The 72,089-nt window shown below is 42.1% G+C and overlaps 2 protein-coding genes across 4 annotated transcripts in view; one reads left to right on the forward strand and one right to left on the reverse strand.

Moving 5' to 3' along the window:
- Positions 1-7,131: 7,131 nt before the first annotated feature.
- kcnk12 (potassium channel, subfamily K, member 12) lies at positions 7,132-45,720 on the reverse strand. Its single transcript, XM_020654555.3, has 2 exons — positions 44,411-45,720; positions 7,132-15,228 (listed from the first exon to the last, which is right to left on the reverse strand). Exons 1-2 carry the CDS (start codon positions 44,748-44,750, stop codon positions 14,336-14,338), a joined length of 1,233 nt encoding a protein of 410 aa, XP_020510211.2. The 5' UTR covers positions 44,751-45,720; the 3' UTR covers positions 7,132-14,335.
- A 25,799-nt stretch (positions 45,721-71,519) lies between these two features.
- Positions 71,520-72,089, forward strand: part of golga4 (golgin A4) — a 30,395-nt gene continuing 29,825 nt past the window's right edge. For all 3 annotated transcript variants that reach the window (XM_065959438.1, XM_065959439.1, XM_020654550.3), the window contains exon 1: positions 71,520-71,734. In XM_065959438.1, coding sequence (XP_065815510.1) covers positions 71,657-71,734 — 78 coding nt within the window. In that variant the 5' untranslated portion in view covers positions 71,520-71,656. The remainder of the gene's footprint in view (positions 71,735-72,089) is intronic.

Consider the following 72,089-nt stretch of genomic DNA (forward strand, 5'->3'; position numbering starts at 1 on the left):
GCATCCGCTCTGCTCTGCAGCTGAACCTTATTGAAACGGCATAAATGTGTAGAGAGGTTTCATTCGCACATTAATTCAGCCGCCCTCCGGGTGGAGCTGAAGTGGGGGACAGCCGCTGATAGTGGAGTGATAGTGCAGTCAGCAGATTTAACCGCAGAGCCGCAGAATCTATTTCTCTCCAGACAAAAAAAGAGGGAGTATTTGTACAGATGAGACGGGGGGGAAACGAGACTAAAGAGAGATTGAGAAAGATATTGCAATTGTCCTCCTCCTGGTGCTGTAGGAACAATTTGGTCTATATTTAGGCACATTTAGTCGCTGCAAACAAGATTATCCGCAGCACCCACACAGATATGAAAAAAAAGAAACATGCAGAAACTGTTCATAAAAGATCAGCAAGAATATACCTGCTGCTTTTTACTTTTTTTTCTTCCTCTCTATCAGCTCCCCTCTTCTACAAATGATGCACCACAGTAGTGCACACTGATTTGCAATTCAAAAGGCAATTTAACCACCCCCCATTTTTAGAATCTAATTCTTACTCAAGAGTTTCAGAAATACTGTTGTGTCTTTCACAAAGCGGTGGAGCTTTCTCTTTGCCTCTAACAGCGTAAACAAGCGAACAATTCGATCCATCATCCCAGGACCTCTTCATGCTCTTTATGTCCCAAATGCTGGGACAGAAATTGGGAAAAGGGGCTTGTGGGTACTCTGCACCCTCAGCCCTGGAATCTGTTGCAGAGTGACTTAAAGCTCAAGTGAAAGACATGGAAGCAGAGTCTATAGGATGTCGATGTTTTAGCTCGGCAGTTTGAAAGACTGATTCCCAGATATGACTCATAGATGGTTCTATTTTAATCTAAAATGTTGTGTTTTGTAAATTGTACTTTGTCTCTCTTTGTATTTCCGTCTGTAACTTTGTGTTTTTGCTGCTGTCTGTCTCGGCCAGGTCTCCCTCGAAAAAGAGGTTTTTAATCTCAGTGGGACCAACCTGGTTAAATAAAGGTTAAAGGCTTTATATGTGATTTTTTGATCCAGTAGATGTCGCCCTTGAGCACCAGCATGAAACCAAAACAACTCGCGCTGCATTGTTGTGTTAGCATGCTAATGCTAGCGCTCTTTATTATGCTGGTATCTTCACACTGCATGTAAATTTACCTGAAATGAGCGTGATCTAGAAACACAGTTAAGCAGTGAGTACAGTATGTTATTCTTCTTTTCTCTAGTCCCTCAATTAAACAACTTTTATACGTGAGGGGAGGAGTCAGCCGGCCGTCCCGGCGATGTAAACAAAGTGAAGATAGGACTCTGAAAACTCTGAAAACATCACAGACAGTGGGACTCGGGTGTTACACCCATTGTAGACAGTCATGACTCACAGAGTTATTTTCAGAGGATATACTGGATTTATATTATATTTAAGTGTGAAAAATCACATATAAAGACTTTAAGCAACGCTCAACAGAAATAACTAATGAGACGACAACAAATGAAAACATAACCTAAGAGGCCGGGATGGACATGACACCTTTCACATAAAAAAAAAACGACTGCATATTTTGCAGAATCTGCTACAACAGGAGTGTACACGTTGAAAACTGCATCCAATATTTTTTGGTCAGAATCTGATTTTTATTCAAATGCATTCAAATGAAGAGTTCAACGAGAGTGTACCGATTCTTTTCCCCTGCACTTTATAACCTAGAGCTTCACCTGCTGTGCAGCACATCGTCATGTGGAAGAAGGTCGGACAAACATTGAGAGAAGACAAAAGAGGATGAATCTCTGTGACTGTGAATGTGCAGAAATGTTTTATTAAGCAGGAAGTCGGGACGTTTGAAGCGGTGCAGTTCAAAAGTCAGCTGTGCACCTGAGAGGAAATAAAAATGCTCGATCACTTGGGAGGTTTAACCCCATAACACTTTAACGAGCAGCAGAGTTTCATCTTTAAAGATCTTTCTCCCCGAACATTTAAATGATCTTTCCAAGCGTCTGACATCGTCTTCAAGTTTAACCAATTAAGGTAATTGTGTGATCCCGAGGAGCTGCAATTTATTCCAGCAGATTTAAAAAGCCACATTTTCAGTAACAATGTCTCCTTATTATATTTGTAAGATAAACCTGGAACACACCTGTTGATGCACAGGAGGGGGAGATCTCAGACAGACCTGCAAAAAACACTTTTATTATAGGAACAAAAAAAAGTGAACCTGCTGAGCAATCTGCCGAAGAAAAAATAAAAAAACACTCCGGCAAACTGGAAATTACTGTGACTGCGGGAATTTGCATAAATGTCTTATTACACTGTCAGCCGCTCGGAGATGAGCTACCCAGAATCTGCTCTGTACCTGTGAAGAAAACTAAATGTTGGATTATTTCAAGTTTTTCTCCAAACTCACGCTCTCTCTGTACTTCCAGTTTGAGCATTTATGGGGACACTTTTCTCTGAGATTTTCACATATTGTCCCCTAACCGTGTGTACAAATGAACATGGAGACTTTATACCAAAGGGGGGGGGCATCACAGATGGGGGGCACTATGAGGGAAGGGAGGGAGAGAGACGAGACACAGGGTAAGTAACCAAAACAAAAACTGGATGAGTTAAAAGCAATGAGACGGGGGCACTGGTGGTGCAGTGGTTAGTGCCATGTGTGGAGGCTGTAGTCCTCCAGGCGGGTCGCCCAGGTTCGAATCCGGCCTGTGGCTCTTTTCCCGCATGTCATTCCCCTCTCTCTCTCTCTCTCTCTCTCTCTCTCTCTCTCTCTCTGATTTCCAACTCTATCCAATGTGCTATCTCTCCATTAAAGGCACACCAAATAAATCGTTGCAATCAGACGAAGATGATATCACAGAAAAGCAAATCTACAAAAGTGAGTTTTAAGAAGTGACTCATTCACCCCCCTCGGGGAGGTCGTTCCATATTTGTGGAGTCCTGAAGGCAAATCGGATTTATCTTCATCTGACCACAGGTTCTTTGGCCTCATGCCAAATTCACTATTTGGAAACATGGATTCAAAGAGGATGGGCCAATCATCGTCTTCTTTATTTCAATAGTTTGTTTTGGTTTTAAACCTGGATAAAGACATTACTTAAATCTCTACATTTTTATCAGAGAACCATGAAGAAGAAGCGGAATGTTTTTCTCTTCTTTTCTGCTTCAGATGATAAAAACAAAACATTCTCATTGTCTTCACTTCTCCTCGGTCTGAGTCTCAGAGGTGTTCAGAGCTGCAATGTTTTTCTCTCCTCTCCTCTTGATTAGTATTCATTTAAGTTTATCTGCTGTGAACTGTGCGCTTTCTTCCATTGACACTGAAGGATTCCTGCCGCAGGTGAGAGTGTAATCTGACCAAGAGATCATATTAAACTTCATTAGCTGAATCTGAGTGTTTCCCTTATCTATTAACCTCTCTCTCTCTCTCTCTCTCTCTCTCTCTCTCTCTGCATGGTAATTGAAAGAGCAGATGTTTTAAGGTAATTGCCTCATCGCTCAGGCCCCTCTACATGTAAACTGTCGCATCCCCACAATGACTTTTGATTTCCACGCTCTGCCTTTAACGGCCGACACGCTCGCTGCTGTCTCTTCAGATTCACTAACATCTCTGCAGGCTTTTCTCTCTCTCCACCCACCCTGTGCATTCTGGGTAGGCTGATGTAACCTCCGCACATGAAAGACTCGGTAAGAGGAGGGCTGCGGGGTTCAAAGTGACTCTTAATGTGGCCTCACATATCATGGCCTCAGGTGGATATGAAGAGAAAGCGAGCCTGAAGGAGAGATGTTATTATAAACGTCTAAATTTATTCCAGAGACATTTTTAAGTGTTGTAGGTCAGCGCTTTGTCCTTATCACATATTCAAAAGTCCTTTTTTGTCCTGTTTTATTCTGAAGAGACGATCTGTTTTTTAAAAGCAACATTTAACTTTTCCTCCTCAGAGCAGTAGCTTCAAAGTCGATCTGATAGTACAGTAACTTTCAACAGAGTCTCTCTCTTGTCCACAGAGTGCGCTTCAGTCACCTGTTTTCAGCACTATGTAACTTTGGCAGCGAGCCACAGCTCCCTCGCCAAGTGCATATAGAGCGCCGCAGGAATGAGTCCTAAAACCCGGAAGTGAGTTAGCATTTGAGCGCCATGGGGTCTAACATCTAAAAGTCAAAGTGGATTTTGAATGTGTTTGTGGTTAGACTCCTGAAATAAGGTCTGTGGTTAACACAAGCTGAAGAGATGTTGGTGTTTTGTTAGAGCACATAAACTACGTTAGGTAATACCTCCACTTGTGAAGTTTGAAGTTTTTACTCGTCTTTAAAAAGGCGGTTGCTAACAAGCGGCTAAATGTGACTACAGTGGTTGTCGGGGACATTAAAGGTCATCACGCCGGACACAGAGGGCGGGAACTCTCTCACTAGTCGGAGATGTCTCCTGTAGGTTTAATCTTTAGGTTAAGGTGAAGATTATGTTAGTAAACTATTTATTAAGCTACGTGGATTAGTTACACGTAGTTTAATAATCCAATGGAGTTTGGAAGTTCATTCCACCACCGGGGGGCGACAGAGGAGAAGAGTCTAGTCAGTGTCTTAGGACCCTGTTGTGAAGGATGGATCAGACGCCTTTCATTGGCAGAACGAGAATTCTGTAGGATTAACAAAAAATAAATGCCATTTCCCGTAATCAGTGTAATGAAAGGGTTAATGTGTGATATTAAGAAGAGCTTCCAAATATAGCGATCAGGACGCTATAATCTTCAAAGGTCGACCATCTGAGCGTGTGTCGCTGCTCTCTCCTCACAGACTGATCGAAGCGTTTATTTCATCTGACAAGTGTTTGATTCTCAACAGCTGGTCGACCAAATCACTTGTGACATTTCTTAAAATGAAGACAAATGACATGTTCCTGTAATGTGAGCGTGAAAGAGAAGAGCCGGAGTCCACATCTTAATCTCCTGTTATCGTGTAACCAGATCAATTCATCTCAGAGCAGTTTGTAGAAATAGATCGATCCGTAATGTGAGTGTTTGTGTTTGAAAAAAATAAATCTGAAGTGAGGAGAGAGATTGAAGAGGAAACAGGAGGAGACGCGGAGAGACAGCGGGGATCAGTTCATGGCAAACAGCGGGGAATCTGAGTTTTTCTGCCGCAGTGAAGGAATTGACTCTGACATGCAAGCGCACACACACACACACACACACACACACACACACACACACACACACACACTGACAGAGACCCAGAGGAAACACTTCAGTCTGCTGCTGGAGGTTTAACTGCAGTCCTGTCTCCCTGTGGGATAATCAAACTGTGTTACACTGTGTGTGTGTGTGTGTGTGTGTGTGTGTGTGTGTTTGTGTGTGTTTGTGTGTGTGTGTGTGTGTGTGTGTGTGTGTGTGTGTGTGTGTGTGTGTGTGTGTGTGTGTGTGTGTGTGAAGGAGAGGGTTGTTTGTATGCACAGCAAGGGAAAATTACTTCAGAGAAACAGGCTTTAAAAAAAACAGTTTTCTTCTGCTGTGTTTATCCTCAAATTGTTTTTTTGTGCTTATTTTTACACTTCAGTTGGACTCTAATTAAAAATGTAATCATAATAATACGTTTTTTTTAATTGTATCTAATGTTATCTTTTCCATTTGTTATATTTGACCTTTTTTTAAACCTTATTTTTGAACAAATTGGTTCTAACTTTTCTATCAAAGCAGTAAAGACAGACTGCTTCTACCTCCAGTATTAGCAGAGTCTTTTTAACTTTGTAATAATTCCCCCCGACAACATCACTGGACTCTTTAATGTCCCGCTTAATCGCAGAACGCTGGCCTCTCGCTGAACAGAAAATGACCATCGGGCTCAGACTTTGTGGCACATTTCCTCCTCACGGACTCATTTCAACCCCGGAGCGGTGAGATCATTCATGTTGTTTTCCAGCATCATATTCCAGGATTAGACTCATTTCAATAATGAATGCAATTACAGGTTCCCCCCCCTTTATGACTTACATCCTGATCTGAACTATTACTGAAGAGCCACGCTGTTCCCTAGGTCCTCCTGACAGGCTGCGTTTGTTTTCTGAATACAGGAACCTGTGAGGCTGCTTTAAAGAGGGACGCACTGGGAAACATTTGAACCAGCTGTTTGAATATAAACACCATCAAATGTATTTTAATGAAAGGAAAAACAAACCCAGATTCTTTGGTCTTTGACACAGCAGCTCTATAATCACAAAGTCATCAACCTCCGGTGTTGAAAAATGAAGCCAATGCGGAAGTGCAAAATCCCGAGTGTCCACTTGAGGTTCAAGGTTCAGCGTTCCAATAGCTTCATACAACCATAAACTGTAAATATAAATGTTTGAAGCCTGAGTGACGTCACCTATCTGTTCCTGCAGGGGGCGCTGGAGGCTCATCTGCAGCAGCCGCCATGTTGGAAATGCTGTCTCAGGCTAACTTTCAGCAAAGCTAACGACAGGCTGAGAGCTGGAGCTGAGGCGGGTTTTAAGCCTCTTGATGAACCGTTACATCACGCCCACCTGTCAATCATGTCAGCTACGCGGCTAACTATGGATAAAACGTATTGTTTTTAAAATAAAAAAAGAGCCGTTTTAGAAATATTCACCCCCATACAGTGTGTACCAGTGATGACAATAACTAATCAGACCTATTTTTTGTTTTGTACCAGGCTGTAAACATGTTCATTTATGATGTAAAAACGGTTATTTTGGCTGTTGTGTGTATGTGACTTCATGTTCTTCTGCAGCCAGCCTCTAGTGGACACTTGATGAACTGCAGGATTTTGCACTTCTGCATTGGCTTCATTTATACACCACAGGTTGCTGCTTTCATACAACACATAACAATATAAATGCTGAAGACCCGCTGGCTGGCTGCAGAAGCACAGGAAGTCACATACACACCCATTAAAAAACAAAACCTGGTTCTACTTCTTCTTTTGTTTTCTGATAGCGATTAGCAAACTTATCGTCGGACGGTTACAAATGAGATGAAAGTTAAATTAACTGTATTCTTTTTATTAATGACTTCTCATATAGATTTATAACCAATCAGGACCCATCCCATATGCTGCAACCTTGGCAAGTTTTATTTTATGCACATGATCATTCTGAAGAATAACAACTGAGGAAATCAGAGAAATGTCAGTAAATATCAGTGTTTAATGGAACCCCGTCTTCTTCATTACATAAATATAAAAAGTACAATCATTGGTATAAATGTGCAACTTGCAGACAGAATAAATTTGCATACATTAACCGGATGTGAACACCACAATGCAAGCATGAGACACACACGTGACGGTGTAGAAATATGTTCTTAGAGCAACATAACCGTGGATCACAGACTTTTTATATTGAGATCTGAACGTGGTTTGTAGCTCCGCGTCATTGATCAAATAGTGAAATCAAGCGCTTCGTGTGTCGCCTCGATTTGGACATCCTGATCCAGATCAGAGCCGGCGATGTGACTCTCGTTAAAGATCAGAAGTGGCCGAGCCGAGCAGCCATAAATCATTCTGTAAAGGAGCCACTCAGCTGTTTACTGGGCATGCTCAGTGAGCGCCATGTGAGTGTTTTATTCCTGACACGAGCGGCTTTAACAGTCTCAAAATATTAGAGTATACACGCTCCTCCTCCTGCAGAGAGAGTGTGTGTGATGTAGCAAACTGTGATTACAGAGAAATAAAAGCTTTGCTGAATATATAATTATGCCATTAGCTGAACACCAACATCTTCAGTTTCTGCTTCTTTAGGACAAACTGTTTTATTATGAGGCCGGTAATGGCTGCGGCGCATGACACTTTAATGGCGCTATTTTACAGTCAAATTATTGTCTTCACTTCAGAGCAGATTTTCAAGGGTGAACGGAGTGAAATATGTTTTTTTGTTGGCAGATATCTGCTCAATTTACAAGCAAATTAATGCAGTTCTGCTGTGATCCAAGTCTGCTACGTTCACCCGGTGGTGTTCGATAATAACTGAATATAATTTAGCTTCAGATAGGAACGTGAGAGGCAAAAATTACACACAAAGTAAAAGTTAGTGATGTCACATTTAAGAGCATTTCCTGCTGAGAACAAACACAGACGTACAGTAAATCCTAAGACCACCTGTCTCCTCTTACAGAAGACACAGAGGACAGCGGGGCAGTTAGAACCATTGCAATCAATGGAGATCAATTTTGCAAAATGCAAAAGGATTGTATAGTACAACACACAAGCTCTACACTAAAATCTTTTTCAGTAAGGAACCTTTTTTTTGTAATATGTAAGGACTAAAAGTAAGGCATTTGATTTCAAGCCAGGCATGCGTTTTAGTCGAGCAAACATTACTCTAAAGACTATTTTCATGTTTTAAAAGCTTTTTTTTTTCAGGAAAAATACATTTGAATGAATATTATTTTAAATTGAATATCTTCTGGGGGAGGGGGGGCATTTAAGTTAAGATATAATCCTTTTATTCTCATTTCCAGTCGGTGTAGACGGATGCAAACATACACACATGCTCCTTTGCAAATGGTCAACGATACAATGCAGCTGGCGACACCCCCAGAGGCTACAGACGCTTTAAAAAATCAGTAAGTACATCCTGAACCCCTCTGCTGTTGGAACCTTAACTCTCAGGGGGAACGTTTAGGCGTGCCTCATCATTCAGGGAATAATCGTTGTAGTGTCATCTAAAACGTCTCCTGTGACACATTACTACAGTATGCGATCGCTTGCTACAACATGCCGTCCTCCTGCACAATTATCTCCTGCGTTCTGACACTTTTCCATGTCTGCCATGTCACAGCGGGGGGCTCCACATCTGTGACACCGCGAGCTTCACAGCACATCAGCGAGAGGAGCTCAGACTGCGTCCCATGAGACACTGCTGGGAAGTGATAAGGCCCCTGACACACCAAGCAGACGGCAAACAACCAGTGACAACCTCACGTCGCCTTTTCTTCTTGGCCAAAAAGTTGCACTTGAACGCACCGCAAAGACTACAGCCGACGGCCAACCACCACGTACGTTCTGCACAGGCCAGAGCGGAAATAACTCTCCATGCCAGCAGGGGGCGGTAGTCTTTAATCGTCAATCCGAAAAGGGGAAACCGGAAGAGGACGAGGACAGAGAAGAATTTGGATAAATAAACTGTTGCTAGGATACGAGAAGACCATTTTCACACCGCTGTCACTCACCACCCATAATATAGGTACTTCTACAGCCAATCAGAGTGATTCCTCTCACCAACCATGTCACAGCTGACCACCGCCAAATGAACATGTTGAAATGGCTGAAAAAAAGGCAGATGGGTAGCGACAGAGCTGGACAAGAGTAGAGAGTAGAGCGACGATCGCTCACCGACGCTCCATGTAGGACCGACGGCCGACAATCTCGTTGGTGTGTCAGGGCCTTTAAAGGAATATCACAACATTTTGGGAAACACACCAAACCCACCATTCACTCTCTCACAAAGAGTACGATGAGAAGGTTAATACCACTCTAATGTCTTCACAGTCCAGTCTAGTACACGGTTATCTTCTTTTAGTAGGACTGGAAGTAGCTCGTTAGCCACCTAGCTAGAAACTATATTGAATTTCTCTTCAAATTTAGGTGTAAATCTAACATTTGAGATCGAATGTGTTTATGCCCTTAAGATGTGTCCTTAACTTTAATTTACTATCTTGGGACGGAGACAGGAAACTGCAGTGATTAGTTGGTTAGCTTAGCAGAAAAAAAAACTGTTAGCACTGCGATTCACTTATTATCTCGACAAATCATTCTTTAATTAAATGCTATTGTTGTTTGAAATGACTGATACCATTTGTTACTTCCTGGGAGAAACAAAAAGGCTGAGAATGTTACTTTTAACTATGGGAATTCCGTCTCCATCGTTGCAAATTTCAGCACCATGGACAGAGACCCGGCTGGTCCAAGGAATGGGAACCACTGCCCGAAAGCAGACTTTGCTGATAGCGTCAATTAAAACCAATTCCCATCATGGTATTGATATTAAAAAGATGTGAAACTTGCATATTGTGGTTGAACACCTCGCTCGCTCCAGTTTTATATCCCAAACAAAGCTAAACAAACTTTCCAGACACAACAGTGGTATCAATCTTCTTACCCAGTCATTACAAAACAGTGAATCGGCATGTTCCCAAAATGTCACACTTCTCTTTAATATCTGAAAAAACAGTGTTGCATTTGTAACCTAACATCCAGGATTCTGCTCGAGTAAGATAAATATGACAGTGAGACTTCTTCAATCATTCACATGTAGATATTTGAAAGCTATATGTAGAAAAATAGACTTGAAAGAGTCCTCTGTTTTTATATACAGCTATCTTGTATGGCTTTACCGTAATGGCATGCAGGAAAAAAGACTAAAGACGAGCCTGAAGATTTAACTACCTGAGTCATTTTCTCTCTATTCCTCCGCGTGGAGTAGTATCGGAGTACAGGAAATTATTCAGATCTATGCACAAACAGGATGAAAATAAACAGAGATACCAAACCAATTCACGCCTTTTTGTAAAAGCGCTTTGTAAGACATCTCAATGTGATAAATATATATATATAGATTTATGGCATGTCTCATCATATTCACAGTGTACGGGTGATGAGCGTGAGGAGAGAGCAGAGGTCTACAAGGAAAAGGAAGCAGGAGGATTTTTAGTAGGGGTGTGTCCAGGGGTGGCCTGGGGTGTTGTGGCCCCCCTTTTACAAAAACCCATGGTGCAAAAAATACCAAACTTAACTCTGATTGGTTGTTTCCTGGACAGAGACTTAGTTCAAAGCAACTTCTTTGGGCTTGTTTCTAGAGGCTTTTACCTGCCACCTATAACAGGAAGGACATTGTTTTGTTTGGGTTTGAGTCTTTAAAGAATTAAATATGGAAGCTTTGAAGGGGCCACATCGTTCAACACAAGACCGAATGAGCTGAAGTATCGAAAAAGGAACTTAAAATTCAAAGTATTTTCCAACATGTGTGTTTGTGCACACACACGCTTCATGCCTATGCAGCATTATTATTTTTCCCCAGTTGGGCCAACCCGACTCAAAAAAAGGTCTGGACACGCCCCCTGTGCTTTGGTGCAGTGTGTTTTAAGATAATGCAGAGATGACAGGGAAGAAGTGAGCGGCCTTGGAGGATATTGGTTTTTGAAGATGGACGCCAAGAAAAGTCTAGCTCGTGGCTTAGAGAGTGCCATCGATTTTTCAATCGGGCATGAATTTGGATATGAAGGGGGAGGATTAACACCCTCTCTCCCCCCGTCTCTTCTGCTGTCACCAGGGCCGTGTATCTAGTCTGCTTCCTCCTTCACCGCCTTCAAGACAGTTAAACTAACAACGTCGCCTCCTCTGTCTGCTGTTCACAAAACGTTAAACACCATCGCACTGCTTTTAATCACTGATGTCTAAGAAGGGATGGAGGACATTGATCGTGCAGCCTGTCAGGGAAGAACTGTATCCTCAGCAAACACCTCCCATCCGTTAATCCTTGGCTACACTTAAACACTTTATTCAAGGGGAAATCCATCCTCTGCAGGCATTTGGTTCATGCTTTGTATCTGCAAAGAAAGAAAAAAAATCCTCACAAAAGGTTAATCGATACAAGTGGTAGAATCCTGGAGGGTTTTTGTTTTCCACTTCAGCGTCTTAGATTGACCCGGCTTCTTTTTAACATAATACGCCTGCTGGATAAATCCATCTATAGTTTACCTCCTTCTTCTTCTTCTTCTTGACTCCCTTACTATTCACTTAAAAATACATAAACTTCCCCCTCATTTATTCTGCTTCTACAAATACACAAGTCTAAATACTGCTTCTGAAGAGAAATAAACACATAACTTTATCATTTTTTTCCCCTTGCAGACAGCCGTTAGCTTAGGTGCCTTCTTTACACCCTCCGAGTCAAAGTCTTTGGCCGCAGAAGCATTTTCTGAGCTGATAAGAAGGCAAGTTCCCCTCTCACGAGAAATGGATTTTCATTCTTCAACTCAAGCTGGAGCTCTAGGAAATAAACTCTCTCGTAACCCGTTAGTGTGGCAGACTTACAACAGCTCTGTCACAATCAGCAGCATCGCAGCCATGCAAAGCTAAACGCTTCTTTCCTTTCCCGCCTCCAGATAATAAAAAATGAAGGGTGAGGGTAGAACTTGAACCATGTCAAGGAAAAAACGGTTGTTACACAATCAATGGAAGGTCTAGAAATGGTGCAAAAAAATGCATGAGAAGTAAAATGCATAGATCTGTATGTGCTATATCATTCAGTGATTACACTTTATATATCAGCATTCAATATGTACATTCAAATAAAAACCCAGAAACAATTGCACTGTATACGCTTGTCTCGGCTCCATCACAGCTCAACATGTCCGAGATATATTGAGCGTGTGTTGCAGATTAAATTCTCTGCGGCCTAACACTGACATTAAGGAGACTCTTGGGGATTTGTTCTGTGTTGTGTTGGAGGTTAATGAAATGGATGATGGGTTGGTATCCATGCTTCCAGGTAGGGCTGCCCCGGGCTAAATCATTTCCCCATTCGACTCGTCGTCATTATTTTTAGCCAACAGGCAAAGGTAGCCACATGTTTTTTTTAAATGAATTGAATAATATAATTATATATACTGTATATATATGTTGAGGAGGTTGTCAGTTAACATTCTTATCTGCTGTGCTTCATTACAGAACAAAAAGGTCATAATAAGCCTTCAAGATTTCAACTTAGCAATTATTATAAGCGAGTTGCCTGCTAATGACAATGCTAACAACAAAAGTGGTCGCCTCTATGATCCTTTATGTAATGGAAAATACAGAAAGGAGACACCTTTTTTTACAGTATAATAAGGTGCCTGCACTTCTTCATACTCAAAACTGCAGTTTGAATACTTTGTGTATTTTTTTTAAGCTGATTCGGTTACCTTAAGCCTGGCAGCCTGGCGTAGCTGCTAACTAGCAAACTAAGTAGTAAAGAATGGTTCTGAGATGTCATGTCAACTTAGACTTAGGCATAAATCAGGCTCTTAGTTTCATGTGTAGTAGACCACATACACAGCTGTTTGCACAGCCACAATACTTGACACTGTATTTAAATGCATCCTTTCTGCAGACTACTGTAACATAACAACTCACAAGCTTCACTGCGTCTGTGGCACATCCTTATGGAGAGGACACTTCCAACAATACACCTGCAGAAAGAAGCACAGTATAACAATCAATCCCTCCAGAAATCCGGGACATTGCGATCACAACCATTATTGCAAATTCAACCAAGTCCTACCGCCGCAACTTTTCCACAATCTCGATGAGAGTGAATTGTGGCAAAGCAATCAGCTAAACGTGCACACTCTCCGGCTCAGCAAATAACAACATGAAGTGGGTGTTGCTCGCCTGCAGCGCAACTCTGTCTGTTCAGGGCTTTGACACAGGCTTTGTGCTGGAACGGATTTGCATCTTCATTACAACGGGATCACTCGTTTAAACTGATGTCTCGCTTGCATTGAGTCCAAGATGATCAAAAGAAGCCGATGCAAAATAAAAAGCCTGTGAAATCCTGCAGGGACTGAACGATGTGCAAACCCTTCTTTGGTCCTCAAAACTGTAGTTTTAAGACTTCCTGTTGATTCAGCTGATTCCGTTACCTTTAAACTTAGCCTGGCGTAGCTGCTAGCTAGCAAACTAGGTAGTGAAGAAAGATTCTGAGAGGTTAGGGTAACTTGGCATAAATCAGGTGCTTGATTTACTCAGTGCTGTGAACAGAATACACATCTGTTTGAACAGCCTCGATACTTGAGACTGTGTACACTCTGCAGACAGCTGTAACTGAAATCCTTGTGCTGTTCAAGGAAGACTCACTTCTCATAAACAAACCTGTTGAGTCTTGTTTCCTTTGAATCCAACTAAGGCTGGGTTTGGTAAAACTACAAACAGGTGCACACACTTGCTGACAACAAATAAATAGCAGCTCTTCAATGTAGCTTGAGGTCTTTTTATTCCTTGACTACCTGACCTATAAAAACTTGGACGGCTAAGATGCTTTTCCTCGACTAACGCGCGGCCGGGTATGCCGGGGGCAGCCCTACTTCCTGGTCAACCTGGGTAATTTTGTTGACCCTGTGGTTCTCTCATCATGCCATCATCAAACCATTGCTACAACCATCACCAACATTAACCTGTTTTCTCACCCACAGGCTTTTTAATTCCAACCAAAAAAATCATATGCGTCATGCATAACAAGTTTCATTCGCAATCCATGAAAAAAAAGCCTTATATTTTTTCAAACAACCTCAGATTTTGTTACACAGTTTAAGTATTAAGAGCTCCCATGCTCTGTTTTCCATGTTGCCACGTCTACCTGGAGTTACTTGTCTCTGCCAGCCTATTGTTCATGATACCAAGGGCGCCAACCCCCCCAGAGAATCCGTTATGGCGCGAGCTGCCGCAGACCGTTCTGGGATATCCGTTCGCTGACTCAGACAGCTGCTTCTGCATGATGGCCAGCGACACCTTGTTTGAGGCCGCTAAGTCTTTCATTGAAATCATCTCCCCTGACAGTCTGCGTCCCTCAGTGTCGCTGTCACAAGGTCCGTCTGAGTCGGGCGACGTGGCAGACCGAGCCTGCCGACCCTTGGAGCCCGGACGGATGGCGTTACGTCTCCCTAGGAGGACGTTGGCCTTGTTACAGCGCTGGCAAAACAAGCAGCTCATTTTCTCCAGCATCCAGTTGAGCACCTGCTTGATGACGATAGAGATGACGTTGAAGAGCGAGTAGATGCAGCAGACGCCCGTCAGCATGAAGAGGAAGTTAGCCACCCTGTAGAGGCTCTGATACTCGTACGCCGCGCTCTGACTGCTCACAAAGTCTCCGAAGCCGATGGTGCTGAAGGTGACAAAGCAGAAGTAGAGCGAGTCTAAGTAGGCCCAGCCCTCCACGGGGGTGTACATGGCTGACGCGCAGCAGGAGATCGTGATGGCTGACAGGGCGAGGATCAGCATCACATGGTACACAGATGGCTTCCAGCCCGGGAGGGAGTACTTTGAGAAGTCATGGCGAATCCCTGGTGGAAGCAAACCGCTGTTAATGATCCGTCGTTCCCTCACCGCCTTCATCACCACGGCCAGTAGCGTGATAATTCGCTCCAGGAAGAGGTTGAAGAAGAGGATGGTGGCAGCGCAGCCCAGGAGCCCGTAAAAGATTAGGAACACCTTGCCGGCAACTGTCACAGGTGTTGTCATCCCGAAGCCTGCAAAGACAGAGAAAAAGATATCAGCAGTTAGTCTGAGGCCAAAAAAACAGATTTTCACCCAACTGGAAGTCTTCAGATTTCTCTCAAGAAGTTTCTGATTAGAGACAAATGAAGCGAAGCATGAAAGCGGAAAAAGCCCTCAAATCCAAATGAGGTTTCTGAATTAGGCTTTAGTTATGTTTCTTAACGTTTGTGAAAAATGAGCTAAGAGTGGATTAAGTGGAGTGCAGACAAGTGCTGCACAGAAAAAGGGCTGGATGCTAAGTTCTGTTGAGGCATGCATACGACTGCAAGCTTTTTCTGCAACATGAAAAAATGGACAGAGAAGATTTAGACAGAAAGTAATTATGGGGTGATTAAGAAAAACGTCTTTGCAAATGAAGTTTCATGTTGTTGAGAAAAAGAGAACGAACAAAACGGGCCCCTTAAGTGACCAAGCATAACTTTTATTAGCTGCAAAACAAAAACTCAAAGCTGTGGTCCAACAAACTTTTAGTCCCAGGTTCCCTTAGCTTGTCTGCATTTTCCAACAACGTCCAAAGGGGTCCATCAATAACTTGGAAAGTGTACCCGCTGCTGATGTGATTTAATGTTCTGAAGGCTTAAAGTGCTCTTCCCTTTAGAAATGTTCAGCCCAACCTCAGAGTCCCTGTACTTTTAGATAGCCCTAGCTCTTATCAGCAACCTTTTAGATGGTACATTTAGCCCCTGAGACATCATCCAGAACCCATATTCTAATGGGGGAAAGGCACCAAAGTGCATCCCGGGAGCCTAGTGGTGATGACGCACGCCCCATGTGCAGAGGCAGTAGTCCTCGATTGCAGATTGCAGTTTGGTCCGAGTCCGACCTTGGCCCCTTTGCTGCATGTCATCCCCTCGCTATCTCCTCCCAACACTTCCTGTCTCTCTTCAGCCGTCTTATCTAATAAAGGCAAACATGGCCCAACAAATATATTTAAGAAAAAAGTCCCTGCAGCTGGACATCCTTAAGATACACTGACATTATTGAAGATGACATTACAATGCAATGCACCTGATACTCATACTGTCTAATGTGATTGGCAGGGCGACAAAGCACAAGGTCACAGGAGGAGTAACCTTGAGCGGATGGGTAAGGATGCCAGGGGTAAGCTCAGGTGAGGCTGTGATTTTTTTTTCTTCTGCTTGGCTGTGTGGTTTTTGGCTTCCTGCTATCTCTGGATCTCTGAGTCAATTAGACTGAGTGTTCGAGCTGAGGACGGGGTTACTGGAGGAGACGAGGAGAGGATGTTTATGGATTCAGCTGAAACTTGAAGAACCACTCCGCGGTCTCGACGAGAGTCACAGGTGCAGCTCTGACTCTGCCAGCTCTGATGTTTAAATAAGACGACGAGTCTGTTAGTGTTTCAAAATCATTTCTATTTATTCTGAAGAGGGCTACGACTTTCAGGACAGACGACTGGCAAGAACGATCGAGGAAAGATGATTAAGCTCAGTTTTTAATTGCCTTGAAGGTTTGGTTCCCGTCCTTTTTGTCCATGGAAGCGACTAGTGTCAGAATTCAAATGATAAAGCTAATTTGAAAATGAAAATGCATTAACAGAAATGCGTTTTAAGTTTCAGAATATGGGTGTATTGTTTGACTCAAAAATAAAATGATGATTAATTTATCTAATTTGCATTTTAGTTTTCAACTTCAAAAATGCACCTTCTTTGACTAAATTAAAATGAAGAAAATCACATTTGCTTTTTCATTAAAAAATGCCCTGCTAAATTTGAATCATAATTCAAATGAAATTGCTAATTTAAAAATGAAAATTCAGTAACAGAAACAAAACATTTGCATTAAAGTCAAGTAGAATAGATGCTACATAGTATTTTTTATTTTTTTTTAAAAGGTTTTGTATATGTTTTTAATGATATTTTTGAGTGTTTACTGTCATGGAAAATGAATATAATATGTGTATGTACAAGGAAAAGAAAGGCCTTCTCAAGTTTTACTACCCTGCCCAGTGATTTCTAATTCCCCCAGTCACAGTCAGCTTTGTAAAGCAATGTGTTCTACAGTGAGATATGGGTAAGCACCTTGCAGCAGTAACAAGGAAAAGCTTCCTTTCAACAGGCAGAAACCTCGAGCAGAACCAGACTCATTGAACCAGACAGAACCCCAGACAGACATCGGCTTCGACTGGAACACAAAACCTAACGACTGGTATACGATGTCTGTAAGCTCATTCATGTGAAATTGGAAATAAGGCTCGTTTAACACCACATTATATGACATGACCATAGTGTAGACACCTGTTGTGAGAATCTACTACTTCAAATCACAGGACAACTCCAAGACACCCTCTTTTAACGATTATAAGTATTGAAGAGTCAATTATATTTTAAACTTTAGCTGCCACAAGCAAAGAGAGAGCACTGTTTAAATTGCAAAAACACATTAGCCATGTTTCATACCAAAATGTTGCCAATGTATTGGTGCAATTTCGACAGTATGCAGAATTTTTCCTTCCATTTTTTTGTACATCAATAACGAGAAATTAACCTGTATCGGGTGCCTCAGACTTCTATTTTTGATGCTTTGGTATCAAAACAGGTATCGACATCATTTACAAGCATCATATCGAAGTGATACGCATGGTTGTGTAGGATCTTAGTACAACCTGTGACATGCTTTGGCACCAGGCCCTCTCCTTCTTCACATGTGATCGAGGCTTGATAACACAAGTTGTAATATGCTTATCCAAGCATCTCTAAAATCCTCCCAAAATAACTCTTTTTGAGGCTGTGAAGTTATCCTTTTTCAGGATCTAAATTTTCCCTGAGACATTTTTCTCAAAACTGAAACTGTAAAGTGTGTTAGCACTGAGGATAAAATCAGGGGATCACCAAAGCCTGTAGGATCCATCCTCTGGGAAATTTAATGACAATCCACAAAATTGTTCCACATCTGAAGTCCAAAAGGACAAAGTGCAGTATAATGTCAAAATAACAAAGATGACTTTATGTTTTCTCTTTTGAATCTCGTGACCATTCCTTCTCTTCCCCTTGTGGAGTCCCATTGCAGGTTAAGAATAAATCCTTTACCACCTAAAAAATATGTTCTTATACAAAGCATGCATTTATATTCTAAACATGGGAAATCTAGAAAAGAGTGCAGGACTTTTTAGCATCAGGCAGCAAATGCAAGCACATGCAATATTTCTTATTTGCTGATTTTGGATTTTTCATGTGCAAATTTTCTGCCTCAAACATTATATGGTTATTTTTATGCACACTTCCAAGCACTCATCCTCTCGTCCAGGGCTGATGTAAGCACACACATGCACACACTCTTTAAAACACACACACACACACACACACACACACACACACACACACACACACACACACACAGAGTCATTCCCCTTATCCACAGAACAGCAGATGGTATATTTGTCAACAAATAAAATCGTGCTGAAACATCAAGCGGTTCACTTCCAGGCCAAGGTTAATTGATTTTTCCATCATGTCGATCCTCCGTTTCAGTCTTCTCAGAACATTAGGAGCAAAGCTTTTCCCATTTTTTCAACCGAACCTGGCCGTAATCATACTTGTCGGGTAATAAATGACATCAATATCTGGACAATGCTTCCTTTATGATACCCAAAATGGCTTTTCTGGCCTTATCACTCGCACTGAAACCACTCTCCTGTGGGCCTGCTGTTGACTCGCTGGGTCGTTTAGATCAACACTGATTGATACAGATTGTTTTATAGAGACAAGAGGGAATACAGGCCCCACATATCTACAAATGTATACACACACACACACACACACACACACACACACACACACACACACACACACACACACACACACACACACTTTAAGGCCTGGCTGACACTAAAAGATGTTTTAAAATCTTGACAAAACTTTTGAAAATGTGAGCGACCCGACACCCGATGACAAGGAATAAAAGCTTTAAATGTACAATATGTAAAATTTTACGACAATATTTACATTAAAATATCTAAATTGTTATATATATTTTTTTGTTGAGTTCCTACATTACCTCAATTTTTTTCCAACAGTTATCAAAGCCAGAGAAATCCGTAATTTTATAGTTCTTACGGGATTTATCTTGTCGAGACGGCCACCATGACAGACAGAATGTTTACCGTTGCCATGGAAACACCGGATGTTAGGTCATGGATTGCTACTTAAGGAAGCGTGAGCTGCTGCTGAAAGCTGCCGTTCTGTTGCTGTTTGTGCTGCTGTGATAAAGACGTCATGTAAATTATACTCGGATACATTAGCTCGTCGGTAAACATATTCTCTTCCTCAGGTCGGATTCACCCGGTCGTCATGACTACGGTCAACGCAGAGTAGAATAGCAAAGAGAAGCCCCATGATTCCCCCGCCAGCTTCGACGTCATGTTTAGTTATTGTAGTTTTGATTGAGAGCCCCCTGGTGGTGGAATCTACATACTGTATCTTTAACAGTTTTTTTTTCGAATAGTTTGGAGAGCAACAATGAGGGTCTGTTTCCACAGGTTCCCCATTTTCAATACAAATCCAATATCAATCCACTGTGACTATCCGTTCTCGGGGATCCCCATGTGTTATCGAAAAGTATGAAAGTATCAGACGTTTTGATAACCTTACTCTTAACATATCTCAGCGCAGGAAAATGTGGCAAGATAATCTCTGAACCATCAAAAAAAGAAGAGAGAATTGGCTCTTTTTCCTGACGCCTTTGAACGACATGCTTTGGTAAAAGGATAGAGACAAAGTTCAGGATCAGACGTTTAAAGCTGCTGAAAGGGGTTGAGGGGCAGCGATTACCCAAATGAAGCCTTCCAAGTCAAATCCTATTTCAGTTTTTCATAGCTAATTAATTAGCAGCACCAAGTCTTTTTAACCCGACTTAATAATAGGCAAAGCAGATTACATCTAGAGAGCGCGCGCAGAGACAGCCTCCTGCACCGTCTCTCATTACAGAGTAAATTACCTCAGAGAGGAAAAAAGCACCAGGCATCGATTCAGTGTAGCATTTCAGAGCCATTACTCCAGACCAGTGTGTCGGGACGCATTACTGAAAACAGACCAATAATAGAAAGTAAAAGGAGAAGAAAAGCTGCAAGTGAAGATGCAGACTCCACTTTGTGTGTCTTTGTTTGCTCGTACATTCACATCTGCATACTTACCGAGCAGTTCAATAACGATGCCATTATTGACGTAGTTAATTCATGAAGCTACAAACTAGTTAAAGCCATAAAAGGAAAGGGATGATGCTGATGTATAACTTTACTGCTGAACTCCCTTTGAGCCAGTTCTTTCTTTGATCCTGACCGCTGTGACGACATGCCCCGGAGATGCAGTACTCATACGTTTTGAAAACCAAAAGTTGTTTCATGCAGTTTCAGAAGTTATCTGAGTGAGTTTAACAGCTTGGCTTGATATCTCCACCTGAAGTCGAGTTTCTGGAAGGTCAGTGTCTGACTGATGGACGGACTGAGCTGATATTCTTTTCTACTCTCCCATGACGGTGAGAAGAAAAATACATTTATTGCAAAGATTTGGGGTCGATGTACAGGTCAAACAACACAGAACTGCTAGTTATACTCACTTCATGCAGGTGCAATACAAATCGACTGAAGAAGAAGACCGATCTGGTCCAAACATTTTTGTGGCATTTGAGAGTGTGCGGTCATATCGTCTTCTTCTCTCTAACGTTTAAACATACTCCACATTTTTCTAGGGTTGCTGAGTTTTTTTGTGCCTACACCTAACCAAAGAAGCCGTTTGACTTCTATGACAGGAAGAAAAAACAGACGCCATCGTGTGCATCTTTATGACGGACATTAGACAACCTGAGGTGTGTTTGAATACGGCACAATGAAACGGATTATTTCAGCTGCTGTCTCTTTAAGGCCTCCCTCTTCTTGGGTGCAGGTAGCGTAGTGGTTAGTAGGTCCAACTTGTGGCTCTTTTCCTGCATGTCGTTCTCCACTCTCTCTCACTGATTTCTGACTCTATCCACAGTCATATCTCTACAATAAAGGCATAAAAAGCCTTCGCTTCACGTGCCTACTTTCCTCTGATTGGTCAGCTGTGTTTGCAGATTTAGGGAATTTTGAGTGAGCTTCTTAGTGGGTGTGTCCTTGAAAGAACTGCCAGGGTGGGCTTGTACCTACAAGTTTGCCCTATGCCACTCTAGTCAATCACTGTGTTTCCACAGTGAGCGTTGCAGTCCGTCTCTGGAGCGTGCTGTGTTTCAAAGACGCTGCTAGTCTGTTTTCGAAGGAAAGTGTCAAGCTGGACTGAATAGAACAACCGAGACAGGAAGTCAGACAAGGAAACGCACAGAGCATACAGCCAATTTCAGAATAAAACACAATATACGGACTCAGGATCGTATATTCCATGACGTCTAAAATAGACACCTGATGAACAACAAATCATCCTCAGAAAGACAAAGCTGCGGTCACATTCCAGAAAGGGATCCAGTGGGGCAGGGAGGGCGCTGACTGACCGCGGCGTGCACAGTCTATGTGGGAATTTGGGGTTCCCACGTCAGCAGAATATGACACCCGGTTCTGGCAAAGTCTCGCTAAGTTCTCATAACATCTCGTTGCGCAGCAGGAAACCACGTCTGTGGATTTTATACCAACAACTGTCTATCTTAGACGTCTAACATCGTAACCTTATATTTACTTAAACATCGATCAGCATAATAGATCTCTTTAAAGAGCCCATATTCTGCCCTTTTTGGGGTTCATATATTTAATCTATGTACCTATTAAAGTATGTTCACAATAGCTAAAGTTAAAAGTGTCTGTTTTCCTGTTCTACCGCTCCATGCACTGGCTCGCTTCTGACTCTCTCTCTAAGGCTCTGAAGTGCCCACGTTCAGAGTCCCCACGTGTGCCAAGTCTGATCTGATTGGTCGGCCTGTCGGCTCTGCTGTAATTGGTCAGTCGCTCAGCCACTCTGGCTCTGAGGGCCGGGGAGCAAAAACATTAGCACCTTAGCACTACTGTGCTACCGCAGGCTACAGCATATCGTGGGCGTGCTACAGAAGTTAATGGGCGTGCAACATGAGCTGCAGGGCTTACCACAACGAGCCAATGGGCTTAGATCAGTGATATCACACTGACAATGACGTCAGACTGACAAATTTTTTTCAAGGGGTGCTAGAACCGAGCGTTACATGCAGCTAATGCTACAGCTAACAGGAGGACGTAGGAGAAGCTGCGTTTCCACGGACTTTGAATTTTTGCACATAGATGTGCCTAAACATGCACAGGACACTTGGAAAACACACTAAAGAGCATATAAAACCAGAAAAAGCATAATATGGGACCATTAAACCAGCATTTTTGGCCGACAAAATACAAATATAAATTAGTTTAACCGTCTAATAATGCAGGTGTTGACTTTTTCAACATTATCTCACCCATGCCTGATTTGAATACCTGAGGTAAGAACAGGATGAACTTTTTTCTTTAACAAAGTGGCTTGAATAGATTTTTCCCTCGGGTAGCTTTTCCCCTCTTTGTCTTCATCCAGTGCAGTAATTGGTATCTTGTTAAAGCTTTACACGGGTGACTTTCTGTCATTTCGATATTTTTTAAACTCTTAATTGTTACGACTGGAGCCGCACCGTCCAAACCTGCTGCTCCTGCTGCTGACCTCAGAGGAGTCGTTTGAATCCAGCAGAAAAAGAAAAAAAAAACATGTGGGTTTAATCCCATTAAATCAAAGCTTCGGTCGATTATTTATTCACCACATTAATTCATGTATTCTCGAGCCGCTGTAGATAAATAATGTGATGCTCTAATAGCTAATGATTCTCACATACACACAATTACACACTGGAGATTCAGAAAATGGTGCCATCAGTTTCCATTAATTACGATTTGACAGATTTAAGAGAAGAAGAAGGGGGGGGGGGGGGGGGGGGGGAGATGCTCGGACGGTTATCAGACTGCTGGGAAATCAAAAAGCAGAGGGAGACTTAAAAATAGATCGCTAGTGATTGGAGCATTTGGGTCAAGTTTAAATCACACATGCTCAGCAGCCATCAAATCCAAATTTAGATTAAGAGGACTCGTTATAAAGCGATGGAAAAGAAAATCGAGTTAAATCAGGATGCAAACAAATAGCAGAAATAAATCAACGCGCTCGTCGACGGACTCTTCATTTCATTTGTTACATTAGAAGAGCGGCTCTCCTCTCAGCAGTAATCAGTCATCAGCTCTATAGCCGCTCTTGTGATGTTAAAGAAATCTGCACAGATCTACAACCCTCAGCACACACTTCATTATCGAGAGTCTGCAGTGCAGCGGAGTTAACAGCAGCTATTAAATGTTAACCTATAAAGGCCACTGGGTGAAATTACCTCAGGCGAGAGATTTTTATTTTCTGTTATTCCAGAGCTGTGTGTGTGTGTGTGTGTGTGTGTGTGTGTGTGTGTGTGTGTGTGTGTGTGTGTGTGTGTTTCTTTACAATGAAGCAGGCGGAATGATTTTTCAATAGGCTCATAATCAGAATATCACAACAGCTACAATGATGTACTCTCAGAGTTTTTTACAACGATGAAAGGCTCAACGAGCCTTTTGTTTTTTAAGACAACAAATCGATGTAATGATGATGAGCCAAATATGTGCCAGTTCTTTTCTCAATAGTTTCAAACTTAATACCCTGTCTGTTACCTTCTCAAACTCTGGGAAGACTAGTCTGAGCTGTGGAAATTATCTCACATGAAGACCCCAAACAAACCAGACTGCTTCTTATCTACCGCTGTGACTTATATTCAGCAGTTACAGTAAGTTCACCATTAAAACCAAAAGACATCAGTGATAAGTTTAGTTTGTTTACGCTGACCCAATGTAGCAAAACGACTTCTTATCAATTCATATTAGTTTTCAGCAAATGCGTCTAATAAAGGAATCAAATCATTTGTTGGCTGCATGTTTTAAGCTGCTCATTTGGGTCACAAGTGAGTAACTAGGGCAGCAGGGCAGTTTACAAGGGAAGCACTCAAAATAAACTATGGCCAAAGCCCATCAGTGCACGACTTTGAAGGGCTCGACTGATAAAAAATCCAATACAGATATATCAACAAATGTTCGATCTGTAGAGCTAGATAGATTAAGGTATACACAGTTAGTGTATTGATCCGTCAAATGCAGTTATCAAACACTTGTGGGAAAGATTCATAACGATGACAAGATGGTCGCTCAACTGAAAAGAAACTGAGCATGTACGTGCATCACCGCTCGACACTCTGGAGAGTGATGATGTTTGTTGTAATCCATATAGCGCCCTCTGCTGGTGAATGAGAATGGCTAGAGTAATACAATGAAACTCAAATGAAATGGTATTTGACTGGTTATTAAATCGAGTTATATCGGTGCATATCTGTGATAAAATTAGCCGATACTGATTGTCACTGGATTTGCTAATATCGGCCGATATTATCGGCTGGCTGATTAATCGATTGGGTTCTCCTTCTTTGGCTTTTGGATGTGTTTTTTCATTTTTAATGTCACAGTGAACAAAGGTATTATTCTCTATCTTCGAGGTTGTAGTCACTTATTTGAACATTTACCCTTTACAGGTTTGAGCACGTCTGTAAAAAAGCAAGGATGAATAATCTATTCTGTACTCGATGTAGACGAGTTCAGAAGAGTTCACCTTGGGAGCAAGTTTGGTCGATGCAAATTTGACACCGTTTAGAAAAAGTATCCAGAAACAGACATTGATCCTTCTTTTCCTGGAACATAACCTCACAAGGTCGACAATCACAAAGAAGAGAACATTTCATTCTTAGGTCTGAAAATGTTGCATTTAGGGCCGTGATAATAGAGTGAATACAATCGTGGTTGATTTTAATGGCTACAGCTACAATCACAATAAAGGGCGGGCGTGCAGCTCCTAATGTACCACCATGTCAGACTATATAGGGTTATAAAGGGGGAGGATAGGCACTCAGGCATGTTCCTGTGTCTGAATGAAAGACACGAGCTGTACATTCACTCGTCTCTCTGAGCTGTATTGAATCTGAAGGTCGCAGAGAGTCATCGAGGTCACACGGCTCCCACAGTATCTGAAATGGACCCAAAAGATTTATTGTAAGACCGTTTTGCAAACTTTGCAAAAAAATCTAATCTCTGCCTCCTATTGCCCGTGCATGTCTCCACTTAACAAGCTAAAAAAAACAAAGCTCCAGGTCAATCCAAGCGTATCCCACTGGTGGGAATAGTCTTAAATCGACCTGATAGAAGCCGCAACAGAGAACGCCACCTCCCTTCTGATGACTGTGTTTCTGCAAGAGAACAGGAAGTAATTAGTCACGGGGAGGCGTGGCGGGGGTCTGCGGAGAGGACACAGGGCTGAGGAAGCAGAAACATGGCCAGACCCCGAGACAGCATCAACGCACCATCTGCCGAGGAGCCGCAAGGAGTGATGGCAGACGGGATAATAAAAGGAACAATAACACTTTGCACTGCAGAAACCTGAATGAAGAATAGGTCAAATATGTGGATGTTTTTTTTTAAAGCTGCCAAGAACCAAATCCAAAACATCCTCATCATATGTTACTTATACATTATGTAGAAAACAGCAAGCAGCTAAAAGTGCCGTAAAGTAGTTTAATCCATGTAATAAGCATCTATTGTGCAATTATATACAGGACATCTCAAAGGAGTACAACATTAGCACCTTTGTCCACCTAGCGTTTGTACTGGGCAGAAAAGCGCTGGCTGTGCGATCAGGACTGCTTGCATGAACTGTTGTGCTCTGAGAAGAAAAGCACTGCACGTCCCTCTTGTCTCTATGACAACAGTCTGTTGACAACTTCCGCTGTATGACCGGCACGACTCTGTTGCTTTTTTGTATGTTTTTTGCTCCCTGAATGTCCAAGAGAAATAAGACCAACTGGCCGTCATATTTCCCAGTTTGAACGTGCTCAAACAGGCCGTTTGGAGATTTTCCCTTCATGACATCACAAAGGGCAGTAGCCCCTCCCCCAGGTGGGTGACACTCCCACAGCTAGGTGTTTGTTCTGAACCTCTGAGTCTGCTTCTCATCGTAAACAATAGGACATGGAGCGAGAAAGCACCGAGTACACCCCAAGCCCTTCCAGAGAGGGGGTGTGGTCAGACACAGCTCATTTACATATTTAAAGGTACAGACACAGAAACAGCCTGTTCTGAGCAGGGCTGAAATAGAGGGGTTTATAGACATGATCAAATACAGGATCAGAGTGGATTTAGAACAAGAAACTTCACACACATGTTTTGAGGAGCTCTGAGACTTATTTACACTGAAGAAGAGGAGGAGGATATGTGACCTTTAAGAACAAATAAAGGCATTTCAGCTGATGTTGCACATGTTACGCTAACTTCTATGATATGGATTTTGTGGGCTCGCTATTCAGTTACCACTTACATTCAATTTTTCTTTTACTTTCTACTCTCAGAAAACACAAACACACTAGATTTCACAAGCACAATTGTGCTTCTTTTTGCCATGTAGATGTCTATCAAAATGAGATCCGACCCGCCCACACAGTCTTAAACCGCAGCGGTTTATTTTCACTCATCAATCTGATATCATGAATGCATGTTTACTAATTCAAGTCAATTTTCCAGAGGCTTTGAATTCATCTCGGTCTAGCTATATTTATAAAACACCTGAAGCTTCCTCATGCAATATTTTCTATAGCACGCTGAAGCAAAACAGCATCGCTCTGAATTTCACACCCACACACAATACATGCAATACGTAAACACAGCCTGTTCTGCATGTCAAGGCTCTGATAACGAGTGTTTCGTGACACACATGGCTGTACAATAATTAGAAATAATTGACTGAGGTGTTCTGAGTCAATGCAGGTACAAATTACAGGTCAGACCTGCAAATAACGAGATAAGAGCAACACAAACGTGCGAGATAAAGCACAAACAAAAGGACTTTCTCTCTCTGATTTTCTGCTTTGTTTAACCTCTGTGTTTCTGAATCCACTCTGTTTTAAATTGTATCTCAGTGCTTGATTCACTCGCAAAAGAGGGCCTGGAGGATTGATGACTCCGCCGCTGTCTGCATTGATTTGTTGTCCAAATATGCTGCATCGTCTTGGGATCAGCGCCAACAGTTACTGCTGTTCATTCTGCTTCATTTTTTGATCTGTTTTTCATCTTTGCAGATTTTTTTTAAAAACAACTGCAAAGACTCCAACATGCATGGATAACATCGCCGTGCAGCCTCACAGATAAGGAAGTGCATTTCAAACCGATAATGAAATAAAATAGAACGAGGACTCGTGGGGCTTTATCGTCCATCTGCAAACATTAAGAACAGATTTTGTCCTTTCATGTGACTGCAGTCCTCCTCTCATCAGACTGATAGCTTCTCCCTGATTGATCTAAAGGGTACGTCCTTGTTTTTCCTATTATCTCGCACTGTATGCACAGTCAGTGTTTGAATAAAAGCTCAGCTTCATAAAGCCGACCTGTACGATTCCCTAAAGTAAACACACCTGTCCAGGTGGTGCTTTAGAAACACTATCGTCCTCAGATCCCTGCAGTAACCCTTCATGTGATATCAACACTTTTAAATGTACTGTGAGACTTTCACTAAAGACTTCAGAGGAGATTTTAAGACATCAGATGCAGAAATGGAAAGTAACAAAGTAGATACTAAAAAACTGTTTGGGCCTTTTTGCAGCTGAAGAGAGAGACAGGAAGTGATGGGAGGAAGGATCAGGGGACAACAAAGGGCAGCAAAGGGCAGAGGTCGAATTCAAACCCACCTCCTCTATCCTCTGTACATGGGGGCTCAACATAACCGCTAGGCGATCAGCGCTCCAAAGTATTTTTTGACAAGCTTTTTCTTTTACAGTCTACTATTTATACTCCTTACATTTTCAAAAAGGCTTTTACGCTGGCTTCATTTCTTTTGAGAGGATTGTTTTGATTTTCAAATGTATGAACGCCTTTAAAACATCAAGACTGATTTAAACATGAATGGACAGGTTTATTTAATTCTATCATATACCGGGACAAGGACAGTGGTCCAATTAGTGACATTAGTGGTCGAACTATAACAGCAGCTTGACTTGACTGTGCATGCAAACGTACTGACTGGTGGACTCAGTCATCCCTCAACCAGTCGGGGTTTTATTTTATCCAAATTGCTCCTGCAGTCACACGTTGAACTGTCCTTCGGCAAGACACTGAACCCTGAAATTGCTGAAGCTCTGAATGTGTGTGAACGGATCAGTACTGTTACAATGCTGCTTGTTATTGGATTACAATGGCATTCACAGCATCAATGGACCAGTGGAGGAGATCATACAGGTCGAGCAGAAAAGAGTTTCAAACAGCTTCATTACATGCATGAAGATTGCACCAGTTGCATGACGTTACAAACATGCACTTGCTTGCTGTGAATTTTCATATGTCCAGCTGTGTTCACACATCAGCTCACCCCGACTTCCCACGCAAAAAATATTCTGTTAGGAAAAAGTCCAGGTTGCTGTTCACCCTGAATATTTCAGAAAGTTTCCAGGCGTCCAGTGGATGTGTACAGAAGAAACACCGGTAGAGCTCAGTTAGCTCAAACAGAAACAGTCTGCAGAAATGTCCCTCAGAGAGACACTTTTCAACTTTAACGCTGTGAGTAATTTTCAGAGGCTGCACTTGTTCCTTTTTACTTCAATGGATTCAGCACCTCCACACTGTTATTTTCACTCTTCCTGGGTTAAGGAATATGTGTACTATTGCCCCCTGTGAACTGTGGAATCAGCAGGACATAAATGCTTCAGGTTCAGCTGACGTACCGTTTAAAGATTTTTCATGCGGACTAATATGAAAGCACAACTCCCTGAACTAAGTCTGTGCAGGAACTTGATTAGTGTCAGGGGCCGCTCAGTCACTGTCAGCTGCAATAATGATCTCGGATCAAACACGGATCACACCGCCTCAGAGAAATGAAGAAGCAATGCTCTGTTGCACGCAATCAAATGTTCTATATTCTATTAACTGAATGTGCCCACTATGAGTCTGACACTCTTTGGCTCTGCCAGCAACAGAGGAGGCTGGGTAATTTGTAAAGGCATGGCCAAAGACAAGCGTTTCAGCACATTCAGCGACGTGTGATCCCGGTGGTTTTCCAGGGAGAATAAATCTTGCATGATGAAAAATCAAAATGCATGCCAGATGACTGTAAGAGACGTACAACTGTTGAACTCTTGAATTATTTAGGTTCTTGTGTGCATGGCAATGAACCACTAGCTCATAAAAATCCAGTCTGTCAATCCGATTTGCTCTCAGAAAATCAAATTTTTACCCGAGAGAAACACTTCATTCTGAAATTAAAAAGACACAAGAGTGTTGTTGTGTTTCATCCTGATACATTTTCTACCATGGCCAGTATCATGGCCAGTTGGTTCCAATACTCAAAGCTCTGGTGTAGAGTTAATAAACCAGCAAATTAATTGAGCCAAATTTGTCTTGTAATTATTCATAAAAGAATTAAGAATTGAAATCTATTATCAAAAATGTCTTATTGGACCATTTGCAATGCACAAGCAAAGCTCAAGAATCAGTACTCACACTGAACGTGACAACTGTCAAAGATTTCTTTGAAAACGGTCACAGACGGAAGCTGAAGTCAGATCTGTACATTTCAGTTTGAACACAAACACAGTCAAAGCACTCGTCCTCTCACCCGCACACACGCTGACCAACAAACACAAGCTAACAAATCATAAAACATATCCTCTAGCAGCTGGACGTCTGCTGATGTTTCCTTCTCTTGTTCATATCTTTCATTATAAGAGGGGGAAGACACATCAAACAGACATGATGATGTTGCAATGGTGCTTCAGACGCTGTCTGCTATTTTGTACAGTCGCAATCAGGAAGAAAAATAGTCTGGATATCAGGGGAACAGCTTGTGGTTCTGCTCTCACTGTGCGAGAGACTGCAGCTGTTTGAACAAAAATTTCACACATGACAGAAAAGTTTCTAGTGGTTTGGAGGCAGCTGATCAGGCTGTGATCAGCCCCCATGTGCTCCCCTTTACACTGCACATTAAAGCTAAGCACCATCGAGCTAAAGTTTAGTCCAAATTCAAAATCAGTCGTGCATCCAGAAATAAATAAATGGTCAGAATTGGTCTCAATTCTCAGGTAAAATTGGTTAATTACAGGCCGAAGACACAAAAAATACGATTCAAACTGCTTATTCAAGGTGCGATATTGACGTCTCTGTGATGTTTCAGCTTCACTGTGAATGTCACAGAGCTGTAATGGGACGACTAAGTGTTCCCCCCTCAGTGTGTGTGTGTGTGCATCACCTCCAGCTGTTTCTCTGCTTCCACGACAGCATAGTGAACTCACAGACCTGCACACCAGGTATATTACATCACTGTGGAGTTAATGTGTACAAAGACATAACAAAGATGCTGTCACAGAATCAAACTCTGGAAGAAGGCTAACGTCTCCAAAACTCTGATGAACTTCAATCATCAAGGCATTGTTTGGTTTTTCATGAAGATTGTCATTTTATTTTTTTATATTTATGGAGATTGAAACGACTTCTGTACAAGGTTGCTAACATGTTTAATTCTGTCTTAAAGTTAACCATTTTAACATGGAGCCTAATGAGGATTGACTCACTTTTGGAGCCAGCCTCAAGTGGCCACTCGAGGAACTGCAGCTTTTTGTTGCTCTTAGCAGTCAGCTCTGAAGGTTGCTGTTAGGTCTAACAAAAAAAATGTAAATGTCTTCCCTCTTGGCACATCACTCTTCTTTTTTTTCTTTTTTAAACTTGCCCTTCAAGAGCATAAAAGAGCGGGGCCACGGTTCGGCATTCAGCCATTTGTCTTGAAAGCTGATGTGTAATATGTCGTAGCCATGACTCCCACTAGCATGATTCACATTTCAAGCTTCAGGGATGACAGAGTGGCTCCGTCACTGTTTCCATCTCGTAATAACATCATAATGATCAACCGTCTAACTGATTCAAGGTCGTACTCAAATGTCATGTGGGCCTTCGCTTTGCCAAGTCTGACATTGATTTATACAGTTCTTACTCCGGTTTGAAGGATGCTCTAAAAAAATATGAAATTTAATCAGCTACAAATCTTTTGCTTCAAAAGAATTCAGTACGTTTTTTAGCATGAAAGGATTTAAGATACTAAAGTGCAGCGCGTCCTCTTGACTCTCTTTTCTATCACAAAGTGCTCGTGTACTTCACGCTGACAAACCGTTGGCTGCCAAACAACGCCGCTCGCCAACTTGCTGTTCGCTTATTATCATTGATAAAGATTAATATCAATAACCTCCAAATTGCAAACGGATGCTCAGCTGGAGCAGGAGGGCAATATCAATGCAGGCTTCCCACTAAAAGGGCAATGCTTTTCCACTGCGGCAAAGGTTGCCAACTCTCCCAAAAAGTTTGTGGAGAATGACTTTTCTGCTTATGGGGGGGAAGTTTCAACTCTTGTAGCTGCGAGTCAGCATTATCAGCAGCACCAGTGCTAATTTCGAGTGATCATGACGGAAATATTAACACCAGAATAGGAAGTGGAAATAAGGCCTGATAGGAAGCAGGTCAGAGGCACACAGGGTTTATTTGCTCCTTGTCTTTTCTTTGCAAAGAGCAGAATCAGTGAAATGCTAATCAGTTTAAAAAGGAGGAGGAGGAGGAGGAGGAGGAAGCCCGGCAAATCTGCTGTGTCCTCTAAAATGATCTTGGTATCACTTCTCAGCCATGATGGTTTGAGCCTGAGAGTTAAGTCGAGGACGCACTTTTAGCGAGAGCCGGGGCTGATTTATGACCCGCTGAGACAGAGCACAGAGGTGTGTACAGCCATCCTGTACAGCAGCAGTTAAGGATGGGATTTATTGAAGCCTGTGCCTCTCAGCAGGTCTGCCTTTGCACACACACACACACACACACACACACACACACACACACACACACACACACACACGCACATGCTCTATTGCACTCATCACCTGGAAGCACCCAGTCAGGAAGAGGGAGAGGGTTCAGAAAGAGTGGGGATGTTTTAATCACATATCGAGAGCATATATTTATTAATTTTATTAAATTTATTAAATTTAAAGTAAATCTTGTTTTAGTTTGGGAAATAATACATTTTAAAAATATATTACTATGTATATAACCATTATGAATTAATGTAGTATTCATTAATTTAAGCATCAAGTAATTTTAGTTTGTTTGTTCTTTAAGGATGTTAGCTGTAAAATGGGCCGGTAGGTCGGTTGGTTGGTCAATCACTAACGTCCACACAGATTTATGTCTCCAACTAAAGAGCTCAACGGCGTGGTTCCAGAAGTCAAAGTCCCATTAATTTTCTCCATAGCGGTTTCGATTGACCACGTGCTACCTGAGTGTGAAACGATGGTTTATAATGCTCCTGTAGAAGACACAAGTCATCATCATCGTCATGTCATCATGGTTTATTCTTGATCTCAGGAAATGGAACTACGTTACCCATGATCCTAGAGTGTCTGATTGGTGGAGACACGCGGTTACCATGGAAATGTTTACAATAAACTATGATTAACAATATAAATACTACAAGATAGATGAATGTAGAAAGAAGGTCCTTGTACTTTCAGATTAAAGCGCACCAAACTATCCAATTTTGGGTCTCTTTAAAAAATCGCAATGGATTCTGGGATGCGTAGTTCCTTCATTCCTGGAAAAAAATTATGTACTAAGTCTGTGCCTTTTTTTCCATTTTTCTAATTGTTTTTTTGCGCTGAATCAAATGTTTTATAGTCAGGAGTATTCAGGTAGCTGGTTGGCTTTTTTTTCCAGGATTAAAAATATTGACATAAGGATTTTCTGAAATGTCAATGGAGGATTTGAATGGAGAAATTATTTCCCGAACTAGAGCGTCTGAAAAAGTGGGTGGTCACTGCTGAGCTCTATTAGATGGACTGAGAGGAAATGTTGCTCCTACTTTTTGTGGTTCCCATCTGATTGATTTGTTTGATTCTGGTGAGTGACTTTGAAGACGGCGTCCTGCTGCAGCTAGAAACAAGAGTGAGAGCAGCAGTGACCGGATAGAGCTGCAGTGAAAGGTCCAAGATTGAATCAGCAGCAGAGAGAAACCCAGAGCTGACTCACGTCTTGTCATTTGAATACTTTTTTAATTCTTAGCAGAGTCATTGTTCACAGAGCACGGCAGCAGCACAAGCATGACAGGCTGTAAACTTTACAAAGTGAGGTCCAAAACAAACTGACCTGTTGACCCAAGTTAACCCCCTACATAGAGCAGTTTAATGATCTAAAAAAAACATCTTCTTTGGTCGAGGAAGAGGTGGCTCTGCAAGATGAGCTGCTGCCATAGAGAGTATAAAACATGATTGAAACGTCACTGATGTCACCCATTGGTTTCTGAAGAGGGGTTTTGTAGCTCAACAATGGCGGTCGCCATATCGTAAATGCTAACTTTTGATCCATCTAGAAACAGACAACGAGGAAGAGTTGAGCCTCCTGGTGAACAGATACAGCACACCCAGCTGTCAATCAACTCAACCATGACCATAGGTATGCAAATTGTGAATAACTCTGAGCCTTAATATCTTCAAAACGGACGAGTTGTAAGAATCTTCACCCCTTGGTGGTATATTTCTTCTGTCAAAATTTGAGTTTTTACATGAGACCTTAATGGGGATTAAATGGACACTGGAGGTACTGCAAGTTTTTACACTTCTACATTAGCTTCATTTTTCAACACTGCAGATTGCTGCTTGCCAGGAAACTCAGCTGTTGTTAAAGGCTTGTCCACAAAGTGTTTTTACTAAAGCTGAATCATCCTCAGAGGTCTCCTTATTTCTAAAATACACTGACCAGAAAATGAAACCAGTAAAAACACTGAATAACAGGCTAAACATCTGGGACTCTCAGCTCATACTCAACGTGGGCAAAGTGTCAGATCATGAGGTAAACGTGTGTTGGAGTAATCCCAGGATAAGTCTGCTGCAGCGGACTTATCATGTGACAGTTCCCTGATATAAAATCAAGAATCTCACAAGACGGCTTCAAGCATCTATGTAAGCTGACACGGGGGCTCTCATCTCCCAATGTGGAGAGCAGCCCTCCCCTGGCAGCCCTGCAGCATTCTGCCCCTCAGAAGGCTTCCAGAGAGCCGGCCAATCAGAAGAAAGTGGGCTCTTTGGGACCCCCTCTTTAAAGAGACAGCAGCTAAAATGAACCGTTTCAGGCAAAGGCTGAAATGGGTTTTTTTGTACTGAGGCCACCGAGACGTTGTCTGAGCTGCAAATCATGCAAAGCTGCTCTAAAGGTTTCACAGACTGACAACATGAAAGGTGAAGATGAGGGGAATAAGCGGCCTTTAAATGATACAATTACAAAGAATAGTATAGACGTCTGCTACAAATGCTTTAATTTTGCCTAATGTTTAAGGCTTATAGAAAACTCACCAATAATTTGTTTCAGAAAACATCACACATGTAGGCTTGTATAGACGAATAAGAATCATTGAAGTTGGGTGTAAGTTTATCTGTGGGTTGTAAACCTTAGCAGTTAAAGTAGTCTTCTTCTATCCAAATAAAACAGAACAGCTTGGTTGGTGCAGCTTTAAGGTAGAAATCAGGCATGTAACACAGCAACTGGGTTCATTTAGTCACAGCCTCGTGGACCGTCCATGCAGCAGCGGTGCAATTTGGCTCCTCTGCCTCACTGGGGACAACATTTTTGTGCTGAGCTTTTGGACTGCACACAATCTGAAGCGACCCCCAGTGCCTTTCATGTGGCTGAAGGTCCCTCTGTTTTCCATTTTTAACAGTGACATTTTCTCTGAGTCTGTGATTTCACAGAGCAGCCCAGGAGATCTAAAGAGAGGGGGGGGGGGGTGAAAAAAAGACGTCAGCAGCAGCAGAGATGAGGTAAAGAAAAAGAGTCACAATGACCGGCTTACTGCTTGTGTAACTCGCGCGTATACTCTGTTTTGTAACAGTTGAATTGTCAGTCTGCAGGAATGTTTGGGCATAGCCTCAATGACATCATCAGTTTGTTTTGTTGGCTGCATTTTTTGAAGCCTTGAATTCAGCTTTTTTGGCTGTTGCCATGTGGGATTTCTGGAGCCATGAGTGACAATATTTGAACCAAAGGCCGGAGCTGGAACCAAAGGACGGAGCTGGAACCAAAGGATGGACCTGGAACCAAAGGATGGACCTGGAACCAAAGGATGGACCTGGAACCAAAGGCAGGAGCTGGAGAGGACTGAAGGGTCAGCAAACACCGTATATGCAGGACACGTGGCTTGTGGCTAGCTCATTTCCAGTCAAGTGAGCAATCTAACCCCAATTTCTCCTATTGAATAAAAATGTTTTTGTGGTCTTTGCTGACTGGAGATATTTATTATTAGACCAAAGAAGTTGAGAGAGCTTATGAATCGAAGCTGACTCACCACTCGCTCCAATCTCCCTTGAGAACCAACAGGGAAACTTAAAACTTCCAATCTTCCCATAACTTGACGCAGTGGTCTACTTAATCTACAAGATTAATGTTTGAGCCTTAAGTGGAGAGACAGGACAGTGGATAGAGTTGGAAATTGGGGCGAGACAGAGAGAGAAAGTGAGGAGTGCCGTGCAGGAAAGCAGCCACAGGTCGGATTCAAACCCGGACCCAACCCAACTTTTGGTCAAGTAACAGTCAAAGAGGTGGAGCTAAGGCTGGCCTTAAGGCTCCTGAGAAACGAGAACAACACGTCCACTCACAGTTATATGTTACATGTTTCCTCCTGTGCTACATTATCATACAGTATATGTATACCTGTGTACCAACCATATGGGGGACAATGAAGTGTTGTAATGTATATCAGTCACGCCCCAATTGATGCATAACTATCCCTCAGTTATCTTGCCATTCCCTGCACATACTGTCTCAATTCCCTGCATAATTAACTTCATTCATTTTGTACTTGTAACCCCTATTTTTATTTATCTTATCTAATCTATTCTGTTCAATGTGTATTTCGTATGACCTTACTTGTCTGTGCTGCTGCAACGCCTGAATTTCCCCTCTGGGGATCAATAAAGTACTATCCTATCTTCCTTTCCTATCCTAATTTTAAACAACTATCTTACAAAATGTTCACTCCCTGTACAGTTGGTCCCGATAAATAAATTTAATATTCAGAAAATGTTTTTTGTGCCAGGCTGTAAATATGTTTATTTCTGCTGTAAAAATTGCCATTGGAACATTGGGTGTGTACGGGATGTCAGGGGCTTTTGCAGGTTGCCTCAAGTGGACACTAGAGGAACTGCACTTCCACGCTGGCTTTACTTTTCAACACTAGAGGTAGCTGCTCAGGATTAACATAGTACCAAAAACGGTTCTACAATGTTTCTACATTGTTTGTTATAGACATAAGATGAGTTAGATTTCCAGATGTCAGACAGGATATCCAGATGTTAGACAGGAGTTAAGACGGTCTGTGAATGTCTAGAAACATTATTTTAAGTGAGAGACAGAAGGCGAGAAGAAGTGTGAAACATTACTGCATATCGATGAATCTTCTTTCACAGATTGCAAACCTTTTCCCTCCCGCCTCCTGAAAGCACATTTCTAACATACACCAACAGTAACACCAACACAGATGGTTTCTGTCCCAGCACCGAGCGGTTAATCTAAACAAGAACACGACATCAAAGCAAAAAAACACAACCTGCCTCCAGGGATCCACGCTGTCTATCATGTGACATTTCAAGCTGCTTGAATGCCAAAATGCACGCTCTGCTAGTCCAGGTGGTTGTTGTCTTGTAACCTCTGTGAGATGTGAATTTTACAAGACGGAGCACGGTGCCGAGAGCAACATTTGGTTTGCAGTTTCATTCAGGGATACATGGGTTCTGGTCAGGGAGGCGTGTAATAGTCACACAGCCCTCACAAAGGTTTCAAATCGGCAGTTTTTTAACAACGGCACAAGTGGAGGAGGACGATAAACTGACTAAACCATTCGACTTGTTGTTTACTCACACTGCACAGTGACACAACAACGGAGAGGACGTGCATGACATAATAAGCGTTTAGTGTTGTTTGGGTTGTCAAAAGTATGATTAATTAATTTGAACACGCTTGTTTCTGTTTGTTTGATCACAAATAATCACTTTCTTGATCACAGCAACTCAAATATTTTTACAGGCATGTCCTCTTTGGCTTTGTGTAGCGGAGGCAGAGGGTCAGAGCTAGTGTTCATTAACTGGACTCTGCAGACTGTTCGCTGAGTCTGTACTCATTTCTCAGCCTCTACATGGTGCAGAGTTACACAAAACAAGACAGGATGATGCATCGTCTCTTACTCGGGGGGGGGGAACACTAACGTGCCTGATGTGATTTTGCACATAAATCTGAGATCCTAAACACAGACGGGCAATTTCTAAATTCTCATTCCGATTCTGCAAATGTAGAGGAACAATGTATTTCGGCTCTATGGCTTGACTTTTAGAGGTAAAATGCTCTCTGAGTTTGTTTTGAATGAACTGAGTGAAAAAAGACTGAAATACATGTATGACTTAAAGTTGTAATATGTGACATTCTTTACATTAATATAGCAAAATCTGGAGCTTTGCAGCAGTGGCTCTGATTCAAATATACACCAATAAGTCTATTTTCGACAGAGCACGCTGCAAGCACTCGTCAAGCTGAACAGAATAGAACGACCCAGAGAGGAAGGCAGACGAGGAAACGCACATCTGGTCAATTTCAAAATAAAAGACAATACACAGACTCCCAAATGTAAGTTCCATCACTGTATCAACATTACGTCAAGACAGGAACCGAATGAACAGCAAATCTACCTCATATGACAAATCAACACGCTGTATGCATGTTTTTATACAGACCCAGTGGGGCAGTGCACGGGCCATCAGATGGAGCAAAACGTGGCGCTGACGTAAGGCACAGTATGCGTGATAGTTGTGGGTTAGCCCTGCAACCACTTGGGGGAAGAGAATGGCCCCACCCACTCACTAATTCTGCTTGCAGAGGCATAACTGCAGAGTGTCATTGCAAGAGTTCAACTGAAGAAGAAACAACAGACTTTCCAAACTGAAGAAAAGATCTCTGGTCCAAAAACTAAAAAGATATAATTCCAACCAACTTTGGGATGCAAACACAGAACCTGTGGAGATTCCCTCAAACGGCTGGACTCGGCTCAAACTTGAATGTTGGGACATGGAGGTGAGGGGGGACAGAGGGACAGAGGAGGCGTGGCCAAAGAGAAGTTTTGTTTAAGTTTGAGAGACTGATGCTAAAGTGTGACATCGACTGGACATCTAAGTCACATTTTATACTTTAAAGGGAATGTGAAGAAACTTAAGCAAAAGGGAGCTCATGCTTAAAGGACCAATACATGACTCTGACACCTAGTGTTTAAAATGGGTACTACTAGAGAGAGCTGTCTCCACCCGCCCCCCTTCCTCCCTTGAGTCAGTGAGCATGCAGGTTGCCATGTCGCGGAGACTGAAGCGTCAGCGTTTAGCCAGCTCTGCATCGTAACCTTTCTGCGTTCTAACCTCTCTCCATTTTTCAAAAGCATCTAATAATTCAAAACTGTAACCAAAAGGAAACTGGTTCCCATCCCCAAAGGCTTCTCTAGATCTGAACTGAAGAAGCCTTTTGATGAGATGTGAAACATCTTTAAGAACATCAAACATGCCAAGTTGCCTTTTGGATAAAACTTTGAAAAACTGTACAAACAAATTTCATGTGATATCAGCAGTCACAGATGATTCATGTTTTTTTTTGTTCTCGACCAACGCTGGAGGGAATAATCTGTCTCTCAAGTTATTGGATGCTCTTTTGTGTTCAGCAGTTTTTCAGGTTTTCTCTTTAGTTTTGGCTGCTTTTGCTGAAAACCCCATGCACGCTGTTATTGGAAACAAAGTCAATACCAAACACACACACAGGACCATGTGATTTCAATATTGATGTTTAAAGGTATTTTTCATACAAACTGATGTGACACTAACAAACAGCAACCCAGAAGAGAAGGGAAACCATACAGCTGCTCCAACACCTCTCTTTGCAGTCTTAACTGAGACTGTACATCACAATACGGCTATTAGCTTAATGAGGCCCCTTTGAATATCACAGTTCATCCTAGAATCAACGCTTTTGAGAGGGAAGAGACGATGCCTGTCCCTGTGAATCTTTAGAGAAGATCACGCTGTCATCTTACAGCAGCACCAGTTCCATGCAGTCAGGGTTTAGCAGGATGTCATCTTCTCCTAACTGTGCCCTCTCCTGACAACTGCCTGGTGGTTAAATGTGCCTCATTTAAAGGACAAAACTGCACCGAATGTCTGTTTTTGTGCTGTTTGTTAAACTGTCCTATTTGCTTTGTCTAGCTTTTGTGGCTTCTCTGAGTGGGCGGATAATCTTGTGATGGAGCAAGAAGCTGCAGCAGTGGCTGCCAGGGGCAAGAGGAGGCGAGTCGAGTCCATCCCCTGGAATAAATAGCCCAGAACACAATCCAAACTCGCAGCTGAGTATTATGTAAAAAACCTGCCAAACCACTAACTGCCATAACTGGTTGGTCCCACTTCATCTTAACAAGTTAAAAGTCTCTGATCAAACAGCCATCAGTAAGTACTCTTGCATTTTCGATGAGTGTTCCCATTGAACCACTTCAAACGCAACACAGCGCTCCCTCCAAAATGTCATTACCGTAACTTACAATTAGACCAACGGGCCCTGCAAACGGCCACAGAGAGCCGTCCTAATTGGCAGGCAGCAGCTATCAATCAGCCTGGCGCGCTATAAATAGCTTTTCTTCTGAATAGGAACAAACTCTTGTGCCCTCTTTAATGAGCGTGATTACAGTAAAGCTGCGTCTGAAGATGTAGGGCAGGACAACCCATCTTAGAGTTTTGATGCTGACAAAAACACAAACTCTTCGATCCAAGGCTTCAACGAGATGAGACAAAACAACAACAAGAGCCTCAACAGCCACGCTGGCAGCACTTTGGGTTTGCAGAGAAAATGCTGATCGTAAGATTTGCTGTTTGATCAACATCTCAAAAAGTGTCCTCCTCAGGCAAGATACTGAGCCGTTGGTGTGTGAATGACAAAGATTAGATCCTGATGGGCAGGTTGGCATCTTGTACAGCAGCTTCTACCATCGGTGTATGCTTGTGTGTACAAGAGAGTAAATGTGGTGTGTAGCCTAAACGCTTTGAGTTTTCCAAAGTTTTAAAAGACAGTGTGAGTGAAGAACATAGACTATTTGCCATTTTTGCAGGCTGTACTTACACACAGCTGTGCTTCAAGCTCGATGGTAATAATGATGCTAACATGCTAACTGAGGCAATGGCAACATATTCATGCTAACCATGGATGTATTATCGGAAATGCATAGCATGCCAATTTTCATTTTTTTCATACTTTCGAGTACCATAGAGATGTCAGAATATTCCACTGCACTTAAGAAGAATTCACAGGATCCCCAATGTCCTCAGGATTCATCCTCTGGGGCCCTGTGTGTGTTGGTCTCTGCATAATGTAACGCCAAACCATGAATCAGATCAGATTTGATTGAATCTCTGTTCTTGTTTGATGAAGATATTTAGAGAAAAGTCAGCTGGATTCATTCTCGAAGCACCAAATAAATCTGTACTAAATGCCACATCAATACCTCCAATGGTTGTTGGGATATTAAAGTCTAGGCTGTGTTGGGGAACTGACTGTAAGACCAACCAGTATATATTAAAATGTCCAGCCGTGCCCGCCACATGGCTGAAAAGTTGAGGCTGACAGGAAGTCCGTGACCTTTGAAACATCTCTTCTTGTTTTGTTGCCAGCTGAGACATTTCCATGACACCTGCGCGACTGCAGAAGAAGTTTGAGTGAAAACCTCCAGCACAACATTTTAAAAGTGCTTTTTGCAAGGACAGTAATACACATCTGAACCTTTCAGTCCTTAAAGTGCTCAGAGGAAATGGAAATTTGAAGAAAAAATCGACAATTTCATGACAACTGGGCCGAGAAAATCTCTTGAGGAAGGATAATGTGAGACGATCAAAAGCTCAAGAACTTCTACTGAGTGGACTCTGTGATGAGATTTGAGTTTTCAGAGGAAAGCTTAAGTTGTAAAGAATTAAAAAAAACAAAGAGCTGATTCTGTTGCATATGTTTTTGTGTCTCTGTGAAGAGAAATCTGCAGAGTCTGAAAACAGAGGACAAGTTTGTCAGTGTGGGCAGCGTTCTTCTTTCCATTTGGAGTATGAGTCGTTTTGTCCTTTAGTGTTTCTGCAGGCGCTGGTTATGTAAAGGTAAAGAGTCCATGTGGAGCGAAAAAAGGTGGACTGCACCAGCCTTAAAATGCTATCCTGGAACCATTAAGGTCATCATCTGATGAAAACGTGTTATTGTAGAGAGCTCTTTGAACAGATTTTGGCATTAAGGGGCAGATAAAACCAAGCAGAAATCTCTCACTCATTCCCTCCTCCCTTTTCACTATATAGTGAGTTATATGTAGTGGACTATATCGTGCACTTATTCTGCAAAAAACATGTCAGACACTACTCGCCCACAGTTCCCTCATTGTTGTTGCAAAACAAAAACTTGCAGCTCAATACGGCCTAGAATCGAGAATAACCTAAACTCATTTATTTAGGCTCAAAGGTCGTGTGCTTGTCATCATCATTCAAACCATCATCAAACTGCTGTTACTTCCCTGACAATCTTTCTTGATTGAAACAGATCGCAGATTTCAGAAAAAATGCTCCAAATATGGGCCGCTGGTGGTGCAGTGGTTAGTGCGCACGCCCCATGTATGGAGGCTGTGGTCTTCCAAGCGGACGGCCCACGTTCAAATCCAGCCTGTGGCTCCTTTCCCGCATTTCATTCCCTACTCTCTCTCTCTCCCTGATTTCCGACTCTATCCACTTTCCTATCTCTCGATTAGAGGCACAAAAAGCCCAAAAATAAATCTTAAAAAAAAAAATTAAAAAAAATGCTCCTAATATGAACTTTATTGTGTTTCTGTGGTCCTCCTCTCGTCAGTCAGAGGGTTAAACAGCACTCCCAGCTCATGAAATATCTTTAAAACGCAATGCATGCTGGTATATATTGCTTGAATAGTGACCATCGGTTGTACACTACTTTTCACAATGCATTGTGGGATACAATGAGTGGAGTACACAGGTACATGATCATGCTCACTTGGAGAATTCGGACACCACTACAACATGTTTACTTTACAGTGAGTAGACACAGCTCAAATCAAAGATGTTGCTTCTACACTCCAACTCTGTTCTTGTGTCTCAAGTTAATAGTTGGGTTTGTAAGTACCTCAGGTTAAAAGAGGTTTTGCCCTGAATAACCTTGATGTCACTTATGTGAGGAAATGCTTGCAGCAGAGCTCGAGACAAACATGCAGTCCCTCCCAAAGGCTACACTGCCATCAGATGATTAACCAGACTGCATTTGTTAAAACTAGTTTTTTAGGCAAAGCTGAGATATGTTGGGTTTTTTTTGTTTCCTGTTTGTCCTGAAGCTGGAAAACAGAACACTAGTTGCAACACAAACAACCATTAAATCTGTCCAAACCTCTGTGTAAACGAGTGCCTCAACTGGCCGCAGCCTTACTTTTCATGCTTCAAAGTAAAAAGTGTGGAGGCGCATCAAGGGGAGCAGTCGAGTGTCACTGCTGATTTTAAAACCTGCAGCAGAGTCAGAGCAGGGAGGAGCATGCAGAGTGCACAGGGGATGCCAAGGCTGATAGAGATGTGTGGGGAGGCCCCCTCAAAAATCCCTTTTATATCCACATGCTCACAAGCGTGTTGAAAAAGTAGCACACAAGCCAGAGGGAAGGGGGGGAAGAGGAGGAGATCAAAGAGAGACGGAAATCCAGACAGAAAACCCAGTGCAAGTCTGAGGAAAAAGACAAAAACCTGCAGACAGACATCATCCTTTGTTCCCCCCCAAGCAGCTGAGTCAGTTTATCTGATCCGCTAGGCTAGGGGACGACTGCGCTGTTGCATGACAACTGGAGCACAAAGAGATTCAACTTGCTTCAGACATGTACACAAACACAGCTGCTGTGGTTTACCCTCCTGCGTCTGTGTATCTGAGAGCAGAAAGTGGAGGGGGCCAATAAAGCTCTCCTCCTGACAGGTCTACAGTAAATAAAGTTCTGACAGGTCTCCTGCTCCTGTGGAGCCATCAGTTTTCCTTATCACTCCCTACACCCCCTGCTTTCAATTACCCGGAGGAGCTGGAGGCATCCCAGAGTGTATGTTTTGTGTATTTGTGTCTTCAGCGCAAGGTCAGAGATAGACGGATACTGTCAGCTCCAGTGATCACCTGGACCTTGTTTATTTGTTCACCCATCCACACTCACTCCCTCACTCCCTCACGCCTCTCCAGCAGTCAGCGAGGGAGGGGCAGAGGATACAACCAAGCGGGCGTTGGGGTCCATCAGGCATGCAGTGCAGCTCACCATTGGCCCTCAGGCTGCCCTGCGAGGGACACTTGCTCTTTTCTGACCTATCGCACGAGTAAATGTTAAAAATGAGGGGGGGGGAGCAGACGGGGCTTCTCATTGACATTCCGGCCGGTTTTTGAATGGAAATGTGGCAAAAAAAAAAGAGCGAGAGACTGCACCCATGGGTGCTGTCCTATAGCCAGAGATGAGTGTGCCGTTCCTGGCATGCAAGGCGAGTCAGATGTCGCCCCGTTGCCAGAGTCCCCTCGCAGCCAAAATGTAACACATGAGTGGAAAAAAACAAAAAAATCTTAATCTGTTATTCTGTATGTACAACCAGTGGAAAGAGGCAGCCTGAGGGATGGAAGCTCCACTCCTTTTCCCATCCAGACTGTCACTAATAATGAGGTTATTTAACAAGCAGGACACATATAATTATTAATTATGTAACTTATTGTTATGCATGTTAATTTGAGAGAAAAGGTCCTCAAATTGGCTGCCAATGCCACCCCCACTTAGTAAAATAATCATATTATCTTAATTGTGTAAACTGATGCATTGTTGATTTTTATCCTCTCTTACTATGTGCTTGGAAACACATGGTTTCATATGAAATAGTGCATGTTTTTAACAAGTATGCCTTCAACCAAAATGGAAATAAAGGTCAGGGGAATTAGTAACATGCTGCATATAGATCACCAACCTATAGTCGACACCACAGTTCCAACAAAATAAAAAGCTCCTGTAAAATCCCATCGTGGCCTCAGAGCGTCCGCCCGGATCCCGGCGGCGATGGCAGCCTCGTACTCCCGCAGGAAGGAGTTGAGGTCCTGCAGGCTGATGTTGAAGGTCTCGCTGAAGTTGTGGAGCGTCCCGTTCCAGCGGCCGTGAGCCCGCAGCTCGGAGGGCCTCTCGATGGCCGAGAAGACCGCGGCGCCGCACAGCAGGTACAGGATGATGAGGACGGCGAGCAGCACGAAGCGCCCGTTGTCCTCGTTCAGGTGCAGGGAGCGGCAGTCTTGCAGTCGCTGGCCAGGCATCATCCAAATTTCAGCACCAGGCGCGCGTCGGACAGCGACAAGCTCCACATCGGAGGCGGCATTCACTCCGCTGCAGGTGTCCCCTGGAAGTCACTGTCCTGCTGCTCTCTCACTGCACTTCTTCTGAGGGCAACATTTCCACTGGCGAGCCCTCCACGTTGTCCCATTGTAGTTGTAAAGTGAGATTACGTAAAGCGGAGAGGCTGAGAAAAAAAACGCTCCACTTGTGGATTTTAAGTCTGTACATCCACGACAGAGTTCACGAGGAAAGCTGCAGGCGCACGGTTTCTTATCAGACACATTTTCTGAATAGTTGTTGCAATGCAGTTAGTGTTTTTTTTTAGTGGACTGCAGCTTAAATCCAACCAGGCGCGCGCCGAACGCTTCTTTGTCCAAAATGCAAGCAGTGGTGTGGTAGTATCCTCTGGTGTCCCCTGCACCAAAAATGTCTCACAGCAAAAGACCAGCAGGACGCACGAATCCCTGCAAGTTACACATCTAAATCCCGATCATGTCCTCAGATAAAGTCATCTATCCTCAAGGCTCGCTCAGAGTGTGGATCTGCAGCTTTTCATGTTTGGCACATAACATCCTGTCAGCGCATATGGTGAGATCATTCTTCGCTATATGAACTGGAGGCTACAGCATCCCGACACTTTAAAAAAGGGAAAAAAAACAGCAGATTGAATGAGGCGTTCAGGCTGTGCAGAGGGGCTGAGGAGAAGCAGTATATCCCCGTGCGTCCTTAGATGAGGTAGTCCTCAGATAACAGATCTACATGTTCACTTGGAGAGCAGCCGCGTTACTTCGTGCCATGCGCACTGAGGAGCTTACACACTCACTGTAGACTGGACTCACATGCAGAAGCAAATACACACTAAGGAATTAAGCTGCTCAATAAGTGTCTTACATATTCAACACGGAGCTGGAACAATAAGATGGGATATGGAGAAGTCATCAGTTATGGAGAAAGCATTCAGATCATAAAGTGAAAGAAGCCATGAAACTGTCTCACTTTCAAATAAAATCTCAATATTCCCAAAATCTCAATTTTGCATCGTTACCTCGAACTTAATCCTGATTGTATATTTTTAGTCAGTATGGATGGTTTATCAGAAGAAACCAAGTACAGCTCACACAGTCACAGACATTTATTTAAAGAGACATTTCAATGTAATGTTCTAAGTGACATGCAATGACCAAAACATGAAATTAATTCTTAAAAAAAAGAAAAGAAGAGGGACAGTGGATTCAGAGTCAGACATCTGGAGGAGAGAGAGTGGGGAATGGCTGTAGGGGCGCCACAGGCTGGACTAGAACCTGGGCTGCCCGCTTGGACATGCACACACTATAATAACCACTATTGAATATTCTAATGACATAATGTTTCATACTGCTACAAATTATACTTCAAGTAATGAAATCAAAAGTGATCCAATAGTGATGCCATGGCATCCATGTTTTAATTAATGCTTAAAAAAAGTCAAAAAAATATCACAGATTTATTAATGGAAAGGGCTTGTTTTTTTAGTTTTTTAGTTTTTTAGTTTTAACTATTTATAAAGAAGTGGTTCACAACCTTAACCTTGGAGCCCCCCTATTGCACAGAAGAAAAAGCTCAGCGGCCCCCTCAGGACATAAAAATCAAAAAATGATACAAAAATTAACATGTCTTAATTGATTTAATTTGAACCCAAATTACAAGTGTGGCTTATTCATTTTGTTTAACATGGAGACAGTGCACATTAATTAACATTAACATGTAAATATGCCAGATGTTTGCCCCGGGCTCATTTCCATCTGTAGTCCCTTGGCAGGTCAGTGGTTCACATGTATACAAATATACATATAATCACAGTGACAAGCAAAAATACAATTAAGTATTAAGTAGCCTGATATTTTTGAGTGAGGAGACATGAACTTTGAACAAGGTGTAAGTGTGGTATCATTATGTTGGTCAATATGTGCAAATCAAATTTTTTTTTTTAAGGTTTTTTAATTTGTGTTTTTTATGCCTTTATTCCAGAGACAGGACAGTGGCTAGAGTCAGAAACTGGAGAGAGAGAGAGAGAGAGTGAGGATCGACATGAGGGAAATGAGTCTCAGGTCAGATTCGAACCCGGGCCGCACATTCTCAAGGACTTAAGCTTCTGAACATGAGACGCGCACACAATCTGCTAGACAACCAGTGCCCCATCCCATGTGGTTTTTTAACAACTGATCAATTAACCAATCGGTTTTATCAATGTTTGCCATAGGAACACCTAAAGGTCAAATCTGTAAGATGAAAAACAACAGGAGCAAAACACAGATCCTCAAAGTTTGAACACTAGATGTTGAGATTTAAAAAGAAAAGATCAGACTCATAGAAGACGATGCACTGAAGTGTTTGACCTCAGTCCACAAAGTGCCCAGATGTAAAATCTCAGTTTGCAAAGAAATAAACCTACATTGTTTCTCTCTGAAAATAAGAGCAGTGGTAGAAGAATGATGAAAATTATTATTAATAACAACAACATTATACCAAAACACAACACATCCATTTGCCCAAAGGATTTATTTGTGGGTCTATGCAAACGTGAAACTGCAGGACAGTGGTCAAAGACAGACATGATCTCATCCTGCTGTCACTGTTTCACCTGATTTAAGGGGAAAGTAGCTCGCTCTGCATGCTTTTTACAACCTAACACAAGTTTTATTGGAAAGATTAGGAGTTTTCCAAACAGGGTTAACTTCCAGGTTTGTCCCTGTGGCAGAATCTACAAAAAAAGAACAACTAGAGACCCTGCATGGCTGAACACATTTACAACAAGTCAGCACTTCCTATTGACGTTGTGCAGAGCAAAAGACATGCTTGAGTGAACTCTTACAAGGCGCACACGGCTCAAATTACATTTAAAAAAAAAAAACAACCTTTTTGGGTTTATTGGACACGCAGTGGAGAATGTTACAAAATCAATGATGACCTAGAGGAGCTGATCCGTGAGAATACCTGAGGAAACATCGACTGAGCCTTTAAAAAAAGACACATTCAGAGACTGGGAGAGGAAGCGGTGATTCAGGAGTGACGTTAAAGTGTTACAAAAATAAAGACAAATAATAACTAATCCTGAAGAATGATGGAGGTTAAGAAGAGAAGAAAAGTTTGCTTTGGATCTGACATGTTGTGATTATTCCTGTAATGAGACGACTCAGTGAGGTCACACAGGATGGCTGTATTGATTAGGCTTTCTAATCCCGCTAATTGACTTACAAATATCAAGGCAGAATACAGAACGAGGCCATGCTCAGCGCGGTCATCTCAGCGGCTCACAGTCTGTCCTTGTCAGTCCCTGTCACTGGCTCAAAAAATGTCCAGAAGCGGCGGGACATTAATGTAATAGAAGAAGACAGTCAATAAAACTTTGCAGCATTGACAGGAGGCTGGAACGGTACTTAACTCTTTGTCATACAGAGAATGTGCATTCATAGATCCAGCCTCTTGGTTTTCAAATGCAAACCAATGTTAAAGTGCTTTTGACCATTTGATGTAGCACAAGACGGAGCTGGATCGATCAGGTACGGCGAGCGGCAACTAGTGAAAGTGATGCAAACTGGTGGTGTAGGACTTGAAATAGGTCTTGGTCTCAAGTCCACGTTTTTGAAGGTCTCGGTCTCGTCTTGGAATCGGAACCGTTTTGTCTCGGTCTCAGACTGGGTGGAATCTGGACTTTAAATCAAGGCGGGTCAAGACCACCACTGATTGGCTATTTTTCCACCTCATTACTGAGATTAGAAGGAAAATAGCTATTTCTAAAATAACAACAATTAACATTAATTAATTCATAATTTGGTTTTTATCCCCAGGTTACGGCTGCAACCTACCCGGTGTTCCAGTCTAAGTCAGTGACACGCCCCCTTAACACAAGATGACGACTTTTCACTGCTATCAATGGTCTTGACTCGATCCCTAAATGTCTTGTTCTTGTCTCGGTCTCTCAGCACTCTGGTCTCAGTTATGTCTTAGTCTCGGTTGGTGTGGTCTTGACTACAACACTAAGGCAAACGTTAGAAGAGGTTGCATGACGTCCTCCTTGTAGCTTAACGTCCACATGCCGGTGCTTAATGTGGTTAAGTTATTGATCAGGTGCCAGTTTATCCTGACACAGCCTACATACACCTGTATCTCCATTTTCTACATCAACATACTCCCATGTGATGTGCTGCTCCTATGAGATACTATCCGTTCTCTGAGCTTGTTTACATCCAGGTAGTAGAGCAGAGAGAGAGCAGGCCTGTTGACACCTGCAGCCTAGTGGTGTGCGGCTGCATTTCAGCTTGGGCACAATATTTCAACGGCAAAGAGGGCCCACAGAGAGAATTATCAACAATTTGTTTAACCTCCTTCCTGGTTCTTCTGGTGCTGATTAGTGAGGGTCACAAAGTTTAATTGTTTGGTTGGCGAGTGACGCAGATTCCCAGTCGATATGGCATAAAGTTAAATTTGTTAATTGTTGCCCCTTTAAGAGTAAAATTGACGATTCAGCAGGGTGGGCTTTTGTTATGGCATGCTTTGAAGTGTGGTTATTCGGGATGACAAAGACACACTAACACAAATCCACCCTGTGTCTTAATGGTCACTTCTGGTACTAAAAATATCAACATGGCGACGGCCAAAACGCCAAATTGGAGGATGGAAACGAGGATTCACAAACCAACGTGTGACGTCAAAGTAACTTTGCATTTCTTTTCCACACATTGTTCCTTGGATGCTCGGAAGCTTCCAGACAAACACTAAACATTAGATTCAGAGAGCATAAATGATGAGACGTACGAGGAAAACACTCATCAGTGGAAATGACGTGAAATACAATATGTTCCCCTCTTCTGTCGTTTACATTCTCCTCCCACTAATTTACTCTCAGGGTCACGGGAGGCAGTAGACAATCCCAGCATGCACTGGGTGGAAGGCAGGGGAGTCATTAGAGACTCTCAGACTCACAGTGCAGACACTCATGCAAACCTCCCCAGGCAATTAAGAGTGTCCTCTCCCCCCCGAATGTGGGAGGAAACCGACGCAGCCGAGGCAGAAACTCATCCTGGGTTCAGATGTTTTCAGACATGACGAGACGCTGTTTCCATTTTTCTTTAAACGGGTATAAAACAAAGCAGATTGAGTCTGCCTTCAGTTTGTTTAATCACAAATTATTTTTACATCCATAATCAATGGAAACACAAACAAATTATGTTAAAATTAGCAATATGTAACTCTGACACCTTTCTGGGTTCTAAACTCTCACATAGGAATCAAAATGAAACAGTAAACGATGAAAAAGTTATGATGCGATGCGATAGGATAAGATACGACAGGATACAATAGGGTACAATGGGTAATAATACTAATAATAATAATAAGCTTTATTTATATAGCACTTTTCAAAACAGGGTTACAAAGTGCTTTACAAAAAAGATAAAGTAGAGAAATGTGAGGAAGACAATACAGGAGTTCCACATATTATACAAATTAGAAGGATGCAGAACAATTTAAAATCACAGAAGAAAGAGGAAAAGGTCAACATAAAACCACCAACAAGATAAAAGGAATGAAGGAAGCAGATTTAAACCATAAAAGGATAAAAGAGATTAAAGATACTGCCCTGGAAACTACCATAATTAGGAATAAAATAATTATCTAAGATATAAAAAAAATAAAAACTATACGATATGATATGATAGGAAACAATAGGATATATTATACAATAGGATACGATGTGCTAGAATATAATATGACAGGATATAGGAGGATACGATAGGATACAATATGAGCGATATGATAATATAGGATACGATGGGACTGGATGGGTAAGGATGGAATACGATTCAATTGCATACTTTAAGGTACGGCATGGTACAGTATGCTCCAACACAATCCACTTTATTGTCCCCTTGGAGAGCCGTTGTCTCAGACTCCAGTGCTGCACACATTTAGTTTCCTCCTCCACAGCAGAATTATTTCTACAGGAGGTTTTGCAGCTGCCCTGACAAATCATGTTCTTTTGCATGCAGAATACACACAAGTGGTACATACACCTTGACAACAACACGCTCCTTGAATTTCGAATATCAAAAATTCAACCAACACACCAGGATTCTTTGGCATTCTGCACTTGTAAAATGTCTACAAGTATGCTAAGACAGACTGAATCAAACTAAACAACAGGGTAGTGTGTCTATCAGAGCGCAGCATTAAACAGTAAATGCGCTCTGGTAATGGCTCGGCACGCTCTTTGGTGTCCCGTTACAGAAGACACAGAGGGCATCTGGGAACGACCGAGGAGAGACAATCCTTCAGAGTGCAGCAACAGGAGCTCCCGCCGTGAATAAGGATGAGGAAGACAAAGGAGGACACACAGCCACTTACAGTGACAAATGAAACTACAAGATGAGGCGATGAGGGATTTCCTCTCACCCCGCTGAGTTGTAGCTGCTCCCAAATGATTGAAAAACACACGTTGGAATCAATCACTTTGGCATCTTCAAAAACGCTTCACACGGGACAATTTAATGGATAAATGTAATGCGATTCCTTTCTACAAGTCCAACACGAGGTTGATGCAAGAGATAAAAGCAAAAAAAAACAAAAAGGAGGAATGCATAGTAATGTGGAAAAGAGTGAGGGTGTATTGATCTGGATCTAACTTGACAAGGCCAATTTGCTTGACACAGCCCTCTGAGATTTGAGAGGAACCCTGCCATGGAGGCGTTAGAGGGGATTGACTCAACAAAGCAACAAAACACCTTCACAGCAGGGGGGCAAAGGTCAAGACAGCTTTGTGTCCATAATGGTTCAAATCAAGAAGAAGAAGAACAAATGTGGCATGTAAAACAAATCCAAGAAGATTTACTGTAACGTCCACGTCTGTCTGTGAAATGATTCTGCAGCTCATAAATATTCTGGTTCTTTCTTTCACGACTAAAAAAGTGATTTTGCCGTTCTCTCATTATGACTCAGGGTTTCCCTTTTTTAAATAAACTCCGTCAGTAAATCTCTGAAACGATCACAGACAAAAGTCCGAGTCAGTCTGAGCGTCTGTAACCAACACTGAACTTTAATCCTGGTATTTTGAGCCTGTGCCATTTTCTGTGTGTGTGTGTGTGTGTGTGTGTGTGTGTGTGTGTGTGTGTGTGTGTGTGTGTGTGTGTGTGTGTGTGTGTGTGTGTGTGTGTGTGTGTGTGTGTGTGTGTGTGTGTGCGCGCGCGTGTGTGTGTGTGTGTGTATGTGTATGTGTGTGCATGTGTGTGTTTGTATGTGTGTGTGTGTGTGTGTGTGTGTGTGTGCGTGTGTGTGTGTGTGTGTGTGTGTCTGAGTGTGTATGTGTGTGTGCGTGTGTGTGTCTGAGTGTGTGTGTGTGTGTGTGTGTGTGTGTGTGTGTGTGTCTGAGTGTGTATGTGTGTGTGCGTGTGTGTGTCTGAGTGTGTGTGTGTGTGTGTGTGTGTGTGTGTGTGTGTGTGTGTGTGTGTGTGTGTGTGTGTGTGCGTGTGTGTGTGTGTGTGTGTGTGTCTGAGTGTGTATGTGTGTGTGCGTGTGTGTGTCTGAGTGTGTATGTGTGTGTGTGTGTGTGTGTGTGTGTGTGTGTGTGTGTGTGTGTGTGTGTGTGTGTGTGTGTGTGTGTGTATGTGTGTGCATGTGTGTTTGTATGTGTGTGTGTGTGTGTGTGTGTGTGTGTGTGTGTGTGTGTGTGTGTGTGTGTGTGTGTGTGTGTGTGTCGTGTGTGTGCTTTTAAAGAAACCCATTTCCACACTCCTCCAGCTGAGGAGAATGTGCCATCAAGAATCAAATTAGATTTACAGTCCAACAACAATAATCTCCTGTGAAACCCTGCGGAGGTGGATTATTGTCAGGTAGGTATAAGTACAGGTGGTTCATTCTGTAACCTGCATTTCATTGTGTTCCAGAAACTCTGTGTGTCCATCGTGCCTCTGCAATGGATCGAGGTTTCGAGCCCTCTGTGAAGAGATATGATTTTCCATCTAAGTGTTCTGTTTTGTGTTTCAAAGTGTGAATCTGGTTTGGTTGAGATAACTTTCAGTGAAAAGCATCATCGCAGCCCCGAGGGCAACATCAAAAAGATGGTTTCAAAAACATTAGCTTTAGCCTGAGACCTTCAAATCATCTAATGTTGTGTAACATGAGGATGAAAAGCAAAGTGAGTCAAAGATTAAAACACATTTAATTCAGGCAAACCAGGATGAAAGAAAAACATCACTTAGATATTATACCCAGGGTCTTCTGCAGAAAACAACTCGTAAAATAATAAATGATAGAGCAGAAAGGTTAGCTCTCCTCATGTCTTCCTATGGAGAGACAAAACACAGAACAACACATTGGTTGCTCTAACATTTTATCCCCTGTCACCTGCTGTCTGTGGCCAATCAGGGAGCAGGACACAACCAAACAAGTTACTTGAGGTCATGTTTTCCTTTAAGTTCATTTATTTGAGTATTTTGTCATTTCCTGTTTTACTTACCCATGTCTCTTTCTTTCAGATCCTGCTCCTCATGTTTTCCCACCTTTTGTCACACATGCAGCTTTTGATTTGACATTTCTGCATGGGTCTGTAAACCTTTCTGTGTTCTAACCTCGCTCCATTTTTCAAAAGCATCTCCAATATTGATCCTAGTTTGAGCACGTTTCTGCTCGTGGAGCTTATTAGAAACATGCAGAGGCTTTTTAGGTCGGGTACAATCACTTCTATCTGAACCACTTCTCTTGACCGCTTCCATCGCTGCAACACCTGTTGACCTGATAACTGCTCTCATATCTGGCAAACCAAGGGGCGTCCAAAACGGCCGTGTGGGGGAGGGGGTCACCTTAAAAGCGCCTACCTTCTCTGGTCCAAACAAATCCAGAGCATTCAGGAGCAGAATCTAAAGTTAGAAGGAGGACATACTGGCTGCTGCATTGTTGTCAGAGAAGCCAGCACTTCAACATAGCATGTTTCCTTAATGATCAGATAGTAAGATCACTTTATCATTTCAGTCAGTACCGGGGGTACCAGGGGAAATAGCACCTTGAGCTCCTATCTCTCCCTCTCTCATCATATTACCGCATGTCGCTATCTGTAAATCTGAGTTACCATCCTACAGCTATGTGCATCTTCTCCCTCGGCTCCTGGCTCTTTTTATGGATATTTGTATTTCTGAAGCCTCAGCCATGTTAGCCATTTCTCAGGTTGAACTTTTGTACGACCTCTCGCATCCTTTTTTCGAGAGGATCCTCTTGTGCAGAAACCTATTTCTCTCACACACTCATGACAACAGCCCCAGTCATCGTCTGGTCCACAGCAAGAGCTCGAGAGCTTTGCTGCAGCTTTTCCAGCGTTAGTACACCTTTCAAATCCTCCACTCACCTTTTTTCAACAGCTCGCAGCATCTCAAGGGCAAGCCAGCGCAGTGGATTTTAAAAAAACTAACATATCAGAACTTTCCAACAAGCAAGTCTGTAAGCATCCCCAGGGGTATTTTAGCTTACACATTGCAGGCTCTTATACTATCATCATCTTTTATTATCAAACACCACTTCAGGATGAGAAGCTAATAAGCGAGAGGAACGCCTGACAGTGGATAAACCTACAGTGGAAGCTTATCTCCTCAAAACATGCTCATGTTAGGAACCACTGTCAGCCACAGCAGTGATGCAACACTGTTGACTTTCACATTTATCTTGGATGGTCGTGTGTTCATGCAGACTAGATGAAAACAGAGCCTGGATTAGTTGCACCACCGAAGGCTTAAGCCTTCTTCTCTCTTCTTCTAAGACCAGTCGTCAAATCTTACACCTGGTCAGGAGGAAGCGTAAAGTCTCGATCTAGGCCGTCACTATAGTGTTGCACTCTTGAAATGAACCGGTTAGAACTCGTCCATCTTCACTTTTAACAACTTTTATTAAAGAAATGCCCCACAGCTTTACACAAGCTTCGTTTTTCAGCCTACAACACACCTCTGTGTCTTCTTCACTGAGCCTCCCTTAAAGGGCCAGTGTCTTAATCTTAAAAGGTAGATAATAAAACATACAGTATTTACTGTTTATAGCTTTGTTTTCTTTTGCTAATGATCTTAGAAATATAAATTAACTTAAATTCTTCTGGAAATTAAATTAGTTTAACTAGACACACTGATGTAACAAAATGACAGAAAAAAATATGAAAATATGAAAAATAATTTTCAGCGTGTTACCATAGCAACAACATTAAAAACGTCAATATTAAACTGCTTATGATGGCGCGCCTAATCTACAGACTTCACAACGAGCAGGCATGTCGACGGGGAGAGAGTTATGAGAAATCCACCGGACATGTTTTGATTCTGTAGGAGGGACAAGTTCTATTTGCACTCTACTGCCTTCAAATTGCCTTATTTTTTGTATAGTTTGTATATTTCTATATATTATTATTGTTTTTATTATTGTTATTATTGTTTTTATTTGGCTACGTTTAAATTTATTGTTGGCATTCATTGTGGACAGCAAAGACATAATTTCATTGTACAGGGCAACATGTTTCCTACGCTGCACATGACAATAAACATTTTTTAAATCTTTGGAGACATGATCGGCGTCCACAAGTCCATCACCTGTCGGGGGCCATCCGCAGGTTGTCACTGGCGCTGACAGGATGTCAACCTTCCCTCTGAAGTGGTGTTTAAACATCATTCAGGCCAAAATTGGCTTCAATACTTTTCACTTTATGAGTTACATGAGAGGATGCCAAAAGCAGCAGCATGAGACATGTGCAGAGTTTTTCTGTTCAGATTCTCTTTATTCTTTTAAAGACCACAACAACAAACTGAAGCCAAACTTTAAAGAACAAAAAAAAAAACAGCAGAAGGAGAAAAAAGCAGCGAGGTTCTTTCTATTAATTGCTTGAAAAAGGGCTGATCGGACAGCTTTACATCCCACAGGCTGCATCCCTGCTTTCCTGCAAATCCCCTGAAGCAGCAACTTTCACGCTTGAGTAGTTTCGCTATGAAACCAAGAGCCATGGAATAAATAAAAAGCATATCAGAAAAAATTCCACTTCACTTCCATGTGTCTTTATTCATTCAACACTGAAAGTTCTCAAAAGGAAAAAGTGGATTTATTTACGTCAGAGAAGCGTCATCTCCAGGAGAGAAAATCCGACTGATCCACAAAGACGATGCAGATTTCCGCTTCATGTTCTGCGTCATTCTGACTCATTCAACCCAACCGAGACTTTGAACTGTATGGTGATGGAAGTCTGACTCTCCCAGCGCTTCATTCATCCCAGCTCTGACAAGTCACTTATAGGATGATGTCTGTCTCTCTTCCAGCTCTATCGCTCTGTTCAAACACTTTCCCACTATACTCTTCTAATTTAGATGTGCAGAGACGATAGCATGGGCAGCACAAAACACCCGGGATCCTCCAACAGAAAACACACAAACACATGCTGCCGTTAGTCTTTGCACAGAGTACGTGGATACTCCTGTGATATCAATCAATCAATCAATCAAACTTTATATGTATAGCACTTTTCATACAACAAATGTATCACAAAGTGCTTTTACATCAACATAAATCAAACAGCAACAACATGACTCCCTCCCCCTCCCCTATCCCACAATAAAATCAGGTACTGACGGACTGAGGAAACGCTATCATTTATTCTAAATGAGGAAACACAGGAGGTTCAAAATGTAATAAAACTAAATGAAATGAGATTCAGTTAAAGGCTCTACTGAAAAGGTAAGTCTTGAGTTTGCTTTTAAAAACGTCTACATTGTGTTCTGCCCTCAGGTCTCCTGGTAAACTGTTCCACAGACGGGGGGCCATTGTAATAAAAAGATGTGATAGAAGGGTGTAACTATCCGCTTCAGACCCAGGAAGGAGCCCAGTTGATGAAAAAGATGATGGAAAAATCAGTCAAATACCAAGTACAGAGCCATTTGAGGTGAAGTGTTGAAATGATCAATAGATGGTACCAGGGTTATATGGAGGAAGCTGAAAAAAATAGACATTTCAGTGAGGGGTCTCTAACCTCTTTCCATCAGAGAGCTACTCTGAACATATGACGGTGGCCAAAGTGCTGTTTGCATCTCGTTGTTGTAATAGCTAGTTCTGGTGCAGCGGTTGGTTGCTAGGTGACAGGGGGATAGCACTTAGAGGTCACAGTCATAGACACAAAAAAAAGGGAGAAGGCTGTGACCTTGGAAGGACGCTATACCCCTGAAATGGGGACATATGGTAAGGACAGCACTACACTGGTTGGAATATGAAGCACAGGTGTGCAGATAATTCAAGCAGAAATCTAAATTTGTTCTGCAATGCTCACAAAGTCTTCGAGATGCTCTAAACCAGAAGATCTCAACTGGTTTAACCTCAGCACCCAACACCAACTCCTTCATGGTAAAATGGACTTGAGGTTGTTTACGCTGCAGGTCACACATACACTCACACACTGATGGTAGAGGCTGCTGTGTTAAGTATCAATCCATTCATACACATTCATACGCTGCAGACGAAAAAGCGGGAGCAACTTGGGGTTAAGTGTCTCGCCCAAAGATTTGATCGAGACCCCGACCCTCCGGTTGAGAGATGACCAACTCTACCGACTGAGACACAACTACAATCTGAAAAATCAAGAATGCAAATCAGATTTATGGAATGAAAAATTGAGCAGTTTGGAGTTTGGACATCACATGGTACAAAATGTGACAGAGCAAAGGCATGGAACAAAACAAACATGTTTTTAAAATGCTTCATAGTGACCCACTTCTAGGTACCGAACCTGCAGCAGGGAACCAAAGAGCAAAATCTGGTGTTTTAAAATAATTCAGCATTTATTTTTACTCGGAATCTTTTGTGGATGCTTTTTTCTTCACTTTCATCAACATGTGTAGAACATTAGGGTTAACCAATTTGAGTATATTCCAACTAAATGTCATATTTTGATTCATATGACAGCCCATCAGTCCTGTTTAACCGGGGTGCAGGTGGCCTAGCTGTTACTGCTCCAGCGCCATGTGCAGAGGCTATGGTCCTCTAAGTGGCCCGGGTTCAAATGTGAGCTGTGGCTCCATCATTCCCCTCTCTCTCTCCCTGATTTCTGACTCTATCCACTGTCCTATCTCTAAAATAAAGGCTTAAAAATCCCCCCAATAAATGAACCTTTAAATGTCATCACATTCAAGTCAAAAAGACAGAAGACTTCTTTTCCCTCAGTCCTAGAACCTAAACTTCATCCTGGTCAGATACACACTTTTAATAGGGATTTACTCCTCTGGCAGCTTTTTTCATGTTTAGCATAAATACAGGAAGAGGAAGTAAACACACAGTTTAAATATCTCTGTTACATCCACTGCCTTGGCAACCTAACGAACCATACAGACACTTCAGGCTCCCTTAATCCCTGCAGAAAAATGTGAAACAAATAATGCCTAAACTCTGCTTCCAGAGCCAAATCAAAGCTGTGAGGGTGTGAAAAAATAAACAGTCGGGACCATTAAGTAATTTATTCAGTCGCTCTTGATTTACTCCTTTTATCTTTAATGTGTGTTTTTAATTATATTTTGGCATTTTTACAAAATGACTCATAAACGGCGACCACAGAAGCTCAGTAATCACCAGCTGGATGTTCAGCAGGTGTTGCGAGGCGTTCAGGGAATTACACGGCCGTGTCTTGTTGTTGTGAAACAGAGACTGAGGGGAGGAAAAGTCCCGTCGTGCTACATTAAAGTGATTTGATAAGGTATGCTGACTCCTTTAGTGAGCATCTTAGTCAGCAGATTGTGGGAGCTCGGTGCAGCCCCACAATGCAGCTTGTTAAAAAAAAACAAAAAAAAACAGGCTTTAGAAAAATCTTTTACCAGACGGTTGGATTGCTTTACGAGGCGCTGATGGTATGGATCCAGTATGTGTGGATGTTTCACACAGAGAAAATGAAATGCTTCCTCCACAGTTCTTGGGACTGATGACTGATTACATTCATCCTGACATGCTGTTAGAAAAGAGTTTCAAATCCTTACAATTGTCAAAAGAATTGGCTGAAACAATGATGAGCAGTGATGCATCAGATTCAAATCCTCATGCCTCCCTGCAGTGACTTCAGTAAATAGTACTGTTGATGGTTATGTAACATATTGTTCTGTTAGTAATGAGATTATTTATAAAGATATAAATGTCCAGGGAAAAGTGCCCACACACACAAAAAAAGATGCAAAATGAATCTGTTGATTACATAATGAAATAAAATGAACTTAATTTGTATAGCACCTTCTGAAAGAAGTCACAGAGTGCCTCACTACAGCAGGATAAAAATACATTTTAATAAATTGCACGAAAAAGACAAAAACAATTTATTAGACATACACAGCACAGAGTTAAAGGAGCAATCTGTGAGATGTGCAGTGAGTGAAATGATAAAGGTATCTTACTATCTGATCATTAAGGAAACATGCTATGTTGAAGTGCTGGCTTCTCTGACAACAATGCAGCAGCCAGTATGTCCTCCTTCTAACTTTAGATTCTGCTCCTGAATGCTCTGGATTTGTTTGGACCCCAGAAGGTAAAGCGCTTTTAAGGCGGTTTTGGACGCCCCTCGGTTTGTCAGATATGAGAGCAGTTATCAGGTCAACAGGTGTTGCAGCGATGGAAGCGGTCAAGAGAAGTGGTTCAGATAGAAGTGATTGTACCCGACCTAAAAAGCCTCTGCATGTTTCTAATAAGCTCCACGAGCAGAAACGTGCTCAAACTAGGATCAATATTGGAGATGCTTTTGAAAAATGGAGAGAGGTTAGAACACAGAAAGGTTTACAGACCCATGCAGAAATGTCAAATTGAAAGCTGCATGTGTGAACGCAAACAGATGAATTATTCACTCCGACTATAATTTCTGTGATTCATGTATCTCTAAAATGTACCAGCTGGAGGATGTCAGGACAACACTCAGGCTCATATGGGATTAAACAATCATTGATTTACCCAGGAGCAAGAACTAAGGGCCTTAAAAGTGACAACTTAAATCCTAAAATCAATTCTGAGGTGCTCATGAAACCAACAGGGCAGCAATCTAATACTGGACAAAGCGCTAGTCCATAAAAAGACTTGCAGAAAATAAGCGCTTGCAAATCCATTTGAGCTGTCGTTTTGAACATCTGTTCAGCCTCTGTGTGATGTTTACCTCCTCACAGCTGACCTTCTGTGTCGTGAATTTGTCAGGGGAAAATGTCACCTTGCGTATGAGTTGAAGAAAAGTGCAACAATAAAATGCTTACACAAGGAAGTCACAGTCAGCAGAAAACGTCCAGACAAGTTAAAGTTCAAGCGCAGCAGTGGTGCAAATGACAGAGTGTGTGTGTGTGTGTGTGTGTGTGTGTGTGTGTGTGTGTGTGTGTGTGTGTGTGTGTGTGTGTGTGTGTGTGTGTGTGTGTGTGTGTGTGTGTGTGTGTGTGTGTGTGTGTGTGTTTTTGCAGGCAGCCAGAGAATCCAGTGGCCTCTTTTTTTAAGAGTCTGGCTGGCGTTGTCTTTTTGAATTACCCACAGTCATGAAAGGCTGTTTTCAGTTGAACATGACTGGAGTAACAATCATCTGAAGAGGATGTGATGAATGCATTCAAGTTCAGAATATGACAGAGTGAACAAATATGACAAAAACTAAACAACTTGAATACAAGGAGAGCCGTTTTTCTAGAGTGTGGCCATAAACTCTGTGGTATTGGACTGTGCAAACCCTCACATTTGATTTTTTTTAACCTTTTTTTTATAAAGCAGGAATCTTTTGAAACGATGCAATTGGGACGGCTGTGGCTCAGGCGACGAAGGTGTTCGATCACCAGCTCCTGCAGAAACATGTGCGATGTGTCCAGTTGGGCAAGACACTTACCCCCAAATTGCTCCTCGTCTGCGGCATATGTTTGGAATTAGTTACTTCTGATGGTCACTTTATTTACCATGAACAATAGCCATGCCCATGACATTTAGGGTAACTCTTCAAGTCCACCAGCTGCTCAATTATGTCAAAATAAGTCATTTCTCATCAAACATAGATTTCTGCAAGTTTTCATTTTTAAAACGAGAGAAAAAGACGCTGTATCCAAACAGATCCGATGTAGGACGCTGTTTGTGGATCTGTCACATCCCTTAAATGTTTGTGGAGAGGATACAGGGAGGTCTGATCTGTCATCATTATAATGTCTTTATGTGATTCCTGTAGTGTGTCTTTTAAATGCCAGATTCACACATCACAAAGACTCTAGATCTGGCAAATTGCATCAACTGTGTTTTCAGGCAACTGCATTAAGAGGGCAATAATCATAAACCTCTGATCCACACCGCCCACTCTGCAGGCCCTCGTCTCAAAACATCTGGAGATGTTTAAGCAAAGGGAAAGCTATTGACTTATTTACCAACATAACAACATTTCTATTGAAGATGCAGGAAAGCCAGGTATAACCCAGGGGTGTCTGGTGCATCGTTCTCCAGCGTGGGCTCATTTTCTCACAGATGGAACGAGATATAAACCTTTGTTATCTTTTTGCTAACACATACTGGTGTTAACTGGCTAACACAATTAGCGTCACGATCATTTGAACAAGCAGAATTAGCATCATAATTATTTGAATTTAGGAAACAATCTACTTTCCATAACATACTACAAAAACCTCATATACACTCGTTCATACTGTTCATACTGAGGACTCATGTTAGTCTGGTCTGCAGCTCTGATCCAGTGACAAATTAAATAAAGTGCAGAGTGCCAACAAGTTCATCCTGCAGAATCAGAGCTCATTAAGCAGCTGAATACTGCGCCGTACAAAGGAGGTGAAGGTGGTCCTCATCCTGGGCATTCTGAAGTCCAAAGTGCATACTCAGACCAAAAGGGGGGTGCAGAGGGTCAAACAAACACGGAGCTCTTGTGTGTGTGAATTCATTTGAATCAACAAATGCACAACCAGAGAGAAAGAGATATTCTGTTCTTACAGGATCTTTCCTTTGCAGTAACTCAAAGCAGAAATCAATGAATGGAAATTAAAGATGCAGAAAAAGTCCAGGAATCAGCATTTTTCGGATTTGTCTGGATCTCACACTATAATCCCCCTAAGATCCAGGATGTAATCTTGCGTATCTTGTCTGTATCATCGAGGATTATAGAAGAAAAAAAACGACCTCATAAAGTTGTGCACGACTTCAAGCAATTCAATGTGATTTTTTAAACATCGACTGGGGATTGTGACAGCTCAGATTTATGTAACACAGAGACACATTTTCTGACGCTCATCCAGCAGGCGGCTCACTTTACGAGGCCGCTCGTAAAGCCGAAGTCAGGTGAGTGAAGAGGTTATCATGACACCCGATACAGACAGATGTCAGCCGATGTAAACACACTGAAACAAATGGGACGTGTATGTTTGCCGCGGGGCAGAAGGTTGAGATTACAGATACAGTTAACTGATGCTGCATCTGCTCCTATAGGACATGATCAGATTACCGCTTCTTTCTTCTCTAATAGCTTCTCTGTCCCAGGCCCACCTTCAGCTCTAAAGGGGGATGGGGGGGGGGGGGTCACACTTAGCAGGAGGGAGGCTTTTATCCTCTGCCACAAAGCTGCATTTTATCACCACTGGCATGCTGATGAGGGGACACAGATAACCTCTCCTGCCATTACCCAAAAAAGAAGCATCCCCAGCTTGTGCTTTGTACGACTAAACCTGCAGCTGCTCTCTTATCTGTGCTTCATCAACCCCCACCCCCCTTCTTCAAGGTTGCACTGTGACGATGGTGGCCCAGAGTCCGGACAAACCGGAGACATTTGACGGTCTTGCTTCTGATCATTGTCAGCAACAGATTGAGCATCTTTCTTTCTGCGGTTGCCAGATTCCTCGTTGTAGTCTGAAAAACATGAAAGTGTAGCTAATTAGACGCGCAGCCGCATCGGTGTAGAGGCTAATTGGAACTCGCTTGATTTGGTTCATGGAGATAAGTGACGAGTTTCAGCTCACCGGTTATTATGCTGCAGTGCTTCCTCCTGTCTGATATTCACACACAGCAGTCTCCCATTACGTCTGCATAATAAAGTTGTAAAACAATCTGTGCAGAAGCCGGGAGTTTAAATATACTGATTTCACGTCCCTGCAGTGCACCTTAAGTTAGATTAAATAAAATAAAATAAAATAAAATAAACCTGGAATGAAAACATTAAGCACTAGCGTGTTCATGCCATCTGGATTTACCAACGCCCTTCACCGCAGAGAAAGATAGAAACCCACCTGCCTGAGAGAAAATAATGTTTTTTTTTAAGAGTCTGGCGTTCTCTTTTTGAATTAACTACAGTCATGAAAGGCTGTTTTCAGTTAAACATGACTGAAGTAACAATTGCCTGAAGAGGATGTGATGAATGCGTTCAAGTTCAGAAAATGACAGAGTGAACAAATATGACAAAAACTAAACAAAAAAAGAAACATTTTTCTAGTGTGGGCATAAACTCTGTGATATAGGACTGTGCAAACCCTGCCATTTGATTTTCTAGACCCTTTTTTATGAAGCAGGAATCTTTTGAAACAAGGCAATATTAATGTTTTAATTGATCTCAGGCTGTTTCCTCCAACCAGGGTTCAGCAGGGCAATGAGTGTAAATACTGTCAGGTCCTTAGGGACTTTTCCAACTGTCATTGCAAAAATTAGCACATTATGGGTCGCTGCTTTAGTTTCAATTTTGTCAGAACTCTGTGGCCCCCTTACTGGTCTGGAGCCCTAAGAAGTTACCTGCCTTGCCTGTTGACAAGCAGCGCCTCTGAGTCCGGTTCATTTGATCAGTGTGAGCACAAACATATTGTACTTTTATCGTACCTGAGACCACCTCGTACCAGTGACCTCGGGCACAGAACAATGGTACTAATGTGAACGCAGACCAGCGGGGGAGCGATAGACTTTAATGGCCCCATTGGGAAAATTCCCTTTTCACAGCCCCGTTTCTGTCCAACAGCACATACACAAATCACACTGTATAAAACAAACATAGTTGAAGAACAATCATATTCCCACTCTGGCCAGTTCAGCGAGGCCTTTTGTTCAGGGCAGCTAGAACAGAAGGGATCAGGGATCAGGCTTTTACCGAGGCGAGCCCTTCTGCACCTCAGTCCCGGATACCTCCATCCTGGGGGGACGTGGATTGAGCAGGATTCAAATATGTTCCTACTTCCTACATCGATTTTAAGGAAGGTTATGAAACACTGATGGGTGAAAGAAAATAATTATGGCCTCTGGGGGGAAATGTAATTCTGTGAATCTGCAACTGTGGGGAAAGCCTTATACTGGCTTTTATTTCTGGAGAATGCAATTTATCTGCTTTACATTTTATATTAATTTGAAAAAACACTTCAGTAAATCACTGAGATGCCTGTTCTCTATGCTGCTCTATAACTACTTTGACATCGCTTCCTTGCAGGGTAAAAATAGTGGAGAGATTTGTCTTGTGAAAAACGGCAAATTGAGACATTCTGAAACATTTAGTTTCTCTATCAAAAAAAGAAATACTGACATATTATCTTCCAAGAATTATCAATGCAAAAGTGAGAATAATAGATTCTAATTTATGTTGATGTAGTCACAGTTCCTGAGGAAATAAATGTAACTTTGCAAATGAATGCAGCTCTGATTTTTTATTTGCTCTGTGAAGTGGTTCTGAAAAAATTGGTAATATGCCAGAACGGGCACATTTAAAAACCTGCTTTAATCTGAACTTAATTAAATTTATTGACACAGAAGGTTTTAACATCCTTAATTGAAGACTTTTTCTCTGGTTTGAACGACATCATCTAAACTTTGTGAGTGTATTTAATGTTCTCTTACTCTGTAAAGCACTTTATAGTAGTGTTTTGCCTCAAAGGTTAATTTGGGATTTAATTGTGTGGTTTATGTGTATACAAGTTTTGTGATGCCAGCCAATCATATCCTTTTTCAGTCTTTTGCTTCGTTGTCCGGCTGTCAGTTTTTAATTAAATACATTCAATCATTAAGCAACATTTGCCAAACAGTAGAGCTCCTTATAGGAGCAACAAAAACTGGTCGTACCCAATCCTAACATGTTTGCAACACCTCTGGATGAACTGAGGCCATAAGTGCCCATATATGGACATGTGGGCAGAGTCTATGATGGGCCAGTTGTTTGTAACAAGCCCTGGTGTTAAAAAATGAATCCAATAAAGTCGTGCAAAAAACTGCAGTTCCTCAAGTTTCCACTTGAGGCAGGCTGCAAAATACATATGTCCCATTAACACCCTTTACATACTTAAAATCTCATTGTGACAATAGCAATAAAAATGTAAACAGCCTTATTAAAATAACAGTTTTGGGGCGCTGGTAGCCTAGCGGACATACAGAGACATTGACCTCCAAGCAGAAGGCCTAGGTTTGACTCCGACCTGTGGCCCCTTTCCTGCATATCTATCCCCTCTCTCTCTCTCTCTCTCGCCAATGCCTGACTCTATCCACTGTTCTTTCTCTGAAAATAAAAGGCATAAAAAGCCCCCCAAAATTTTAAAAACATAAAGGATGGTAAATGGACTTGAGCTTGTATAACGCTTTTCTAGTCTTGCGACTCTTCAAGGCGCTTTTACACCGCACGTCACACCTACACATTCACACACTGATGGTAGTGGTCTCTATGTAGTATCATCCATCAGAAGAAACTAATCCCATTCATACACCACCACCGAAGCAGCAGGAGCGATTCAGGGTTAAATTATCTACCCAAGGACACATCAGACATGTTGCCTCGCTGGGAATCAAACCCTTGACCTTCCGGTTGAGAGGCAACTGAGCCACAGCCACCATAATAAGGATAAGAGGTATTAATACAATTCGCATATTTTGGGGTGTGGCTAATTTGACTGACAGGTGGGTGGATTATAGCTGTTTCCCAGGAGACTTAATGCCGCCTCAGTTCTGCCTCTTTGCCCATTTTTAGCTTGACTGAAAGTTTGGTTGAGACAGCATTTCCCATACAGCGGCCGCCATCATTTGGCTTCAAAACTCAGCTTCATGTTATCCCTTAGATGGTGTAGCACAACTCTACACAGTTGCCTGTAAACATGCTTAGTTCTGCTGTAAAGTTTGGAGTTTTGACATGGGGCTCGCTGAGATTCACTCACTTTTTAATCCAGCCTCATGTAGCAGTTTGATAGACTTGCACTTTAATTTTTTTTATGTTTTAGCCAAATGGTCTGCTGGTTGCTTCCCCCTTTTGTTTCCCCCAGACACTCTTTTATGTTAATGTTTGGACGTGACTGTCAGTTCAGACCAACAAACCATGTCCAATTAAATGAGCATGAATCCAATTTATTACAGCTGCAGTTTTTGTAGTTTTTTGCCACCGCTCTCTCTGGTTGTGATGTTGAAATCTCCAGTGTGATTGCTCAGATCTGGGAATACATGGACATCCACAGAGGGTCTAAAAAGGGCAAGATACAATCTGTCAGACAATTAAGCAGCATGTGAACAAGCTAACAGTTGCTTTTAGTGCATGCTGATCTGCAAAGCAATCAGGCAGCATGAACAGGATCAACTCTGCCGTGACTTATAGAGATGTCTAAATGGAACACAGCAGAGGTTAATGTTGTTAGTAACACCTCTCCTTTACCTGATGAGTCAAGATGTCTAATACTGTGGAAAACAATGATATCTCACTGTCATTAAGGATCACATAAATGGGACACCTGTGCTCTCTTGGAAAGACAGGTGAAAATATCTGCTGAGAGAAACAGTCTGACAGCAAGCTTTCACATGGAGCTCGAAGAGGTTGCAAGGTGACTTGTTAACAATGTGGAACATCAGTCGAGGCGGCAGATAAAAATTCATCCTCAGGCTTGGATGTGCACAAAACCATGAGTCACAATTTGCAGAGTAATATGTAACTGTGACGCAGCGTTTAAAATGGGTACCGCAGTCCAAATTCAAAACATTGCAGAGAGCTCCCTTTAGAGTCGATGCTCATGTGGGTTGCCATGTCGCTGACACTGAAGCTTCAGTGTTTAGCCAGCTCTGCATAGCTTTTGAAACAATTCTACGTCTTACCTTTCTTCGTCTCTCAAAAGCAACTCCAATATTGATCCTAGTTTGAGCACGTTTCTGCTTGTGGAGCTCATTAGAAACATGCAGAGGCTTTTTAGTTCGGGTACAACCAGTCGGGTCTTAACCATCATATTTTATGTTGGTTAAGAAAGACAGAGCTGCATTTGTCCCTCACTCTTTTTTCCCCCCTCTACTAACATATGACACACATTTATCCCTCGTGCTTGTGTTGCAATGCATGGGTAGCTCCATCTGGTGGCTCTGCCCGCCATCAAACCAAGGCAACAACATGCAGAACAGTCGATGTATTCTAAAACGATTCATCAAAGATTCAACAGAGGAAATAACACCAACTTTGTCTACTTTTGAGATGTAGATCAGGGACCTTTAGACTAGATGTGATTTTTTTTTAATGTAGAGTGAAACAGTAAAAATACAACATGTTTTCTACTGGGACAATAAAGACTCTTTTAATGAAGAGCTTTTCACAACAAAAGAAACCCTCTGCATTTCATTCTCTGTTCAAAAGCTGCAAATTCTCTTTTTGGTGCTGCATGACGTGTTGGTCCTTTTCCACACCTTCAATACTGCATCAGTTCAATCAGCTGTCTGTTAAACGCTTGTTAGCTACATGAAAATATTTGCAAATCCTCATGTTCTGTTTGTTCTGCACAGGCTCGATGGTTTGCGCCGGTATAGCCATGCAATGCTTCTCCACATGCCGGTGGCAAAGACGTTTTATAAAAGAGGCTCTCCAAGCTGGCACGGCCTCACTGTGACAGGAGGCTTGGGCACGAAACAACCAGATGATGACACCGTGGGAGATGGGAAAAGGGCAAAAGCTGGTCAGTGCACCAGCTCCCTTAATCATCAATCAGTGTCCAAAATAGCCGTTACATCAACCTGAGAGCAGGAATGACACATTTTCAACCTACAAAAATCAAATATAGAGTAGAAAGACTCTGTTTTTGTTTTTGTTTTATTTCAGGCTGCTACATTCAGACACAGATTCTTTAATCACATCAAATACTTTTGTGCAAGTTTTTCAGGACATTTGGATTGATGTAATTGGGCATTTGGTAGTCAAAAATTTTTTATGGGATCAAATCAGATTTTAGCTCTTGTAAATCCTGTATCGCCTGCTTGATCACTAAGAGAGGAATTTGGTGTTTGACTGCATCCCATTTGTCTACTTTAAAACAGCTTTTAGTGATGATGAGGGGGTGTCAATACAGGAGCAGATACTGAGATGCTGCAGAAAAAGGTGTAGCATGTGGAGGTAAGAACGAGTTGTGAGGAGGAGCTGAAGTCAGGGTTGGAGGAGTGCATCAATATTTAATCAGTTTGGTCGGTTTTCTCAAAAGGTGCTCTCCGGGGAGATGTGTAGAGCTGAAACTTTGGGATAATGCATGAGACACAGTTTCAACCTATATGGCTCTCAATGTAAGACCATGTCAGCACCCCTGCATTGATTTACATCCACTGACTGTTCACCAATATGGACAGCACATCCCGGTCTCCTTCTGTTGTACAGAATTGAAGCCAAAAAAAAATTCCCCTGTGACGCAATCACATATTGCACTGGCTTTGTAATTTGGAACCAAGACATCCACAGAAGGGAGATCACTGTTTAGATCACTGTCACTTTGTGTCAATTTATGTGCAATAAGAAGCTACGAGCTAACCAACGTGCGCTAACATTAGCATGCTAACACAACAATGCAGGCCACGGGCAATTGCAGCTCAAGCAAAGGACAATTCTGTCCGCTGCTTGTGCTTAACGGTGCTTAATTATGGTGCTTTAATTCATAACTCCTTCTTAGAACGTGAGATGAGAGGGGTTGGAGGTGTGTCGCTGCAGGAGAGCGGAGGCTTCAGAATAGCGGAGGTGTCGCCAAACAGCAGTTTGTTGTTCGTTTTGGTTTAATGCTGATGCTCAAGGGCGACATCTACTGGATCTACTTTGAATGTTGCACATTCTTCCTTTAATATTCAGTGTATTTTTTATAAATATGTACAATATTATGATGGATCATTTTATTCCTCTTCAGAATCACGTCACAGTATCGTCATGGTTACCAGAAGTAAATAATTGGAGTTCCGGTTAAAACTTCTTCAAACTGAGAAAAGACAGTAAATGTGTACATGTACTTTATTATGAGACTATAATTGCCCTTCAAAACATAAACTGTCACAGCAGATAAACAGCAGCCAATCCTTCTCTTCTGACTATAACATCTCGCCTCAGGGCACAGTATAGGAAGAGCTCCATAACTCTGCCGTTAACCACCCATCGTTCATATTCAGTGTTCCAGGCACCCATCAAACATCAAAAGACCTGCTGAGTTATAAACATTACCGCTAGAATGGTGGAAAAATGCAAATCACAGCTTCATTTCAGTCATCTCTTTTAATGGATTTGTGTTGCAAAATGGTTTTATATATCCTCTCTCTTAAAGGCAGTAAAGTCTGAATCAGAAATGTTGATTTCAGATGTTTGCACACGCGGCCAAATCCCAACGGCAAAAAAAACCAAAACACCACATATTGAAACCATGACTCACGGCGCCATCTTTTCTGTCGACTTCTCTGTCTGTTACGGTTTTCGTCATAAGGACATCATGACTCAGATGAAGAGCAGACATAAAGATTTTTCTATTTTTACATTATGCAGAATAAAGATTGGTATTAAAACATCTGAGTGCAGTGTTCCAGATCATCAGATTTAAAAATAAGCAAGACCTTGTTTCTGCTGTGGAAATGCATTTGAATTTACAATATTTGCAAATAGTTGTGGCTTGTGCAAAATGAATGTTTCAAGTTACACAAAGGTGATGAGCGCTGTGCCTCAGATGACAGGTTGATCACATTCTCCTCTGCAGGAGAAATCATAACGGATGAATGATGTTCTCTCACACACTCTAACAGGATGAGAGTGTTGTGCAACTTCACATAAAGGACTGGTACGTGAATATTTTATCTGAGCGCTAAAGCATTTAAATGTTGTGTAATTATGCAGATACAGTTACAGCATCAGGAGGTTTCTGATAGTAAAAGCTATGATACTTTCATCAAAAATGACAACTGTTTCTTTAAAAAATAAGTATCCAAATCAGACAAAAAAAGCTGTGGCAGAAGAGGGCAACTGCTTGTGACTGCATGTGCCACTCTTCTGGTTTTCCTTTTGATTTTGACTTTAAAGGGACAATGCCAAAGAATAACGAGAAAGTGAATATTTCTTCTATCAGGGAAATAGTACCATTCATAAAAACCTAATAGCACATGTAAATGAAAGTAGCTGTGCTCTGAGCTGGCCTGAAGCAATATCATAGTGGTTAAACAGTGCCCTCTACTGGGCAGAAGCTGCTGTTGACTTCCTCTATAACACGTTTTGCAAGCAGTAACTTTAGCGTAGACTGCAAAAAAAATAAATAAATTTGCCAGAATCACTGCCAAGAAACTATGATCAAGGAAGCTAGGGTGCAGGCTGGATTGTTTGGAAGAGGTTCATTTGAGTTTAAACACATGTTAAGTTAAACAAAAACTTCATGTTAAAACCATGAAGAACTTGAGATTAAGAATCTACTTTACAAGACTGTCCATAGGTAAGACAGACAGCCAACATATGAGGAAGTACAAAACACAGGTAAAACTATGCATGGTCACAGAGTGACCCCTCATCCCTTCCCTCCTTCCTCATCGCTTCCGTCCTTCCTCATCCCTTCTCTCCTTCCTCATCGCTTCCCTCCTTCTTCATCCCTTCCCTCTGTCCTCATTGCTTCCCTCCTTCCTTATCCCTTCTCTCCTTCCTCATCCCTTCCCTCCTTCCTCATCGCTTCCCTCCTTCTTCATCCCTTCCCTCCTTCCTCATCCCTTCCCTCCATCCTCATCCCTTCCCTCCTTCCTCATCGCTTCCCTCCTTCCTTATCCCTTCCCTCCTTCCTCATCCCTGTTTTAAATCCCTGTTTTTATGAATGGAGTCTGGTTGCCGTGGAGATGGCAGTGTAACCGCTGCTGTATTGTCATCAGTATACCTGTGTTCAGTGCAGGCGGTCCTCCAGGCGTGACGCTGTACACCTGCAGAAAGTCATTATTCAAAGCGTCTACAACCTGATGCAGCTTCCTCCAACACCTTCAATCTACTTTTAAAAAGATTTAAAGAGAGCAGCGGCCCCCGACACAAATACTCCTGCAGCAGATCCCAGCCTGCTTGAGCAGCTCAGAATGCAACCCCATCCAATTAAAAATTAGACCTATACCAAGAAAATGTACATTACCCATGCAGAAATAAGAGTTATACAAATTAGAGTAGTGCAACTTTTAAATGAATCTGTGCATACTTCAAGGTGCAATTATGCAAATATATTATTTGTCAAGATGAACATTAAAGTGTCCTACTAGAGGTCTCCAAGAGTCACTTTGCTTCCCCCCCTGCTGTAACATAACAGTGAGGTCGATATGTAGAGTGAAACTAAAAAGTAAAACAAAACTACAACCATGATCTGTGTTTTGTTTTTTTTTGTTTTCTTTGCAGAACCTGTTATCAGAGCTAAGAAAACCTCTGTGGGCTTTGATTCTGTTCAGTCTTTGCTTTTATTCTCCAAGAGAGGCGCTGTAGTTAGTTTAGCCGCAGACCGGACTTGCCCTTTAACTCTGACGTCTCAGTTTTTCCTCCACGTTGGCCGCACATGCGCAGAGCGTGCTGTCACCTGCTGGATATCCCAAAGCAGAACAAGGAAGTCTGGCGCCGCAGGATTGGATGTCGGGCTAAAACGAAAACAAAAATACATCTCCGCCGTGTGCTAGTCACCTGCTCGTCGGCTGTTTGCTCCATCTGCGTGACACGATGTTTAAAAAACTGAAGCAGAGGATAAACGAGGAGCAATCCCCGCAGAGGAATGCGCAGTCACCACAGCAGGCCCAGGTTAGTTGTTGTGTTGCTGGAAGCTAACTCAGCTAGCCTAGCTTCGTCTGTTTACACTGCACAAGAGGCTAGTTGTCGTTTCTCCGCAGCAAACGATATCAAAATCGATTATTTTTGCAATATATGATTGATATATCTCCAAAAACTTTCAATTAAGACGATCAGTTTGCCCCTTTTCTTTCTTCTTTACGTTAGCTCCATGCTAGCTCAGTTAGTTTTCAACTTAAGCTGTCATCCTCAGCTGCTCCTGAGGTGCGTTCGAGTACACACCTTTTACTAGGAAATCTCATTGTCCCGGGTGGATAAAAAAAAAAAAAAAAAAACAATAACCAGCGATCCTTGAGATTCGTTGTTG

This window comes from Labrus bergylta, chromosome 10, assembly GCF_963930695.1.
Source record: "Labrus bergylta chromosome 10, fLabBer1.1, whole genome shotgun sequence".
In the NCBI taxonomy this organism is placed as follows: domain Eukaryota; kingdom Metazoa; phylum Chordata; class Actinopteri; order Labriformes; family Labridae; genus Labrus; species Labrus bergylta.

What these genes read in the sequence shown, in the direction of transcription:
- kcnk12 (XM_020654555.3), bottom strand. Translation starts at nt 44,750, where the DNA reads ATGATGCCTGGCCAGCGACTGCAAGACTGCCGCTCCCTGCACCTGAAC. An exon ending in AACTGTGGTGTCGACTATAG is followed by an intron (nt 15,229 to 44,410) that starts GTTGGTGATCTA and finishes CTGTCTTTGCAG; the next exon opens with GCTTCGGGATGACAACACCT.